At 44.0% G+C, this 72,089-nt stretch overlaps 3 protein-coding genes across 4 annotated transcripts in view; 2 read left to right on the top strand and 1 right to left on the bottom strand.

Annotated features, from left to right (window-relative positions):
* Nucleotides 1–1,177, top strand: part of LOC123093009 (pentatricopeptide repeat-containing protein At3g29290) — a 3,211-nt gene extending 2,034 nt beyond the window's left edge. For both annotated transcript variants that reach the window (XM_044514884.1, XM_044514883.1), the window contains exon 2: nucleotides 851–1,177. In XM_044514884.1, coding sequence (XP_044370819.1) covers nucleotides 851–923 — 73 coding nt within the window. In that variant the 3' untranslated portion in view covers nucleotides 924–1,177. The remainder of the gene's footprint in view (nucleotides 1–850) is intronic.
* Nucleotides 1,178–39,843: 38,666 nt separating this feature from the next.
* On the bottom strand, nucleotides 39,844–41,267 carry LOC123095079 (putative cyclin-dependent kinase F-2). The gene has a single exon (XM_044516906.1). The coding sequence runs from the start codon at nucleotides 41,174–41,176 to the stop codon at nucleotides 39,863–39,865; it is 1,314 nt and encodes a 437-aa protein (XP_044372841.1). The 5' UTR covers nucleotides 41,177–41,267; the 3' UTR covers nucleotides 39,844–39,862.
* Nucleotides 41,268–45,035: 3,768 nt separating this feature from the next.
* Nucleotides 45,036–51,701, top strand: LOC123093008 (uncharacterized). Its single transcript, XM_044514882.1, has 6 exons — nucleotides 45,036–45,323; nucleotides 46,459–46,683; nucleotides 49,271–49,445; nucleotides 49,521–49,740; nucleotides 51,083–51,210; nucleotides 51,304–51,701. Exons 2-6 carry the CDS (start codon nucleotides 46,535–46,537, stop codon nucleotides 51,439–51,441), a joined length of 810 nt encoding a protein of 269 aa, XP_044370817.1. The 5' UTR covers nucleotides 45,036–45,323; nucleotides 46,459–46,534; the 3' UTR covers nucleotides 51,442–51,701.
* Nucleotides 51,702–72,089: the final 20,388 nt, after the last annotated feature.

The raw sequence follows: 72,089 nt of genomic DNA, 5'->3' as shown, positions 1-72,089 counted from the left end.
GAATTTCCCATAGCATTTCTATGGACTACTCTAGTGTTCTAGTATCTAAACATTTGGTGCTTCGATTCTCAATTCTTCAAAGCTACATCACCATTACGGAAAAGTTGCAACCTCCCAGGGTCAATTGACTAAGAAAATCAACACTGTTAAGCTAAGATATAAGTCTATTGTCTGCTGTAGTAAGGTTCTTCCATACTGAGAGTGAGCAGCAAGTTTTAGGAGTATGGGTTAATCAGATGAAAATCTTAAGTAGCTTCTTGCCTAAGCTTTGATTTTCGTAGTCTTTGTTCGCAATATGAAAGGAAGTCCTGTCACATATAACTGTGTGAGTGCTTATCTTTCTAGAATTTGTTGTTCCAAGTGGAGTTCTGTTCTTTGCACAAATGAAATTCACTTGGACACACATGGCTTTATTTTCTACTTGACTGTTTGGCGTTCACATTTGCTAGCCTAAAAGAACTGATACTCCCTCCGTTCCTAAATGTAAGTCTTTTAAGAGATTCCACTACAAACTACATACGGATGTATATAGACATATTTTAAAGTGTAGTTCACTCATTTTGCTCTGTATGTAGTCCATAGTGAAATATCTAAAAAGACTTATATTTAGGAACGAAGGGAGTACATTGCATGGTCGTAAGTTACAATTGAATTAAACCTTTAATGAAGTTTTGACTTGACATTTTGGCTTTGCCTACTGGATATCAGCAGTAACCATCATATATGTAACCATTTAAGCTAACCGTTCGAGATTTGCCACTCACGTTTTTGATTTGGTCAAACTTGACCGCAGTTTTGGTTCTTTAGAATCGCCATTCATTTCCATACTGAATAGTTCTGAACATTGCAGGAGGTCGCTCCAGATTCTTCGATCTACAACACGGTCATACACGGGCTTTGTTTGCGTGGCAAGATCAGATTAGCCAGGAGGGTGTACACAAAAATGCGGAGCATTGGGCTAACACCAGATGGCAAGACAAGGTCGTTCATGCTGCAGCACATCGCGTCAGCAGAGTAGCCCTAGCACTAGCTTGTTGCTGTACAGATCCGAACGTGCCATGCAATCACATATGTAACCTACCTACTGTCACTACACTTAAACAAGCATTTTCTTAACTTGTTTGAGTAAAGATACACGTTAAAGCTGAAATGGTTATGCTGGCGCATTTTATGTTCACTGTAATGCGACGAATATGGTCAAACAAACGCGGGGAATATGCTGTTTGATATCAGCAGTCTACCGGTCGGTCGAATTCTGTTATAGTGCTCTATGCTTCTGTCTTGACTATCCCAATGATTTCAGTCGAGCGAAGCAGTGAACCCAATGTGTGCTCTGTAGTCGGAAAATGTACTGTTCACCTAACTGGTTGCTTTTGCTCGCTTTCATATTTTGGGAAACTATGAATTTCTTTTACATGTACATCGGTGTACGAAGTGTGTGTCTGTAATTTTTGTTTGAACCTTATACAGATTACTATCATGTGCAGAAAAAAGAAGGGAAAATTAGGTTTGTGCCACTATCCATCTCCCGGTTCAAATTATGGATGTGCCACCAACTCAAGCGAAGAAATTGGACTAAAGCCCGTGTGCGACGATAGCCTAAGTTTTTGTCAAGTCTTCACCTCGTTGTCGCCTCCCATAACTCATTTCTTTCTACTAGTAATTATGTACGTGCAATCCACGTATTAGGTAGGATATTAGTGGCACACTATATTAGGTAAGGTATATTTGTGGCACATTAATATTTGGTAAGATATTAATTGCTTTCTTTGCGGGAATGGTAAGATATTAATTACATGGCAGATTTCATGGGATAGCGTTGAGTCTAAACATGTTTATAACCAATGGCAGTGATGGGTAATTAGAGCGTTAAACATGTTTGGTGCTCAACATTGGAGCGATTTGAACCGCTAGATCACATGATTTGACGGTTGAGATGGTTTGAATCTGCCACTTTGGGTCTTTTTATATAGATATAGATCTAGATATAGATATAGATATGAGACCCGTCACCTTGCCACATCATTAATAATGGGTAGGAGACTCGTTTGGCCCAATTCTATCCATGCGGGCCTTACCAATTGGGGGTGGGTGAAAGAAAACTCACTCCCGTCCATTCGTCCAGTCCATTGAGGCGCATGGTGACATTAATTAACAAAATCCACCTAAGGGATTAGGATGCACTTTCAAATCGTCGCACAAAATGTAATCATGATCTTGAGAATCATATGCTATGCGAGAGCTCCCTTTAAATTTGTGCATTATTAATAATTTTTTTGTGGAATGTAAATGCACGATCATTTGGGTATATTAGAAAGTCTTCTATACTGTGCAAATCCGGTGGAGTGCAGAGAGAATAAAATAAAAAGGGCCAATTCCAGTTTTGCCCCTAACTCGAACCAACTACTCAGTTTTGCCCCTAATTTTTAGGTATGCTCAGTTTTGCCCCTCCACCGTTAGTATCACTTATAGAAATGCCCTTTTGCGCCGTTACCGTCTGGTCAAAGGACTTTGACCACCCAGAAAAAAATAGCAAAAAAATAAAAAAAAATCTGAAATTTTGTGGGATCGAAGATAGTCATGTCCGCAAGGCGCCTGCAAATTCGTGTGCCGTTCGGACACCCAGGGAGCTCGTGGCAAATGAAATCATAAATTTTGTACGCATGTGAATAGTAAATTCGAAAAAAATAGAAAAACAAATCAAAAAATATGAAATTTTGTGGGACTGAAGATACTTAGGTGCACAAGATCTGTGCACATTTTAGCTCCACAAGCTCCTACGATGTCCAAACACAACAAAAATGTGCACAGATCTTGTGCACCTAAGTATCTTCAGTCCCACAAAATCTCATATTTTTTTGATTTTTTTCTGTTTTTTTGAATTTATTGTTCACATGCGTACAAAATTTATGATTTCCTTTGCCACGAGCTCCCAGGGTGTCCGAACGGCACACAAATTTGCACGCGCCTTGCGGACATGACTATCTTCGATCCCACAAAATTTCAGATTTTTTTGAATTTTTTGCTATTTTTTTCTGGATGGTCAAAGTCCTTTGACCAGACGATAACGGCGCAAAAGGGCATTTCTATAAGTGATACTAACGGCGGAGGGGCAAAACTGAGCATACCTAAAAATTAGAGGCAAAACTGAGTAGTGGGTTCGAGTTAAGGGCATAGATGTAAATGTCCCATAAAATAATATATATGCTCGCTACTAACGCACAAACAATCGCAATGTACATGTCAGTGACCTCAAAATATGCAGTAAAGCATAAACATGAAGCGTAAATGCAAAAGTAGAATACATGTTTAGGTCACCACAGGAGATTTATATTTTACATGCCAATAAGATAGGAAGCAAAGTAGTTGGGCAATGTAACACAAGAAAATACACTCCTGGCGCCAAAGCTAGTCCAGACCCATGTCCCCCCCCCCCCCCGCGGCATGAAGATACCAAAAAGTGAGAGGTCTACCATCTCCCAAGACTAATTGTGGTTGATGGGTGGCGACAAAGAAGTCTTGGCAGCGGTGTCATTATCGATCGTGAAGAAGGGAGCCCTCATGAGGTGGTGAGATCTCTTCATTCACAAATTTGTGAGTAGGTCAGTCCATAAAATATGAAAAGAGGACTTATAGAACTAAGACAACTCTAAAAATTTAGTACATATTAGAGAACCTATAATGTTAGATTGTGTGATTTTTTTTATGATTCTATGATGTTCGGTTGATTTTTGATAAACCAAACAGTAGCATCATGCAAAACTATGATTTGAGCACACCACCACAAATACTTGCAAACTGAACATGCTAAAGGTAAATCTTGACAGATTATTTTCCTAATACAATGATTTATACAGGGGGAAAATTATTTTTATGAGAAGCTTCTATGATAAAATATTTACATTGTTTCCGTGGGCAAAATGTTCAAGGTCGACCCCCACTTCGATGATGCTCATCTTTCCAATCACTTCTATTCTGAAAGAGTTTTCAGTTTTCCTCTTTATTTTTAATTTTTGGAAACTTTATAGAGTGAAAATTACTCTCTAAAGCTTCTGGGTTGCCTATCTGGCAGCTCTTTCTTCAAAGTCATATAGCTAGGCATAAAGTGCTCATTTAGTCTTTCCACCAGGATATCAAGATATATCAAATCCAGTTATAATTAATAAAGATTTGGATCTAAGTAGAGAACACAAAGTAACATAGAGCATGTAATATTGAATCCTAACCCTCACCCTGTGCATTCGCATGGCATACAGTAACAAACATTAACATAGAGTAAAGTTTAATGCATGGTAGAAGCAGTTGCTTGCAATTTTAGTGTATTAGAGACATAAAGTGGGTACTTATTCCTTCCTCTCTCATAATAATGACAAGTAGTAGCAGCAAGGTCAACAATGTAATTTTCATTAGAATCATCATGAGCACAAGTAAATTTCAAACCACAAATATACTCCTTAGCGTAAACAAATTTCACCTCTAAAAGTGTAGTTGAGAGAGCTCGGGAGCAAGATAGGACTATCAAATGTGTGAGCAACTTTATCAAGTGTATTCTTACCATAAACCAGAATATCGTATTCATCTCCATAAGTTTCTTCTATAGGTGCATCATAGTATTCATCACCTCAAGCAACAAAGTCATCAAAAAGGGAATTATCATCTAATGAGTTCAAAGGATCTTGCATTTTAGTAACATAGTCATCCTCCGATAACCATGGAGGGTGATAAAGCATAGCTTGAGTTAGAGAGTTACTATCATTATGAGGTGGTCATGGGTAACTAATACGGTCTTACTCATTTTGTTCTTCACTCTCCTCATCTTTTTCATCTAATGAGCACTTCTTTTCAAAATTTTCTTCTTCCTTGATCTCACTTGTTGATTTCTACAAAACATTAATCTCTTCTTGGGAAGCATAGACTCTCTCTTAGATCAACAATATAAGCATTGTCACTTACTTTTTAAAAATGTCCAAGGCTCTCATAATTACAAGATTTAATAACACTAGAAACATCATCAATTTCAACTTTATCAACCATAAAAACAACTAGAGGGTGATGCACGCTTTGCCACCCCGGTCCTTTGTATTGAGCTATGTCTTCTTTTTCAGGCTATTTCGGTTAGAGGTGAGAATTTTTACATTGAAAATCAAAGAACCAAACTGAATTCAGTTGACTAGTATTCCTGGTTCATCATTTATGGAGTTTAGTGGGATGTTTCCATGCCTAATTGATTGTGTTAGGGTGTATCACCGGTTTTCATCCTGCATAAACCGACCTAGCCATCAGACTATATACATTGAAATAGACCCTTTTCCTCCAACTTCCCTACTTTGTTGGCATGTGTAGGCATGGCCCCAGGCACATGTCCGATGCACATGAACACACAGCCCAATTCATTCATGCCGCCGCCTCTCAGAATCACTCTCCTTGCATTGGTTTTTATCTCCAAAAGAACTCCAATCTTTCAACCTATTGTTGGGGAACACAGTATTTCAAAAAAATTCCTACGATCATGCAAGATCTATCTAGGAGATGCATAGCAATGAGTGGGGAGAGTGTGTCCACGTACCCTCGTAGACCGAAAGCGGAAGCATTAAGTAACGCGGTTGATGTAGTCGATCGTATTCGCGATCCAACTGATCAAGTACCGAATGCACGGCACCTCCGCGATCTGCACACGTTCAGCTCGGTGACGTCCCTCGTACTCTTGATCCAGCTGAGGCCGAGGGAGAGTTTCGTTAGGATGACGGCATGGTGACGGTGATGATGATGTTACCGACGCAGGGCTTCGCCTAAGCACTGCAACAATATGACCGAGGTGGAAATCTGTGGAGGGGGGCACCACACACGGCTAAAACAACTGTTAATTTGTGTGTCTATGGGGTGCCCCTCCCCTGTATATAAAGGAGTGGAGGAGGGGAGGACCGACCCTCTCTACTGCGCACCCCAAGGGGGATTCCTACTCCCAGTAGGAGTAGGTTCCCCCCCTTCCCTAGTTGGAGTAGGAGAAGAAGGAAGAGGGAGAAGGAGAGAAGGAAAGCCCCCCCCCCCCCAAATTTGGATTGGGCTTGGGGGGTGCATGCCTCGCACTTGGTCGCCTCCTCCTCTCTCCCATCATGGTCCATTAACTCCCCGGGGGGTTCCGGTAACCCCCCGTACTTCGGAAAATGCCCGAACTCATCCGAAACCTTTCTAGTGTCCAAACATAGCCTTCCAATATATCAATCTTTATGTCTCGACCATTTCGAGACTCATCATCATGTCCGTGATCACATCTGGGACTCCGAACTACCTTCGGTACATCAAAACACATAAACTCATAACACCGATCGTCATCGAATGTTAAGCGCGCGGACCCTACGGGTTCGAGAACTATGTAGACATGACCGAGACTCATCTCCGGTCAATAACCAATAGCAGAACCTGGATGCTCATATTGGTTCCTACATATTCTACGAAGATCTTTATCGGTCAAACCTCACAACAACATACGTTGTTCCCTTTGTCATCGGTATGTTACTTGCCCGAGATTCGATCGTCGGTATCTTAATACCTAGTTCAATCTCGTTACCGGCAGGTCTCTTTAGTCGTTCCGTACTACATCATCCCACAACTAACTCATTAGTCACATTGCTTGCAAGGCTTATAGTGATGTGCATTACCGAGAGGGCCCAGAGATACCTCTCCGACAATCAGAGTGACGAATCCTAATCTCGATCTATGCCAACTCAACAAACACCATCGGAGACACCTGTAGAGCATCTTTATAATCACCCATTTATGTTGTAATGTTTGATAGCACACTATGTGTTCCTCTGGTATTCGGGAGTTGCATAATCTCATAGTCATAGGAACATGTATAAGTCATGAAGAAAGCAATATCAACAAACTAAACAATCATCGTGCTAAGCTAACAGATGGGTCATGTCAATCACATAATTCTCTAATGATGTGATCCTGTTAATCAAATGACAACTCATGTCTATGGCCAGAAAACTTCACCATCTTTGATTAACGAGCTAGTCAAGTAGAGGCATACCAGTGACACTTTGTTTGTCTATGTATTCACACATGTATTAAGTTTCCGGTTAATACAATTCTAGCATGAATAATAAACATTTATCATGATATAAGGAAATATAAATAACAACTTTATTATTGCCTCTAGGGCATATTTCCTTCACCTATTGGCCTCCCAACCTTGAGGTTAGGTCTACTGCCACAGAGCTTAGCTACAATAACTCTTCAATATGTGCTTGTTGGTTTGGATCTCCAACATGTGGTATTTCCGTTATTAGCTCTCCCCCAATGCTAGCACGATGTTGGTCTTCCACCGTGAATCCACCATCCGAGGAGAAATAGAAAAACAAACAAAGCGGCGACCCGGTCGCTCAGCATAGAACCAGCAAGTTGGCTTGCACCCTTTCACGAACGCATGAAGTAGAAAACCAGTTTGCCCTCCCCCGACGGTGAAATAACCCACATGCGCGGGAGGTTCTATTGAGCACGCAATGCATCAAAAGACGACAAAAGTCGCACGCCCAGGACGCTGCTTCAGTTGGCTGGCCAGACACCCTATTGGTCCTCAGCCATCCGGGGAAGTGATAAAAAAACATAGAGGAAAGGAAATTTTAAAAAGTAGAGGGAATATTTGAATGTGTTGAAAAAATAAAAAAATCTTCACAAATTTTAAAGACATTTAAATAGTAAAATTCTTTAAATATTTGAACAAAAAATGTTCATGAATTTCAAAAATGTCAGCAAATTTTAAAAGTCTTCATAAATTTATAAAATGTTTGCAAAATTAGAAAATATTTGTGAATTTCAAAATATGTTTGCTAATTTAAATAATCTTCATGATTTAGAAAATGTCTCCGAATCTTGAAAGAAGTTCCTTGAATTCCAGAATCTGATAAGCAACCATACGGATAACAAATTCTACAATTCATTCTATATCATAGTTGAAAGGATCGATATGGTTGACTAGAGGGGGGGGGGGTGAATAGGCAACTAACAATTTTTAAGCTTTTCTTTACCAAATTAAACTTTGCAACAAATAGGTTGTCTAGATGTGCAACTAAGTGAGCAACCTATATGATGCAATATCAACTAGCACGCAAGCAAGCAAGAGATGTAACAACAAGTAAGCTTGCGAAAGTAAAGGCACGAAATAATCAAGAGTGGAGCCGGTGGAGACGAGGATGTGTTACCGGAGTTCCTTCCTTTCAAAGGGAAGTACGTCTCCGTTAGAGCGGTGTGGAGGCACAATGCTCCCCAAGAAGCCACTAGGGCCACCGTATTCTCCTCACGCCCTCACACGATGCGAGATGCCGTGATTCCACTATTGGTGCCCTTGAAGGCGGCGACCGAACCTTTACAAGCAAGGTTGGGGCAATCTCCACAACAATCGGAGGCTCCCAACAACAACAACACCATGAAGCTTCACCACAATGGAGTATGGCTTCGAGGTGACCTCAACCGTCTAGGGTGCTCAACACCCAAGAGTAACAAGATCCGCAAGGGATAAGTGGGGGGAATCAAATATCCTTTGGTGGAAGTGTAGATCGGGCCCTTGTCACCCAATCCCGAGCAAATCAACAAGTTTGATTGGCTAGGGAGAGAGATTGGGCGAAAATGAGCTTGGAGCAACAATGGAGCTTAGAGGTGGAAGAGGTAGTCAACTAGAGGTAGAAGACATCCCTTATATAGTCGTGGAAAAAATCCAACCGTTATCCACATGTTCTGCCCGCGACTCACGGTACTACCGCTCCAAGGAAGCGGTACTACCGCGATGCCGCACGGTACTACCGTGGACGACCACGGTACTACCGTGGCAACTGCATAGGCCGGAACAAGCCTGACGAAGGAGCAGTACTACCGCTGGCGCGGTACTACCGCTCCCCCTTGCGGTACTACCGCAAGGCAGGAGGGTCACGGCCTGGGAAGGGCGCGGATGGAATAAATTACATCCGTGCCTACTTCCGCAGAAACTAGGGTGGTGCAAAAACCCGACGCCGTACTACCGCTTGTGAGGCGCGGTACTACCATGGTCGGCGCGGATGTAAAAAATTACATCCGCGCCTACTACCGCGACACTGCGGTACTAGGTCGAAGGGCCACGGTACTACAACTCCTAGGGAGCGGTACTACCGTGGGCCCCCGCGGTACTACCGCGCTGGACGAGCGGTACTCCGTGGGGGGCGCGGATGTAAAAAATTACATCCGCCCCTACTACCGCACCGGAGTGGCACTAGGCCAGGGTGCCGCGGTACTACCGCACCGAAGGGGCGGTACTACCGTGACACGCCGCGGTACTACCGCTTGTACCTGCGGTACTACCGCAAGTACAGCAGTAGTCGCTAGTTTTCCACACAACCAAGATAACGACGGGTAGCTCCAAAGTGCAAGGAAAGGAGGGACAAGTGTACGTGTGATTCCACCCTACCTTTCCGACGCGGACCCCCTCTTAATAGTACGGCTCTCCTACGACTCAACTCCACCAAAGAGAAACGTAGAACAACGCCGGCTTCAACAGTCTCCGAGGGGCACCGAATCATCTTGTGCCTAATGATGAAGTATCTGAGGGACTCAAGGCACACGATTAATCCGCACACACATTGTCATCAATCACCAAAACACTTAGGGATAAATATGCCCTTACAATCTCCTGTTGGAAATATGCCCTAGAGGCAATAATAAATTGATTATTATTATATTTCCTTGTTCATGATAATCGTTTATTATCCATGCTAGAATTGTATTGATAGGAAACTCAGATACATGTGTGGATACATAGACAACACCATGTCCCTAGTAAGCCTCTAGTTGACTAGCTCGTTAATCAATAGATGGTTACGGTTTCCTGACCATGGACATTGGATGTCGTTGATAACGGGATCACATCATTAGGAGAATGATGTGATGGACAAGACCCAATCCTAAGCCTAGCACAAGATCATGTAGTTCGTATGCTAAAGCTTTTCTAATGTCAAGTATCATTTCCTTAGACCATGAGATTGTGCAACTCCCGGATACCGTAGGAGTGCTTTGGGTGTGCCAAACGTCACAACGTAACTGGGTGGCTATAAAGGTACACTACGGGTATCTCTGAAAGTGTCTGTTGGGTTGGCACGAATCGAGATTGGGATTTTGTCACTCCGTGTAAACGGAGAGGTATCTCTGGGCCCACTCGGTAGGACATCATCATAATGTGCACAATGTGACCAAGGGGTTGATCACGGGATGATGTGTTATGGAACGAGTAAAGAGACTTGCCGGTAACGAGATTGAACAAGGTATCGGTATACCGACGATCGAATCTCGGGCAAGTACCATACCGCTAGACAAAGGGAATTGAATACGGGATTGATTAAGTCCTTGACATCGTGGTTCATCCGATGAGATCATCGTGGAACATGTGGGAGCCAACATGGGTATCCAGATCCCGCTGTTGGTTATTGACCGGAGAACATCTCGGTCATGTCTGCATGTCTCCCGAACCCGTAGGGTCTACACACTTAAGGTTCGATGACGCTAGGGTTATAAAGGAAGCTTGTATGTGGTTACCGAATGTTGTTCGGAGTCTCGGATGAGATCCCGGACGTCACGAGGAGTTCCGGAATGGTCCGGAGGTAAAGATTTATATATAGGAAGTCCTGTTTCGGCCATCGGGACAAGTTTCGGGGTCATCGGTATTGTACCGGGACCACCGGAAGGGTCCCGGGGGCCCACCGGGTGGGGCCACCTGCCCCGGGGGGCCACATGGGCTGTAGGGGGTGCGCCTTGGCCTACATGGGCCAAGGGCACCAGCCCCAAGAGGCCCATGCGCCTGGGGAAACCCTAAAGGAAGAGTCCCAGCAGGGGAAGGCACCTCCTAGGTGCCTTGGGGGGGGGGGAGGACTCCTCCCCTGGCCGCCGCACCCTTGGAGATTGGATCTCCTAGGGGCTGGCGCACCCCCCCCCTTGGGATCCCTATATATATAGTGGGGTAGGAGGGCCTCTCAAACACACCTTATGCCTTTGGTGCAGCCCCTCCCTCTCTCCCAAGTTCGCCTCCTCCTCTCCCGTAGGTGCTCGGCGAAGCCCTGCAGGATAGCCACGCTCCTCCATCACCACCACGCCGTTGTGCTGCTGCTGGATGGAGTCTTCCTCAACCTCTCCCTCTCTCCTTGCTGGATCAAGGCGTGGGAGACGTCACCGGGCTGTACGTGTGTTGAACGCGGAGGTGCTGTCCGTTCGGCACTAGATCATCGGTGATCTGAATCACGACGAGTACGACTCCATCAACCTCGTTCACTTGAACGCTTCCGCTTAGCGATCTACAAGGGTATGTAGATGCACTCCCCTATCTACTCGTTGCTGGTCTCTCCATAGATTGATCTTGGTGATGCGTAGGAAAAATTTTGAATTTCTGCTACGTTCCCCAACAGTGGCATCATGAGCTAGGTCTATTGCGTAGATTCTTTGCACGAGTAGAACACAAAGTAGTTGTGGGCGTCGATATTGTTCAATATGCTTGCCGTTACTAGTCTTATCTTGATTCGGCGGCATCGTGGGATGAAGCGGCCCGGACCAACTTTACACGTACGCTTACGTGAGACCGGTTCCACCGACAAACATGCACTAGTTGCATAAGGTGGCTGGCGGGTGTCTGTCTCTCCCACTTTAGTCGGATCGGGTTCGATGAAAAGGGTCCTTATGAAGGGTAAATAGCAATTGGAATATCACGTTGTGGTTCATGCGTAGGTAAGAAACGTTCTTGCTAGAAACCCATAGCAGCCACGTAAAACATGCAAACAACAATTAGAGGACGTCTAACTTGTTTTTGCAGGGTATGCTATGTGATGTGATATGGCCAAAAAGGATGTGATGAATGATATATGTGATGTATGAGATTGATCATGTTCTTGTAATAGGAATCACGACTTGCATGTCGATGAGTATGACAACCGGCAGGAGCCATAGGAGTTGTCTTTATTTATTTGTGACCTGCGTGTCAACTTAAACGTCATGTAATTACTTTACTTTATTGCTAACCGTTAGCCATAGTAGTAGAAGTAATAGTTGGCGAGGCAACTTCATGAAGACACGATGATGGAGATCATGATGATGGAGATCATGGTGTCATGCCGGTGACGATGATGATCATGGAGCCCCGAAGATGGAGATCAAAAGGAGCAAAGTGATGATGGCCATATCATGTCACTATTTGATTGCATGTGATGTTTATCATGTTTATACATCTTATTTGCTTAGAACGACGGTAGTAAATAAGATGATCCCTTACAACAATTTCAAGAAGTGTTCTCCCCTAACTGTGCACCGTTGCGACAGTTCGCTGTTTCAAAACATCACGTGATGATCGGGTGTTTTATTCAGACGTTCAAATACAACGGGTGTTGACGAGCCTAGCATGTACAGACATGGCCTCGGAACACACGCGAAACACTTAGGGTTAACTTGACGAGCCTAGCATGTACAGACATGGCCTCGGAACACGGAGACCGAAAGGTCGAACATGAGTCATATAGAAGATACGATCAACATGAAGATGTTCACCGATGATGACTAGTCCGTCTCACGTGATGATCGGACACGGCCTAGTTTGACTCGGATCATGTAATCACTTAGATGACTAGAGGGATGTCTATCTGAGTGGGAGTTCATAAGATGAACTTAATTATCCTGAACATAGTCAAAAGGTTTTTGCAAATTATGTCGTAGCTCACGCTATAGTTCTACTGTTTAGATATGTTCCTAGAGAAAAATTAGTTGAAAGTTAATAGTAGCAATTATGCGGACTAGGTCCGTAAACTGAGGATTGTCCTCATTGCTTCATAGAAGGCTTATGTCCTTAATGCACCGCTCAGTGTGCTGAACCCCAAACGTCGTTTGTACACGTTTTGATAACTACGTGATAGTTCAGTTAAACGGTTTAGAGTTGAAGCACCAAAGACGTTTTTCGAAATGTCGCGGAACATACGAGATGTTTCGAGGGCTGAAATTGGGATTTCAGGCTCGTGCCCATGTCAAGAGGTATAAGACCTCCGATGACTTTCTTAACCTGCAAACTAAGGAGAAAAGCTCAATTGTTGAGCTTGTGCTCAGATTGTCTGAGTACAACAATCATTTGAATCGAGTGGGAGTTGATCTTCCAGATGAGATAGTGATGGTTCTCCAAAGTCATTGCCACCAAGCTGTTAGAGCTTCGTGATGAACTATAACATATCAGGGATAGATATGATGATCCTTGAGGTATTCGCGATGTTTGACACCGCGAAAGTAGAAATCAAGAAGGAGCATCAATTGTTGATGGTTGGTGAAACCACTAGTTTCAAGAAGGGCAAGGGCAAGAAGGGATACTTCATGAAACGGCAAATCAGCTGCTGCTCTAGTAAAGAAACCCAAGGTAAAACCCAAACCCGAGACTAAGTGCTTCTGTGATAAGGGGAATAGTCACTAGAGCGGAATTACCCTAGATACTTGGTAGATAAGAAGGCTGGCAAGGTCGATAGAAGTATATTGGATATACATTGTGTTAATGTGTACTTTGCTAGTACTCCTAGTAGCACCAGGGTATTAGATACCGGTTCGGTTGCTAAGTGTTAGTAACTCGAAATAAAAGCTACAGAATAAAACGGAGACTAGCTAAAGGTGAGCTGACGATACGTGTTGGAAGTTTTTCCAAGCTTGATATGATCAAGCATCGCACGCTCCCTCTACCAAAGAGATTGGTGTTAAACCTAAATAATTGTTATTTGGTGTTTGCGTTGAGCATAGACATGATTGGATTACGTCTATCGCAATACGGTTATTCATTTAAGGAGAATAATGGTTACTCTGTTTATTTGAATAATACCTTCAATGGTCTTACACCTAAAATGAATGGTTTATTAAATCTCGATCGTAGTGATACACATGTTCATGCCAAAAGATAGTAATGATAGTACCACCTACTTGTGGCACTGCCACGTAAGTCATATCGGTATAAAACGCATGAAGAAGCTCCATATTGATGGATCTTTGGACTCACTCATTTTTGAAAGTTCATGCGAACCGTGTCTATTGGTGTATATGCATGAAGAAACTCCATGCAAATGGACCGTTTTGACTCACTTGATTTTGAATCACTTGGGACATGCAAATCATACCACATGGGCAAGATGACTGAAAAGCCTCGTTTTCAGTAAGATGGAACAAGATAGCAACTTGTTGGAAGTAACACATTTTGATGTGTGCAGTCCAATGAGTGCTGAGGCATGCAGTGAATATCGTTATGTTCTTACTTCACAGATGATTCGAGTAGATGTTGAGAATATTTACTTGATGAAACACAAGTCTGAATTATTGAATGGTTCAAGTAATTTCAGAGTGAAGTAGAAGATCATTGTGACAAGAGGATAAAATGCCTATGATATGATCATGGAGATGAATATCTGAGTTACGAGTTTTGGCACACAATTAAGACATTGTGGAAATTGTTTCACAACTGATACAGCCTGGAACACCATAGTGTGATGGTGTGTCCGAACATCATAACTGCACCCTATTGGATATGATGCATACCATGATGTCTCTTATCGAAGTACCACTATAGTTTATGGGTTAGGCATTAGAGACAACCACATTCACTTTAAATAGGGCACCACGTAATTCCGTTGAGATGACACCGTATGAATTATGGTTTAGAGAAACCTAAGTTGTCATTTCTTAAAAGTTTGGGGCTGCGAAGCTTATGTGAAAAAGTTTTAGGCTGATAAGCTCGAACCCAAAGCGGATAAATGCATCTTCATAGGACACCCAAAACAGTTGGGTATACCTCCTGTCTCAGATTCGAAAGCAATAAGGGATTGTTTCTAGAATCGGGTCCTTTCTCGAGGAAAAGTTTCTCTCGAAAGAATTGAGTGGGAGGATGGTGGAGACTTGATGAGGTTATTGAACCGTCACTTCAACAAGTGTGTAGCAGGGCACAGGAAGTTGTTCCTGTGGCACCTACACCAATTGAAGTGGAAGCTTATGATAGTGATCATGAAGTTTCGGATCAAGTCACTACCAAACCTCGTGGGATGACAAGGATGCGTACTACTTCAGAGTGGTACGTAATCCTGTCTTGGAAGTCATGTTGCTAGACAACAATGAACCTACGAGCTATGGAGAAGCGATGGTGGGCCCGGATTCCGATAAATGGCTCAAGGCCATAAAACCCGAGAGAGAATCCATGTATGAAAACAAAGTGTAGACTTTGGAAGAACTACTTGATGGTCGTAAGGCTGTTAGGTACATATGGATTTTGAAAGGAAGACAGACAATGATGGTAAGTGTCACCATTGAGAAAGCTCGACTTGTCGTTAAGATGTTTTTCGACAAGTTCAAGGAGTTGACTACGATGCGACTTTCTCACTCGTAGCGATGCTAAGAGTCTGTTGGAATTATATTAGCAATTACTGCATTATTTATGAAATCTTGCAGATAGGATGTCAAAACATTGTTTCCTCGACAATTCTTGAGGAAAGGTTGTATGTGATACAACCGGAAGGTTTTGTCTATCCTGAAATATGCTAATAAGTATGCAAAGCTCCAGCAATCCTTCTGAGGACTGGAGTGAGCGTCTCGGAGTTGGAATGTATGCTTTGATGATGATCAAAGATTTTGGGTGTATACAAAGTTTATGAGAAACTTGTATTTCCAAAGAAGTGAGTGGGAGCACTATAGAATTTCTGATGAGTATATGTTGTTGACATATTGATGATCAGAGATGATGTAGAATTTCTAGAAAGCATATAGGGTTATTTGAAAGGTGTTTTTCAATAGAAAACCTGGATTAAGCTACTTAAACATTGAGCATCAAGACCTATGAGGATAGATCAAAAACGCTTAATGGTACTTTCAAATGAGCACATGCCTTGACGTGATCTTGAAGGTGTTCAAGATGGATCAGTCAAAGAAGGAGTTCTTGCCTGAGTTGTAAGGTATGAAGTTAAGACTTAAAGCTCGACCATGGCAAAATAGAGAGAAAGGAACGAAGGTCGTCCCCTATGCTTAAGACATAGGCTCTACAGTATGCTATGTTGTGTACCGCACCTGAAGTGTGCTTTACCATGAGTCAGTCAAGGGGTACAAGAGTGATCCAAGAATGGATCACAGGACAGCGGTCAAAGTTATCCTTAGTAACTAGTGGACTAAGGAATTTTCTCAATTATGGAGGTGGTAAAAGAGTTCGTCGTAAAGGGTTACGTCGATGCAAGCTTAACACCTATCCGGATAGCTCTGAGTAGAGATACCGGATACGTATAATGGAGCAACAATTTAGAATAGCTCCAAGTAGAACAGTTATTTGGAATAGCTCCAAATAGAATGTGGTAGCTGCATCTAGGAGATGACATAGAGATTTGTAAAGCACACACGGATCTGAAAGGTTCAGACCCGTTGACTATAACCTCTCTCACAAACATAACATGATCAAACCCAGAACTCATCGAGTGTTAATCACATGGTAAGTGTGAACTAGATTATTGACTCTAGTAAACTCTTTGGGTGTTAGTCACATGGGGATGTGACCTTGAGTGTTAATCACATATCGATGTGAACTAGATTATTGACTCTAGTGCAAGTGGGAGACTGTTGGAAATATGCCCTAGAGGCAATAATAAATTGATTATTATTATATTTCCTTGTTCATGATAATCGTTTATTATCCATGCTAGAATTGTATTGATAGGAAACTCAGATACATGTGTGGATACATAGACAACACCATGTCCCTAGTAAGCCTCTAGTTGACTAGCTCGTTAATCAATAGATGGTTACGGTTTCCTGACCATGGACATTGGATGTCGTTGATAACGGGATCACATCATTAGGAGAATGATGTGATGGACAAGACCCAATCCTAAGCCTAGCACAAGATCATGTAGTTCGTATGCTAAAGCTTTTCTAATGTCAAGTATCATTTCCTTAGACCATGAGATTGTGCAACTCCCGGATACCGTAGGAGTGCTTTGGGTGTGCCAAACGTCAAAATGTAACTGGGTGGCTATAAAGGTACACTACGGGTATCTCTGAAAGTGTCTGTTGGGTTGGCACGAATCGAGATTGGGATTTTGTCACTCCGTGTAAACGGAGAGGTATCTCTGGGCCCACTCGGTAGGACATCATCATAATGTGCACAATGTGACCAAGGGGTTGATCACGGGATGATGTGTTATGGAACGAGTAAAGAGACTTGCCGGTAACGAGATTGAACAAGGTATCGGTATACCGACGATCGAATCTCGGGCAAGTACCATACCGCTAGACAAAGGGAATTGAATACGGGATTGATTAAGTCCTTGACATCGTGGTTCATCCGATGAGATCATCGTGGAACATGTGGGAGCCAACATGGGTATCCAGATCCCGCTGTTGGTTATTGACCGGAGAACATCTCGGTCATGTCTGCATGTCTCCCGAACCCGTAGGGTCTACACACTTAAGGTTCGATGACGCTAGGGTTATAAAGGAAGCTTGTATGTGGTTACCGAATGTTGTTCGGAGTCTCGGATGAGATCCCGGACGTCACGAGGAGTTCCGGAATGGTCCGGAGGTAAAGATTTATATATAGGAAGTCCTGTTTCGGCCATCGGGACAAGTTTCGGGGTCATCGGTATTGTACCGGGACCACCGGAAGGGTCCCGGGGGCCCACCGGGTGGGGCCACCTGCCCCGGGGGGCCACATGGGCTGTAGGGGGTGCGCCTTGGCCTACATGGGCCAAGGGCACCAGCCCCAAGAGGCCCATGCGCCTGGGGAAACCCTAAAGGAAGAGTCCCAGCAGGGGAAGGCACCTCCTAGGTGCCTTGGGGGGGAGGACTCCTCCCCTGGCCGCCGCACCCTTGGAGATTGGATCTCCTAGGGGCTGGCGCACCCCCCCCTTGGGATCCCTATATATAGTGGGGTAGGAGGGCCTCTCACACCTTATGCCTTTGGTGCAGCCCCTCCCTCTCTCCCAAGTTCTCCTCCTCCTCTCCCGTAGGTGCTCGGCGAAGCCCTGCAGGATAGCCACGCTCCTCCATCACCACCACGCCGTTGTGCTGCTGCTGGATGGAGTCTTCCTCAACCTCTCCCTCTCTCCTTGCTGGATCAAGGCGTGGGAGACGTCACCGGGCTGTACGTGTGTTGAACGCGGAGGTGCTGTCCGTTCGGCACTAGATCATCGGTGATCTGAATCACGACGAGTACGACTCCATCAACCTCGTTCACTTGAACGCTTCCGCTTAGCGATCTACAAGGGTATGTAGATGCACTCCCCTATCTACTCGTTGCTGGTCTCTCCATAGATTGATCTTGGTGATGCGTAGGAAAAATTTTGAATTTCTGCTACGTTCCCCAACATCTCCCCCTTTTTGGTGGATTGATGACAACACGGGATTTGCACAAAGATAAGACAATTTAGAGCAGGGGCAAATCCCACCTCTCTAAAATATAGACGGGCTCCCCCTAGATGTGTGCACTTTAGATGAATGCTTTGGACTTCATGGCACACAGACTAGGATCAACACTCCCCCTATATTTTAGAGACCAAGACATGATAATAAGCATAGCAAAGCATGAAGATAGCACAATATAATACAAGCTTGCTAGGATAGATAGAGTGCATATGTCTTACACCATACGAAGTAAGATAACCAAGGTTCAAACGAGAAAAGCAGCAAAGAGTTCAACTGAGAAAGCAGCAAACACACGACACACACGACTCGCAAACTCGCAAATCCCTACACTCTCTCCCCCTTTGGCATCGAGACGCCAAAAAGGCAGAGAGGACACCTACACACACAAGAGGTGGCTCAAGCAGAGAAGTCGTCCCAAGCCTCTTCGTCAGACGCCTCTGCAGCTGGAATGGACTCCTCGACCTCCTCCTCAGAATCAGTCCACCTATATCCTTGCTTCTCCATCCACTCGGTCTCAGGAGTGATGTGCTCCTCAGACCCGCCAGACACTTCCTCGCCATAGAGCTGTAAGACCTTGTTGTGCCGGCGACGACTCTCCTTGGACTCCACGTGAGCCCTGTACTGCCCCTTGGCCTGCATGCAGAAAAGAGACTTCATCTTATCCTTCAACTTCGTGGCCCATGATGGCCTAGAGACACTCTGAGAGGGCCTAGCAGAACGGTCCTCAGCAACATCCTCGGCGCCAGCATCATCCTCATCAACAGCAGCCCTAGCAGCAGACGCCTCAGCACGAGTAGCGGTGTTGGCCCAGTTGGATTTGATCCACAGACAAATGGGCTCATGGCGAATCCAGTCTGGAGCCAGGAACTCCTCCTCAGGGTACATCTTCTCCCAAGTCTTTGAAATCAGCAGAAATAGGTAGGGCCCATAAATAGGTACCTTGCGGTTGAACACCGCAAACCGAAGCTCACACCACATGATGTGAGAGACATCCAGTGGTTGAGTCTGAGACGAGCGAGCCTCCTGGCAAATAAGCATCATGTCCACCATATAGGCATGAACCTTGTCTTTGTCACCGATGCGTGGGAACAAGGAGTTGCGGAAGATGCGGTACATGATATCCAGGAAGGAGTTGAGAACCAAAACTTTCTTGCCAGTGGCGAGCGTCTTCTCAACCATGAACGGGGTGAGCTTGTCCTTGTTGGCAGAGTCAGCATTGCCATGAGGGCGAACACCCACTGGAGTGTCAAGCCCATCATCAGGAACCTGAAGCAAATCCATGAACTCCTTCCAGGTAGAAGACAGTTGGCGGCCATTGGTCATCCAGGTCATCCTCCTTTCATCATTGGAGTGAAAAAACACTGAGGCAAAGAACTGACAGATGATCTCAGGGTCATAGTCCAGGTGGAAAGAGATCACATGCTCAATTCCAAACTGCTCCACCAAGTCCAGAGCCTCCCCAAAGTAGTCACGAAACTTGTCCTTCCTCATGTGGTGCATATCAATCCACTTCACCTCCACATAGATATTCTGCTTGTTCTTGATGACATCCAAGTAGATTTGGGTTTGGGTCTTGTTCCAGAACAGCTCACAACCTCTGACAGTGGAGCGCGGGTGCACATAGGGGTGAAGTTGCCTGAGACGGACATACTCAGTATGGCCTATCTCATCCATACCCCTGGCAGGCTCCTTGTGCTTGCTAGCTGTGGTCTTGACATTTCGCTTGGACGCAGACGATCCCTCGGGAACTTCTCCTGGGTTGCGCAGACGCTTGGAGCTAGTGTCACGAATGGGATTGGACCGGCGAGAGCCACCACCTGAGATACACACGCAAAGCACCAAAACAAAAGGCGAAAAGAATCAATGCAAAGGCCATAAGACAACACATGAAACCCATAGAAGGTATAGGAGAAAGTTGGCATGCGATAGATGTGAGCCACAGTAGATCTGCCACGGTTTGCGGTACTAAAGGATTAGTACAGCTTCAGACGCGGTAGTACCGTGAGGGGTCACGGTAGTACCGTGGCTGGGGCAGTAGTAGACTCTTAGTACCGCACGGTGCGCGGTAGTACCGCGCCCTAGGGGCGGTAGTACCGTGCGAGCGGTAGTACCGCTCCCTATGGGCGGTAGTACCGCGTCGCGTCAGATCTAACAGGATTTGAATCTAAAAAAGAACCGCGAAGCCATGGCGGTGCTACGGTGATCAGATCTAGTGCAAGACAACAATACAAGTGTAAATCCTATGCAATACCATACTCCTTCATCCTACTCTTGCAGAGATTTAGTCTAGGAATCTCAAGAACATACAAGCCTCCCCCAAAACCTAAAAGAGCAAACACAATCAAAAAGGAGAAGGATTTGGGGAAAAACCTTGGTTCATAGCAAGAGCACGTGGTGGGGAACGATCCCACTGGACGGAATCACGGGAGGGCAGCCGGTGGAGGAGATCCGGCGATGAACACCAGCTCCGTTCGTGAGCACGGGAGAGGAAGAGACGACATGGAGAGAAGGAGGACGAATGGGTATGGGGAGTTAGAACTCCCCCTGACCGTCCTTATCCCCACGCACTCGAACCGGCGCAGTAGTACCGCGGGTCATCGCGGTAGTACCGCTCGGGCGGAAGTACCGCGCCGAGGCGGTAGTACCGCTCAACCAAGCGGCAGTAAAAAATTGCCTACACCTAAACTAGACAACAAGTTGAGTGTGGTGGGGGTGCACGGGTTCAAGTCACATTGCTCAAATCAATGATATTTAGCTCATGCCTTAACTCGCGAAATCTTGCTTCATCCAAGGGCTTCGTGAAAATATCTGCAAGGTTATCATGAGTGTTGACATACTTGAGCTCGATCTCCCCTCGCCTAATGTGATCCCGGATGAAGTGATACCGAATCTCAATGTGCTTCATCTTGAAGTGTTGCACCGGGTTGAGAGAAATCTTGATGGCACTTTCATTATCACACCAAAGAGGCACTTTGTCACAAATGACACCGTACTCCTTTAAAGTTTGCCTCATCCATAGGAGTTGAGCACAACAACTACCGGCCGCCACATACTCCGCTTCGGTGGACGAGAGAGACACACAACTTTGCTTCTTGGAAGACCAACTTACCAAGGAGCAACCAAGAAATTGGCACCCTCCGGAAGTGGACTTCCTATCCACTTTGTCTCCCACCCAATCGGAATCCGTGAAACCTTCAAGCTTGAAGTTTGCTCCTCTTGGGTACCATAAGCCAAAGTTTGGGGTATGAGCCAAATATCGAAAGATTCGCTTGACCGCCACAAAGTGACTTTCCTTTGGTGCGGCTTGAAAACGTGCACACATCCTGACACTCAACATGATATCTGGTCTAGATGCACAAAGGTAAACCAAGGAGCCAATCATGGAGCGATATACCTTTTGATCCACCGCTTTACCATTGGGATCGATGTCAAGTTGGCACTTGGTAGGCATTAGTGTAGTAGCCGGCTTGACATCACTTAGCTTGAATCTTTTAAGCATGTCTTGAGTGTATTTGTCTTGGTTGATGAAGGTTCCTTCTCTTCTTTGTTTGATGTCGAAACCAAGGAAGAACTTCAACTCTCCCATCGAAGACATCTTAAACTTGGAGGTCATGAGAGCGGCAAATTCTTCATTGAAAGCTTTGTTAGGGGAACCAAAGATAATATCATCAACATATAGTTGTCATACAAACAACTCCCCGTTGACCTTCTTAGTAAAAAGAGTGGGGTTGATTAGCCCCACTTCAAATCCACGATCTTGTAACAACTCGGTAAGGTGGTCATACCACGCACGTGGGGCTTGTTTAAGGCCATAGAGTGCCTTATCAAGTTGATACACATGATCCTGAAAGTAGGGATCCTCGAACCCGGGGGGGGGGGGTTGCTTGACATAGAGCAACTCATTAATAGGACCATTAAGAAAAGCACTTTTCACATCCATTTGTTGCAACTTAAAGTTGTGATGGGAAGCATAAGCAATCAGCAAACGAATGGATTCAAGACGAGCAACGGGAGCAAAGGTTTCACCGTAGTCGATACCCTCGACTTGGGAGTAGCCTTGTGCTACCAATCTTGCCTTGTTGTGAATGATGTTCCCATGAGCATCTTGCTTGTTCTTGAAGATCCACTTGGTTCCAATGACGTTGTGGTTCCCAGATGGTCTTGGCACCAATCTCCACACCTTGTTGTACTCGAAGTTGTTGAGTTCTTCATGCATGGCATTGTGCCAATCCGAGTCTTCGAGTGCCTCATAGACCTTTTGGGGTTCGACACAAGAGACAAACGCGTGATGTTCACAATAGTTTGCCAATTGTCTATGAGTGCTTACCCCCTTTCTTAGGCTTCCAACCACATTTTCCATGAGATGGCCTTGGGTGGTGAGCTTGGAAGCAATCTTCGCGGCACGACGCTCTAATTCCTCCTCGGGTGTGGAAGGAGGAGGGTTGACTTGATCATCTTGAGCGCTGTCTTGAGCTTGTTCTTGATCTTGAGGTTGCTCTTGATCTTGAACTCGCTCGAGGGGGAGAACTTGACCTTGGGCATCATTTAGAGGTTCACCACCGTCTTGAGGTAGATCTTGCCCTTGGTCTTGTTCACGAGGTTGAGGGCCTTCACTTTGTTCTTCGGAAGCGTGTGGGTCTTGATGAAGTGATGGCTCTACTTGAGTAGAGCATTGTCCTTCTCCTTCGGCCACAAGGGGTTCCTCAATGGGTAGGATTTGACCAATACCCATTCTTCTTATGGCTTGGGGAGGAATTTCATCACCTATATCACAAGTACCACTTTGCTCCACTTGGGAGCCGTTATTTTCGTCAAACTCCACGTTACACGTCTCCTCAATGAGTCCGGTGGACTTGTTGAGGACACGGTAAGCATGAGAGTTTGTAGCATAACCAACAAATATGCCCTCATGAGCTCTAGCCTCAAATTTAGACAACCGAACACCTTTCTTGAGAATGAAACACTTACAACCGAACACCCGGAAGTACTTGAGGTTGGGCTTGTTGCCGGTGAGAATCTCATAAGGAGTCTTGTTCAAGCCTTTGCGAAGATAGAGCCGATTGGATGCATGACATGCGGTGTTGATGGCTTCGGCCCAAAAGTTGTACGGAGACTTGAACTCCGCCATCATGGTCCTTGCCGCATCCATCAACGTCCGGTTCTTCCTCTCCGCAACACCATTTTGTTGAGGGGTATAAGGTGCCGCATATTGATGCTTGATCCCCTCATCACTAAGAAACTCATCCAAGGTGTAGTTCTTGAACTCGGTGCCGTTGTCGCTTCTTATTGTCAAGATCTTTGCATCATGTTGACGTTGAGCTTCATTTGCAAAGTTGATGACGGTTTGTTGGGTCTCACTCTTCCTCTTGAAGAAGTATACCCAAGTGTATCTTGAATAATCATCCACAATCACCAAGCAATACTTTCTTCCTCCAAGACTATCAAAAGATGGAGGCCCGAAGAGATCCATGTGAAGGAGCTCCAAGGGTCTCTTCGAGTAGATGATGGTTGAGGGAGGGTGAGCCTTTTCATGAAGCTTTCCTTCGATACAAGCATTGCAAGCACGATCTTTGGCAAAACTAACATTTGTTAGTCCACGGACATGGTCCCCCTTTAGAAGACTTTGCAAAGATCTCATATTGACGTGGGCTAAACGGCGATGCCAAAGCCATCCCACGTCAACTTTAGCCATTAGGCATGTCGCGGTCTTAGTGGGTCGCTCCGAAAAGTTAACCACATAGAGACCATTCTCGACATGCCCAACGAAGGCTACTTTAAGATTCTTGCTCCACAAGAGGGCCACGGTATCAATATCAAAGAATGTAGCAAAGCCCATGAGTGCAAGTTGACGAGAAAGTAAATTGAATGCAAGGGACTCAACAAGCATGACTTTCTCGATCGTTAGATCATGAGAAATGACAACCTTGCCGAGACCCAATACCTTAGAATGTGATGCATCACCCCACTCGACATTGGTGGGCATAGATGGAATCTCTTGCACGTCCACCACCAAGTCCTTGCTCCCGGTCATATGATTTGTTGCTCCACTATCGAGCAACCATGATCCCCCACCGGAAGCAAACACCTACACGAGATCAATGCTTGGTTTTAGGTACCCATTTAGTAATGGGTCCTTTGATGTTAGTAACAAGGGTCTTGGGAACCCAAATAGACCATTCAATGTATTCATAAGAAGAACCAACAAATCTAGCATAAACATGTCCATCACTAGCACGACACAACACATATGAAGGGTTAAAGTCGCCGGCTTTGTTTGAGGAAATGCTTTTGCCCTTTTGGACATCAACTTCCTTCACTTTCTCCTTCTTCTTAGAAGCACCCTCTCCCTCTTTCACGAACGTTTGTTTGAGAGGAGGAGGACGATTGGCCTTGTTGTTCTTCTTCTTCTTGCTCTTGGACTTGGGTGCAAACCCAATTCCTTCTTTGGCCACAACTTCCTTTTGATTGCTCAAAAGATCGTCGAGGTTTTTCTTACCTTGAATGCAAGACACAAGGCCCTTCTCAAGTTGATCCTTCAACTTGGCATTTTCCCCCACAAGATGCACATGCTCACAACAAGGGTTAGTAGCACATGCATTATCAATTAATACCATATGAGGAAAGGTGGCATTTTCCTTAATTAGCTTAACTTGGAGTTGAGCATGAGACTCTTTGAGGCTAGCATGAGTACCCTTCAAGACCTTGTGGGCCTTGTCAAGTATCTCAAACTCCTCTTTGAGTCTAGCATGATCAACCCCAAGTTTAGCCTTCTCGGAGGTTAGCACACGAGACATGACAAGAGCATGATCAAGATCTTTCTTTAACTTAGCATGGTCATCATTGTGTGACTCCTCGAGAGTCAAATGATGCACACGCTCTTCCTCAAGAGCATTAGAGAGATCCGATATCTCATCGGCATAGTCACGACTATGACCTTCCATCTTGGAGATGGTTTCTTCGTGAGCCTCGATCATGTCATTGGCCTCACCAAGTTGTTCCAAGAGAGCAACAAAGTGCTTCTTGGACTTTCCCTTGAGCTTACTCATAAAAGACTCAAATTCATTCACTTCCTCATTAGACTCAACATGTCCATCAATGCAATCCTCCACGGAGGGATTAGTAATGATGGTGGTTGTGATGTTGGGGGTTACCTTGTTTGAAGCCTTAGCCATGAGGCATCTAGCGGTGATGTTTTCATTGGGTGATTCGAAGAGAGACACCCGGGGAGTAGCAATGGCAATGGACGCCATGGCCGTTGCTTCTTCATTTTCATCATCATCGTCATCCTCTTGGTATTCTTCTTGAACCACCAACCCACAAGTGGGAGTCTTCTTGGCGAAGTTGTTCTTGTTGGGGAAGGACTTGGCTTTGTCTTTCCGAATGAACTTGCCACCATTGTCTTCCCGCTTCTCGTAAGGACAATCCGCAACAAAATGGCTCACATTGCCACAGTTGAAGCAAGTTCTAACTCGTTGCTTGCCCTTCACGCCACTTGAGTTGTTTTTGTTGAAGTTGGGTCTTGAGCTCTTCTTGCTCCAAAATTGTCTTGAAGCAAGGGCCATGTGCTCATGATAGTCAAACTTGGTGTCTTCGGGGTTGCTTTCCTCATCTTCCACTTCTTCCTCTTCTTCCATAGTAACATTGGCCTTCAAAGCAAGGTTAGGCTTCTTTGCTCTTTGAGAATGGAGCACCGCATTGTCGGCGGTCTTGTCCAAGATTCTCATTGCAACGAACTCATCCAACACTTCACTTGAGGTCATGGTGTGGAAGTCCGGTCGTTGACGAATGACGGAGGACATGGCCTTGTTGTATGGCATCATGGCCTTGAGGAACTTCCGCTTGATCCAATTGTCATCCGTGTCCTTGCTTCCATGATCTCGAAGTGCTACCGCGAGTTTGGTCACTCTTCAGAAGAGCTCACGGGGTTCTTCATCTTCTTTCATTGCAAACTCATCGGCTTCATCTTGCACCCCTTCATAGTTGGAGCGTTGAATGCTAGCACTTCCACGGTAGAGACCCTCGACACATTTCCATGCTTCTTTAGCCACGACATGGGGTCAAAGATGAGGGAGATCTTCGGGAAGAATTGCATCTTGGATGATGAAGAGAGCACTCTCATTGAATTGATTGTTCACGTCTTCTCGAGGGGTGAAGTTGCTTGGGTCATGAGGGTAAAAACCTTCTTCAATGATTCTCCAAAGGTTAGTATTCACATGCTTCAAATGACGCTTAAAGCGATAGACCCAATTATCAAAATCTTCATGTTTCTCATATTTAGGAGGTGGACCGGCATAATTCAAATGAGTGGAGGGGATTGGCCCTCTATAGACCGGGGGTTCCACATGGGAAAAGATGCCGGTGCCATTTCTACCACTAGTAGAAGGACTCTTTTCATTGTTAGCTTCCCCCTTGTCGGAGATAGCATCCGTCACCTTGTTAGTAGGATCACCCACTTTCATAGGCGCGGTAGATAGTTTAAGTCCCTCTAGAAAATCATTAAACATGCTTTTAACCTCGGCCGCCATGGAGGTTTTCAATGTGTCTAAAACCACATTGAATTCCTCACGAGAGACCGAGGTTCCCCCTTCGGCCGAAGACGAGATGGGATTCACACCGGAGTGTTCCTCCGCACCATCGTTGGTGTCAACCATACTCTTCAGACGACAAAGTCCTTAATAAAGAGACGAGGCTCTGATACCAATTGAAAGGATCAATATGGTTGACTAGAGGGGGGGGGTGAATAGGCAACTAACAATTTTTAAGCTTTTCTTTACCAAATTAAACTTTGCAACAAATAGGTTGTCTAGATGTGCAACTAAGTGAGCAACGTATATGATGCAATATCAACTAGCACGCAAGCAAGCAAGAGATGTAACAACAAGTAAGCTTGCGAAAGTAAAGGCACGAAATAACCAAGAGTGGAGCCGGTGGAGACGAGGATTGAAGGAAATATGCCCTAGAGGCAATAATAAAGTTATTATTTATTTCCTTATAATCATGATAAATGTTTATTATTCATGCTAGAATTGTATTTACCGGAAACATAATACATGTGTGAATACATAGACAAACAAAGTGTCACTAGTATGCCTCTACTTGACTAGCTCGTTAATCAAAGATGGTTATGTTTCCTAACCATGAACAATGAGTTGTTATTTGATTAACGAGGTCACATCATTAGTAGAATGATCTGATTGACATGACCCATTCCATTAGCTTAGCACCCGATCGTTTAGTATGTTGCTATTGCTTTCTTCATGACTTATACATGTTCCTATGACTATGAGATTATGCAACTCCCATTTACCGGAGGAACACTTTGGGTACTACCAAACGTCACAACGTAACTAGGTGATTATAAAGGAGTACTACAGGTGTCTCCAATGGTCGATGTTGGGTTGGCGTATTTCAAGATTAGGATTTGTCACTCCGATTGTCGGAGAGGTATCTCTGGGCCCTCTCGGTAATACACATCACATAAGCCTTGCAAGCATTACAACTAATATGTTAGTTGTGAGATGATGTATTACGGAACGAGTAAAGAGACTTGCCGGTAACGAGATTGAACTAGGTATTGGATACCGACGATCGAATCTCGGGCAAGTAACATACCGATGACAAAAGGGAACAACGTATGTTGTTATGCGGTCTGACCAATAAAGATCTTCGTAGAATATGTAGGAGCCAATATGGGCATCTAGGTCCCGCTATTGGTTATTGACCGGAGACGTGTCTCGGTCATGTCTACATTGTTCTCGAACCCGTAGGGTCCGCACGCTTAAGGTTACGATGACAGTTATATTATGAGTTTATGCATTTTGATGTACCGAAGGTTGTTCGGAGTCCCGGATGTGATCACGGACATGACGAGGAGTCTCGAAATGGTCGAGACGTAAAGATTGATATATTGGAAGCCTATATTTGGATATCGGAAGTGTTCCGGGTGAAATCGGGATTTTACCGGAATACCGGGAGGGTTACCGGAACCCCCCGGGAGCTATTTGGGCCATAGTGGGCCTTAGTGGAAAAGAGAAGGGGCTGCCCTAGTTGGGCTGCGCGCCCCCCCTTCCCCTAGTCCTATTAGGACTAGGAGAGGTGGCCGGCCCCCTCCTCCTCTTTTCCCCTTCGAGGAATCCTAGTTGGACTAGGATTGGAGGGGGAATCCTACTCCCAGAGGGAGTAGGACTCTCCTGCGCCTCCCCCCTTGGCCGACCAGCCTCCCCTCCTCTCCTCCTTTATATACGGAGGCAGGGGCACCTCTAAACACACAAGTTGACACAAGTTGATCCACGTGATCGATTCCTTAGCCGTGTGCGGTGCCCCCTGCCACCATATTCCTCGATAATACTGTAGCGGAGTTTAGGCGAAGCCCTGCTGCTGTAGTTCATCAAGATCGTCACCACGCCGTCGTGCTGACGAAACTCTTCCCCGACACTTTGCTGGATCGGAGTCCGAGGATCGTCATCGAGCTGAACGTGTGCTCGAACTCGGAGGTGCCGTAGTTTCGGTGCTTGATCGGTTGGATCGAGAAGACGTACGACTACTTCCTCTACGTCGTGTCATCGCTTCCGCAGTCGGTCTGCGTTGGGTACGTAGACAATACTCTCCCCTCGTTGCTATGCATCACATGATCTTGCGTGTGCGTAGGAATTTTTTTGAAATTACTACGAAACCCAACAGTGGCATCCGAGCCTAGGTTATTGATGTTGATGTTATATGCACGAGTAGAACACAAGTGAGTTGTGGACGATACAAGTCATACTGCCTACCAGCATGTCATATTTTGGTTCGGCGGTATTGTTGGACGAGACGACCCAGACCAACCTTACGCGTACGCTTACGCGAGACCGGTTCCCTCGACGTGCTTTGCACAGAGATGGCTTGCGGGCGACTGTCTCTCCAACTTTAGTTGAACCAAGTATGGCTACGCCCGGTCCTTGCGAAGGTTAAAACGGAGTCTATTTGACAAACTATCGTTGTGGTTTTGATGCGTAGGTGAGATTGGTTCTTACTTAAGCCCGTAGCAGCCACGTAAAACAAGCAACAACAAAGTAGAGGACGTCTAACTTGTTTTTGCAGGGCATGTTGTGATGTGATATGGTCAAAGCATGATGCTGAATTTTATTGTATGAGATGATCATGTTTTGTAACCGAGTTATCGGCAACTGGCAGGAGCCATATGGTTGTCGCTTTATTGTATGCAATGCAATCGCGATGTAATGCTTTACTTTATTACTAAACGGTAGTGATAGTCGTGGAAGCATAAGATTGGCGAGACGACAACGATGCTACGATGGAGATCAAGGTGTCGCGCCGGTGACGATGGTGATCATGACGGTGCTTCGGAGATGGAGATCACAAGCACAAGATGATGATGACCATATCATATCACTTATATTGATTGCATGTGATGTTTATCTTTTTATGCATCTTATCTTGCTTTGATTGACGGTAGCATTATAAGATGATCTCTCACTAAATTATCAAGAAGTGTTCTCCCTGAGTATGCACCGTTGCCAAAGTTCGTCGTGCCCAGACACCACGTGATGATCGGGTGTGATAAGCTCTACGTCCATCTACAACGGGTGCAAGCCAGTTTTGCACACGCAGAATACTCAGGTTAAACTTGACGAGCCTAGCATATGCAGATATGGCCTCGGAACACGGAGACCGAAAGGTCGAGCGTGAATCATATAGTAGATATGATCAACATAACGATGTTCACCATTGAAAACTACTCCATCTCACGTGATGATCGGTCATGGTTTAGTTGATTTGGATCACGTAATCACTTAGAGGATTAGAGGGATGTCTATCTAAGTGGGAGTTCTTAAATAATATGATTAATTGAACTTAAATTTATCATGAACTTAGTACCTGATAGTATCTTGCTTGTTTATGTTGATTGTAGATAGATGGCTCGTGATGTTGTTCCGTTGAATTTTAATGCGTTCCTTGAGAAAGCAAAGTTGAAAGATGATGGTAGCAATTACACGGACTGGGTCCGTAACTTGAGGATTATCCTCATTGCTGCACAGAAAAATTACGTCCTGGAAGCACCGCTGGGTGCCAGGCCTGCTGCTGGAGCAACACCAGATGTTATGAACGTCTGGCAGAGCAAAGCTGATGACTACTCGATAGTTCAGTGTGCCATGCTTTACGGCTTAGAATCGGGACTTCAACGACGTTTTGAACGTCATGGAGCATATGAGATGTTCCAGGAGTTGAAGTTAATATTTCAAGCAAATGCCCGAATTGAGAGATATGAAGTCTCCAATAAGTTCTATAGCTGCAAGATGGAGGAGAACAGTTCTGTCAGTGAGCATATACTCAAAATGTCTGGGTATAATAATCACTTGATTCAATTGGGAGTTAATCTTCCGGATGATTGCGTCATTGACAGAATTCTCCAATCACTGCCACCAAGCTACAAGAGCTTCGTGATGAACTATAATATGCAAGGGATGAACAAGACTATTCCCGAGCTCTTTGCAATGCTGAAAGCTGCGGAGGTAGAAATCAAGAAGGAGCATCAAGTGTTGATGGTTAACAAGACCACTAGTTTCAAGAAAAAGGGCAAAGGGAAGAAAAAGGGGAACTTCAAGAAGAACGGCAAGCAAGTTGCTGCTCAAGAGAAGAAACCCAAGTCTGGACCTAAGTCTGAAACTGAGTGCTTCTACTGCAAGCAGACTGGTCACTGGAAGCGGAACTGCCCCAAGTATTTGGCGGATAAGAAGGATGGCAAGGTGAACAAAGGTATATGTGATATACATGTTATTGATGTGTACCTTACTAGAGCTCGCAGTAGCACCTGGGTATTTGATACTGGTTCTGTTGCTAATATTTGCAACTCGAAACAGGGACTACGGAATAAGCGGGCACTGGCAAAGGACGAGGTGACGATGCGCGTGGGAAACGGTTCCAAAGTCGATGTGATCGCAGTCGGCACGCTACCTCTACATCTACCTTCGGGATTAATATTAGACCTAAATAATTGTTATTTGGTGCCAGCGTTGAGCATGAACATTATACCTGGATCTTGTTTAATGCGAGACGGTTATTCATTTAAATCAGAGAATAATGGTTGTTCTATTTATATGAGTAATATCTTTTATGGTCATGCACCCTTGAAGAGTGGTCTATTCTTATTGAATCTCGATAGTAGTAATACACATATTCATAATATTGAAGCCAAAAGATGCAGAGTTGATAATGAAAGTGCAACTTATTTGTGGCACTGTCGTTTAGGTCATATCGGTATAAAGCGCATGAAGAAACTCCATGCTGATGGACTTTTGGAACCACTTGATTATGAATCACTTGGTACTTGCGAACCGTGCCTCATGGGCAAGATGACTAAAACACCGTTCTCCGGTTCTATGGAGAGAGCAACAGATTTGTTGGAAATCATACATACCGATGTATGTGGCCCGATGAATATTGAGGCTCGTGGCGGATATCGTTATTTTCTCACCTTCACAGATGATTTAAGCAGATATGGGTATATCTACTTAATGAAACATAAGTCTGAAACATTTGAAAAGTTCAAAGAATTCCAGAGTGAAGTTGAAAATCATCGTAACAAGAAAATAAAGTTTCTACGATCTGATCGTGGAGGAGAATATTTGAGTTACGAGTTTGGTGTACATTTGAAAAACTGTGGAATAGTTTCGCAACTCACGCCACCCGGAACACCACAGCGTAATGGTGTGTCCGAACGTCGTAATCGTACTTTACTAGATATGGTGCGATCTATGATGTCTCTTACTGATTTACCGCTATCTTTTTGGGGATATGCTTTAGAGACGGCCGCATTCACGTTAAATAGGGCACCATCAAAATCCGTTAAGACGACGCCTTATGAACTGTGGTTTGGCAAGAAACCAAAGTTGTCGTTTCTTAAAGTTTGGGGCTGCGATGCTTATGTGAAAAAGCTTCAACCTGATAAGCTCGAACCCAAATCGGAGAAATGTGTCTTCATAGGATACCCAAAGGAAACTGTTGGGTACACCTTCTATCACAGATCCGAAGGCAAGACATTCGTTGCTAAGAATGGATCATTTCTAGAGAAGGAGTTTCTCTCGAAAGAAGTGAGTGGGAGGAAAGTGGAACTTGACGAGGTAACTGTACCCGCTCCCTTACTGGAAAGTAGTTCATCACAGAAAACTGTTTCAGTGACACCTACACCAGTTAGTGAGGAAGCCAATGATAATGATCATGAAACTTCAGATCAAGATACTGCTGAACCTCGTAGATCAACCAGAGTAAGATCCGCACCAGAGTGGTACGGTAATCCTGTTCTGGAGGTCATGCTACTAGATCATGATGAACCTACGAACTATGAAGAAGCGATGGTGAGCCCAGATTCCGCAAAGTGGCTTGAAGCCATGAAATCTGAGATGGGATCCATGTATGAGAACAAAGTATGGACTTTGGTTGACTTGCCCGATGATCGGCAAACAATTGAGAATAAATGGATCTTTAAGAAGAAGACTGACGCTGATGGTAATGTTACTGTCTACAAAGCTCGACTTGTCGCAAAAAGGTTTTCGGCAAGTTCAAGGAATTGACTACGATGAGACCTTCTCACCCGTAGCGATGCTTAAGTCCGTCCGAATCATGTTAGCAATTGCCGCATTTTATGATTATGAAATTTGGCAAATGGATGTCAAAACTGCATTCCTGAATGGATTTCTGGAAGAAGAGTTGTATATGATGCAACCAGAAGGTTTTGTCGATCCAAAGGGAGCTAACAAAGTGTGCAAGCTCCAGCGATCCATTTATGGACTGGTGCAAGCCTCTCGGAGTTGGAATAAACGTTTTAATAGTGTGATCAAAGCATTTGGTTTTATACAGACTTTCGGAGAAGCCTATATTTACAAGAAAGTGAGTGGGAGCTCTGTAGCATTTCTGATATTATATGTGGATGACATATTACTGATTGGAAATGATATAGAATTTCTGGATAGCATAAAGGGATACTTGAATAAAAGTTTTTCAATGAAAGACCTCGGTGAAGCTGCTTACATATTAGGCATTAAGATCTATAGAGATAGATCAAAACGCTTAATTGGACTTTCACAAAGCACATACCTTGACAAAATTTTGAAGAAGTTCAAAATGGATCAAGCAAAGAAAGGGTTCTTGCCTGTGTTACAAGGTGTGAAATTGAGTAAGACTCAATGCCCGACCACTGCAGAAGATAGAGAGAATATGAAAGATGTTCCCTATGCATCAGCCATAGGCTCTATCATGTATGCAATGCTGTGTACCAGACCTGATGTATGCCTTGCTATAAGTTTAGCAGGGAGGTACCAAAGTAATCCAGGAGTGGATCACTGGACAGCGGTCAAGAACATCCTGAAATACCTGAAAAGGACTAAGGATATGTTTCTCGTATATGGAGGTGACAAAGAGCTCATCGTAAAAGGTTACGTTGATGCAAGCTTTGACACTGATCCGGACGATTCTAAATCGCAAACCGGATACGTGTTTACATTAAACGGTGGAGCTGTCAGTTGGTGCAGTTCTAAACAAAGCGTCGTAGCGGGATCTACATGTGAAGCGGAATACATAGCTGCTTCGGAAGCAGCAAATGAAGGAGTCTGGATGAAGGAGTTCATATCCGATCTAGGTGTCATACCTAGTGCATCGGGTCCAATGAAAATCTTTTGTGACAATACTGGTGCAATTGCCTTGGCAAAGGAATCCAGATTTCACAAAAGGACCAAACACATCAAGAGACGCTTCAACTCCATCCGGGATCTAGTCCAGGTGGGAGACATAGAGATTTGCAAGATACATACGGATCTGAATGTTGCAGACCCGTTGACTAAGCCTCTTCCACGAGCAAAACATGATCAGCACCAAAGCTCCATGGGTGTTAGAATCATTACAGTGTAATCTAGAATATTGACTCTAGGGCAAGTGGGAGACTGAAGGAAATATGCCCTAGAGGCAATAATAAAGTTATTATTTATTTCCTTATAATCATGATAAATGTTTATTATTCATGCTAGAATTGTATTTACCGGAAACATAATACATGTGTGAATACATAGACAAACAAAGTGTCACTAGTATGCCTCTACTTGACTAGCTCGTTAATCAAAGATGGTTATGTTTCCTAACCATGAACAATGAGTTGTTATTTGATTAACGAGGTCACATCATTAGTAGAATGATCTGATTGACATGACCCATTCCATTAGCCTAGCACCCGATCGTTTAGTATGTTGCTATTGCTTTCTTCATGACTTATACATGTTCCTATGACTATGAGATTATGCAACTCCCGTTTACCGGAGGAACACTTTGGGTACTACCAAACGTCACAACGTAACTGGGTGATTATAAAGGAGTACTACAGGTGTCTCCAATGGTCGATGTTGGGTTGGCGTATTTCAAGATTAGGATTTGTCACTCCGATTGTCGGAGAGGTATCTCTGGGCCCTCTCGGTAATACACATCACATAAGCCTTGCAAGCATTACAACTAATATGTTAGTTGTGAGATGATGTATTACGGAACGAGTAAAGAGACTTGCCGGTAACAAGATTGAACTAGGTATTGGATACCGACGATCGAATCTCGGGCAAGTAACATACCGATGACAAAAGGGAACAACGTATGTTGTTATGCGGTCTGACCGATAAAGATCTTCGTAGAATATGTAGGAGCCAATATGGGCATCTAGGTCCCGCTATTGGTTATTGACCGGAGACGTGTCTCGGTCATGTCTACATTGTTCTCGAACCCATAGGGTCCGCACGCTTAAGGTTACGATGACAGTTATATTATGAGTTTATGCATTTTGATGTACCGAAGGTTGTTCGGAGTCCCGGATGTGATCACGGACATGACGAGGAGTCTCGAAATGGTCGAGACGTAAAGATTGATATATTGGAAGCCTATATTTGGATATCGGAAGTGTTCCGGGTGAAATCGGGATCTTACCGGAATACCGGGAGGGTTACCGGAACCCCCCGGGAGCTATTTGGGCCATAGTGGGCCTTAGTGGAAAAGAGAAGGGGCTGCCCTAGTTGGGCTGCGCGCCCCCCCTTCCCCTAGTCCTATTAGGACTAGGAGAGGTGGCCGGCCCCCTCCTCCTCTTTTCCCCTCCGAGGAATCCTAGTTGGACTAGGATTGGAGGGGGAATCCTACTCCCAGAGGGAGTAGGACTCTCCTGCTCCTCCCCCCCTTGGCCGGCCAGCCTCCCCTCCTCTCCTCCTTTATATACGGAGGCAGGGGCACCTCTAAACACACAAGTTGACACAAGTTGATCCACGTGATCGATTCCTTAGCCGTGTGCGGTGCCCCCTGCCACCATATTCCTCGATAATACTGTAGCGGAGTTTAGGCGAAGCCCTGCTACTGTAGTTCATCAAGATCGTCACCACGCCGTCGTGCTGACGAAACTCTTCCCCGACACTTTGCTGGATCGGAGTCCGAGGATCGTCATCGAGCTGAACATGTGCTCGAACTCGGAGGTGTCGTAGTTTCGGTGCTTGATCGGTTGGATCGAGAAGACGTACGACTACTTCCTCTACGTCATGTCATCGCTTCCGCAGTCGGTCTGCGTTGGGTACGTAGACAATACTCTCCCCTCATTGCTATGCATCACATGATCTTGCGTGTGCGTAGGAATTTTTTTTGAAATTACTACGAAACCCAACAAGGATGTGTTACCGGAGTTCCTTCCTTTCAAAGGGAAGTACGTCTCCGTTAGAGCGGTGTGGAGGCACAATGCTCCCCAAGAAGCCACTAGGGCCACCGTATTCTCCTCACACCCTCACACGATGCGAGATGCCGTGATTCCACTATTGGTGCCCTTGAAGGCGGCGACCGAACCTTTACAAGCAAGGTTGGGGCAATCTCCACAACAATCGGAGGCTCCCAACAACAACAACACCACGAAGCTTCACCACAATGGAGTATGGCTTCGAGGTGACCTCAACCGTCTAGGGTGCTCAACACCCAAGAGTAACAAGATCCGCAAGGGATAAGTGGGGGGAATCAAATATCCTTTGGTGGAAGTGTAGATCGGGCCCTTGTCACCCAATCCCGAGCAAATCAACAAGTTTGATTGGCTAGGGAGAGAGATCGGGCGAAAATGGAGCTTGGAGCAACAATGGAGCTTAGAGGTGGAAGAGGTAGTCAACTAGAGGTAGAAGACATCCCTTATATAGTCGTGGAAAAAATCCAACCGTTATCCACATGTTCTGCCCGCGACTCACGGTACTACCGCTCCAAGGAAGCGGTACTACCGCGACGCCGCGCGGTACTACCGTGGACGACCACGGTACTACCGTGGCAACTGCACAGGCCGGAACAAGCCTGACGAAGGAGCAGTACTACCGCTGGGGCGGTACTACCGCTCCCCCTTGCGGTACTACCGCAAGGCAGGAGGTTCACGGCCTGGGAAGGGCGCGGATGGAATAAATTACATCCGTGCCTACTTCCGCAGAAACTAGGGTGGTGCAAAAACCCGACGCCGTACTACCGCTTGTGAGGCGCGGTACTACCGTGGTCGGCGCGGATGTAAAAAATTACATCCGCGCCTACTACCGCGACACTGCGGTACTAGGTCGAAGGGCCACGGTACTACGACTCCTAGGGAGCGGTACTACCGTGGGCCCCCGCGGTACTACCACGCTGGACGAGCGGTACTACCGTGGGGGGCGCGGATGTAAAAAATTACATCCGCCCCTACTACCGCACCGGAGCGGCACTAGGCCAGGGTGCCGCGGTACTACCGCACCGAAGGGGCGGAAGTACCGTGACACGCCGCGGTACTACCGCTTGTACCTGCGGTACTACCGCAAGTACAGCAGTAGTCGCCAGTTTTCCACACAACCAAGATAACGACGGGTAGCTCCAAAGTGCAAGGAAAGGAGGGACAAGTGTACGTGTGATTCCACCCTACCTTTCCGACGCGGACCCCCTCTTAATAGTACGGCTCTCCTACGACTCAACTCCACCAAAGAGAAACGTAGAACAACGCCGGTTTCAACAGTCTCCGAGGGGCACCGAATTGTCTTGTGCCTAATGATGAAGTATCTGAGGGACTCAAGGCACACGATTAGTCCGCACACGCATTGTCATCAATCACCAAAACACTTAGGGATAAATATGCCCTTACAATAGTATCATAATATTTCTAACATGAGATGCTAGTGTGTCATTACATTTATGCGAACACTGGAATGCAAAGTGCTCAGTACGTATTCAAGAGCAACAAGTTATATCATACTTTCAATTGAAACACTAGCATGGTCATCCAATTCCCTTAGCAAATCCTATAAGTGTTTTGTTTTTTAGATAAGCGGTGTTTTACAAAAAAAACCATGCTCTCCTACTGATTTCCTCATACTAAGTAGTTAGATTTTTAGCACAAGCACAAATTGATTCAAAATAATGCAAGTAGTAACTTTCTTCAACAGTGAGGATTTAGGAGGCTCCTCAACTCATTTATTGGTAAGTACAAGTTTTTTGTGTGCTTCTACCCATTGGAAGATAGAAAACAAAGCAAGAAATAAAGAACACTAAAAATTACTTAGGGATAAAGCAAAAAAATGCAGAAGAGAATATTCAACCTAGCGCCATGCTTCCTGGCAACAACAGCACCAGAAAAGAGCTTGATCATCCCTAAGTGTAGGGGACTATTGTAGCACTTTCCAATGTGGAGGTGGAAGTATCAAGCATTGATATCCCAAGGGAGCTAAAGGTAAGAATCCTATTCTCTCAGCCTCGATCTTCCCTGATATAACCTTTCGTACACCAAGCGTTTGCTTTACCTAGACTCTAAAAAAAGATATTTTGCAAGAAACAAAAAGATAATTTGCAATGCAAAAGAGGCAGTATGCAAGATTATGAAGTGCATGTAAATAAAATTTAGGTACTAAATATAAAGTTGCAAATAAAATAAAAGAGATCGAGTGTGCAAGTAGTGGTGATAGGTGGTGCGGAATTGATCCTAGGCCGTTGGCTATGATAAAATAATAGATAGACAAACTTGCGGTTTTATATGCTAAGATGCTTAAAAATTCATTGACTAACATGTACTTATGATTGAAAGCATTGTAAGCATCCCCAAGTACTAAGAATTTATTAAAGTAAACCCAACCATAGCATTAAGTTTGATGAGTCCTTTTTATCCCATATGCTTTGACTCCTATACTCAGATGCGATGATATCTATCACTCTAACCCTCAAGTGTGATCCAACATACATGCATGCTTATACATTAACACAAGAGGATAACACTTACATGCAATTCATATCAATCATAATAGATCACCAATGCCATAGGACAAAAGATAAAACACAGACATACCGATACTGCAACAAATCTTTGGATAAAAATTCATTAGATAAAACACCATCTTCAACATTGCATGTGGCTGTCGGCATTGCCAGAGCCGACGGCAACTAATCGTGTTTCGCTAAAACAGATTAGTTGTTGTCGGCTTTGGCAATGCCGACTGGACCATAATCGGCTTCGCCGTGTCTGACTGGATCCAATCAGCTTCACCTAATTAAGCTAACAGTGTGTTATTATTGAAAAATTTCAATACCGCGTATTATTTCTCGAATTAATGAAAAAACATATTATTTTAAAAATATAGCACTGGATAATAGCCTATTAAGAAGAAGAAAAATATGGATCAGCGTGAATTGAATTTTCAGAAAAATATTTCACAATTCATTTTGGTAATATTAACGATATAGTGATATATTTAATTCCCTCCGTTCCACAATACTCCCTCCATTTTTATTTGCTCTGCATATTAGAGTTGACTAATGTCAAACTTCGTAAAGTTTGACCAAGTTTATAGAAAACAATATAGATATTTATCATAATAAATTTATATGATGTGAAAGTACATTCAATAATAAATCCAATGTTGTTGATTTGTGATTGTATATCTTAATATTTTTGTTTATAAACTTGGTCAAAGTTTGTAAAGCTTGACTTTGACCAAAGCTAATATGCGAACTAAATAAAAACAGAGGGAGTACTTGCCTTCACTTTGTCAAAATATAGATGTATCTAGACATGTTTTAGTATATACGTACATCCATTTTTGAACAAATGGAAGTCAAGTATTTTGGAACGGAGGGAGTATATGGAAAATAGAGGTCAGAGATACACCTATAGAAATGTATTATGCAAGGAAGACGGTAAATAGGATTAAAAATATTTACATGGTAAAAAAAGTACGCAAGAACTTAGCACATTTGATGCACTCAGGATGATGCCCTCGCAACTCTCTGCTAGATAAACAAAAGAACATATATAGAAGGGCAATGGTGATGATGATATATACTTAAACATGACCGATTTACAACATGATTAGTTCGAGGTACATCATCTCCAAGAAATTACATTGCTAGATGGAGAAGGGTGACGACAAGCCCTTTCCAAAATAACAGGAGTTCTTCATGCTACGACTTGCACCGTAGGTGGTATCAAGCTACACTGCATGGCCTTGTTCCACATCGCAAGTGGTATCCTGAGCACGTTCTTCATCTGTGGTGTCGCCTGTGGGATGACCTTGATCCGCCGCAGGTTCTTCTTCGTTCCTGGCGTCGCCGGTGGGATGATCTTGATCCGCCCAAGGTTCTTCTTGGGTGTCGCCGGCGGAGCGAACTTGATCTGCAGCACAGTCTTCTTCTTGAGTGTCCCCGCCGGAACGATCGTGATCCGCAGAACGTTCCTCCTTCTTGGCGGCAACGACTCTGACACGTCGTCGGTGTGGAGCCTGGGCGCGAACCACGGGAGCTGGAGCGCGGCGGCCGTCGTCAGCCGCCTAGCTGGGTTGCACTCGAGAAGCCCTTTCAAGACTTGGAAGCCGTCCTGGGACAAGGTCTCCCGGGGCAAGAGGTTTCCCAGCGTGTTGTGCTGCTGCGCCTGCGCGTAGGAGAACACTCGCGGCACCTCGGCCGCGAAGAACTCCGGCCAAGTCGTCTCGTCCGGGAAGCCGAGGACGCGGAAGATAGCCGAGAGCTGGGCGGTCCTGTCGTCCTTCTTGTCGGCCTTGAACAGCATCCTGCCGGTCAGCATCTCTGCCATGACGCATCCCAGCGACCACACGTCGACGCCCGCGTCGTAGTCCGGCTTCCCCAGGAGCATCTCGGGGGCCATGTAGGGCATGGTGCCGGCAAACTCGTAAGGCTTCCTCGCGGTCTTCAAGGACATGGCCAGCCCGAGGTCGCACAACTTGAGGATCTTCCCTCCTTCCCCGACCAGGATATTTTGCGGCTTGATATCTCGGTGGACGATGCGGTCCTTGCCGTGCATCTTGTTGGCGCCGGTGAGGAGCTGCCACATGTAGCCTTTCACTATGGCCTCCGGCAGCGGCGGCCTCTCGGACAGGAAAGCGTGGAGGTTGGGGCCGACGTAGTCCATGGCGAGGCAGAGCTTGTAGGTCTCAGGGTCGCGGAAGAGTCCGTGGGAGCCGACGACGTAAGGGTTGGGGCTGCAGGCCTCGAGGAAGTCGGCCTCGTCCTGCATCTCTTTGTTGGCGCCGGCAAGATCGCCGTTGGAGCGGAGGACCTTGATGGCGACGGTCTTTCCCGTGACGCGGTGGCGCGCCTTGAGGACAGCGCCGAAGCTGCCCTCGCCGAGGCAGGGCGTGTCCTCGAACTCGAAGGCCGCGGTGCCGCCCATGCGGACGCGCCTCCTCTTGCAGCAGGAGATTTCTGGTTCTTGATCCGTCCCGTGGCCGGCAGCTGGTCGCTTGCCGACAGCCATGGCGCTCGAGCTAGACTGCTTCGCTTCTCGTGGACTGGTTGCCGGGGTGCGCTGCGCAATTGGATCGGTGGTGGAAGCAGACGATCGAGGAAAGGGGGAAGGAAGCTAGGGTTGAGATCTAGCCAGGCAAACATTTCTCTGTATGGAGTATATATTAAGATATGTGAGCTCGTTTTCGTCTAGGCGGCGTATTGGGTATTAACCGGCACCATGCATAACTTGTTTCCTTGTCGCTTGCGTACGTGTATACGAACCCACCCGGATTCCATCGACCAGCCATGCACAACCGATGGAGTTAGCTATGCTATCCCGATTGTGATTCTACTCGGACTCGGAGTAAATCGAGTCAATTGCATGGATTGCATGTTGTGCTAGCTTGAACTACGAGTCAAAGGATTGCCCTACCTACAGGTTTAGTCAAAGTGTTTTTTTTTCTGGGTACAGGTTTAGTCAAAGTTGTAGTTGGCTGTGGTGTGCATATCCGAGTAGGTCTGTGTGTGCATGTACATATGCGTGGCCCGACTATACTATTTCCGTCTGCTTTCAGTCCAATTAGAGGGTGACGTAGGCTTTGCCGCGCCATTTCTCGGTCATGAGTTACTTTTTTATTTGCGGGCTATTATGGTTAGAGGTGAATTCTTTTATCCAAACAATTAGTGTCACATGTGTGGTACGAAGCAACACCGCACTGAAAACCAAAACAACTGAAACTTGCCATCCAAATAAAAAGTTGCCATGCTTCACAACTAAAGTTGCCATCCTCAGGTAACTAAACTTACCTCAAAAAAGTCAGGACGGAATTGCTTTATACCACACGTGTGGCACTTATCAGGATCCTACTTTTATACCAAAAACAGAGAACTAAACTGAATTGGGTCGTCTGATATTTCTGGTTTATTTGATTCATGGTGTTCGAATCGGTGTTTTCATCCCTAGTTGTTTGTGTTCACGTGTATCGCCCACTTTTATCATGCATGAATTGAATTGACCATTAGCCCATATACGCTGAAATCGGCCTCTCTTATTTTTTCCTTCTAATTTCCCTACTTTGATGGCACATCTAGGCATGGCATTAAGCCCATGTACAATGCACATCCCATGCAATCCAATTCACTCATGCCTCTGCCTCCTAAAATCGCTCTCTTTGTATATAGATTTTTGTCCTGAAAGGGACTTCAATCTCTTGACCTAGTCACTTTCCAACCTTTAGGTTAGATCTACTGACACATAACCTAGCTACAACAGGCTCTCCAATAGGTGTTCATAATGACTTGAAGATCCCTAGCGTCTGGTCTTTCCATTCAAAGGATGTTGCCGCCAGTTTGCTGTGTTGTGCATGTCCGAGTAGGTGTACGTGTGTGCATGCATGTCCGTGTAAGCATGCGCCTGATTTTTTTGGTTTTACTATTTTTAAGGTACCTAAATCTTTTTGTTACGCCAGACACTTTTTCCTTCTTCCTTCCTTCTTCCCGAGCGCATGAGATGGGGAGGCCGCACCTCACCGGAGAACCAGCCCCGCTATCTATCTTATGGGGAAGTCATAGACTCATATCTATCTTAGGGAGAAGCCACAACCTCATTATCTATCTTATTAGGATGGTGATGCAAGGGATCGCTGACGGTGGGAGGAGGTTGAGGGCAGAGCGGTGTGCGGTAGCGCTCGCCGGCCGTGGGTAGTGGAGGTAGGCGATGAGGAAGAAGAAAAATAGTGGTTTTAAAAAGGTTAAAAAGAAGTTGCTTGTTTTGCATGCTTGCTACCTTCATGCTTGCTTAGCTAGCAGCGAGGTAGCAGACAACTGTACCCTATTTAGTGTGTCTATTCGTGGTCATAGAGATAATTTTTTTGTGGGGAGTCATAGAGATAATTAATATTTGTCGAGAACGGCGTTTCGGTGCCAGGCACATCTGCACCCAGATAGAAAAAAGATTTCAAAACAAATACTCCCTCCATTCCACAATGTAGTACCTATAAATTTTTTTCGCAAGTCAGACTTTGTCAACTTTGACTAAGTGTATAGAGAAAATTCTCTACACCTACAATACCAAACATGTACATTCTGAAAATATAACTTATGATGTATCCAATGATGTGCATTTGGTATTATAGATGTATCTACTTTTCTCCATAAATATGGTCAAAGTTTGTAATGTTTGATTTAAAAAAAAAATCTATAGGCACTACATTGTGGAACGGAGGGAGTACTAGAAACAATCAAAACATTCCAAAAAAATTCGTGTAGTAGATAATTTGATGCGTGAGGTTCGCTCCAATATTCAGATCATTTGAACATCTGAGTAGCTCTCAGCAAAAAAGACAAATCGGGTCAGAACAGTGAGTGAACAGTAAACTTTTTTACAGACCCCAAATTTGTCTTTTTCGGAGAGAGCTGCTCAGATGTCCAAATGATTTGAAAATTTGAGCGGACCTCATGCATCAAATTATCTATCACCAAAAAAATTGGATTTTTTTTGAATTTTTCTAGTATTTGTTTTGATTTTTTTTCGTCAGCGCGCGTGCAGATGAGCCTGGGCTCAAAAATGAATTATCGATGTTTGTTTTGTTACTTAGGCCAACTTATTTTTAGGTATGCTAGGATGGATGGATGTGTTGAACCATTGTATCATACATGGCGATTCGCTTAGTATGATTGACAAGAGGTGTTGAAATATTCTTCAAAAAGCGAACATTTCTTTTAAAATAGGCGCTGAACACTTTTTTAATACATTTTCAAAACACGCTGTGAACATTTTACCAAAATGCAAGTATGTTTTTCAATATGAACATTTTTCCACCAAAAATAGTTGACGTACATTTTAAGGAAATGTGTGGCACATACAATTCTTGAAGTACACATTAAACATTTTTCTTTTGATCTGTCAACCTTTTTTGTAACACTTGGTTGAAAATTCTTTTTCAAACAGGTGTTGAACATTTTTCAAGACATTTTTAAATACAATGTTAACCATATTTTAAAATAAAAATACATTTTCAAAATTTACTATTAACATTTTCCACCTAATTTAGTTGATGCACATTTTTTAAGTATTACCCATACGTTTCTTAAGTACACATTGAACATTTTCGTTTTGAGCTATCAACATTTTCATAAATCTTGGTCAACATTCTTAAAAATAAGTGTTGAATTTTTTTCTAAGAAAATTTTAAAGTTAACTATCAACATTTTGGAAAAAGAAAATACATTTATAAAATGTAGTATGAGCATTTTTCCACCTAAATTAGTTTACGTATATTTTTCAAGTACTATTAGACATATATTTCTTAAGTATCCATTGGTCATTTTCATTCGAGCTATTTACATTTTCAAAACACTTTTGTCAACGTTTCTTCAAAACAGATATTAAACATTTTTTTTCAATACATTCTTAAAATACACTGTCAATATTTTTCAAACGGCAACATTTAAATGTACTGTAATAATTTTCCAGCTAAATTAGTTGAAGTACATTTGTAAGCACACATTAAACATTTTTATTTTGAAATTTTAACATTTTCTTAACACTTTGTGAACATTTCTTTTTTTTATTGGCGTTGAACATTTTTCCAAAGTACACTATCGACATTTGTGGAAGTGACACATTCCTCAGAAATTACACAAACAAACATCGGATTGTGCTAAGAGGAAGAAGTAGAAGCACACGATAAATAGGAAGTAGCAAAGAAAGATGAAGAAAAAACAAACAGAGAAGAAGAAGAAGCACGCCGGGAGGAAATCTCCAAAACCCTAGCCGATGCCGTCGCGCATGCCGCGCAGACGTAGCCCATCCCCTCCACCACCAGGTGCAGCCTCCACAAGCCACCCCCCCCCCCCCCCCCCCCCCCCCTCCCCTGCTCTCCGCCACCAACCGCAGCGTCCAGGGCCACCTCCCCTCCTCTCCCCTCCACCACCAGCCGATCACCTCCACCACCGGCTGCTGCCTGCACAAGTCGACCCCCTCCCCTCCACGACCCAACCCCCTCCCCGTCTCTCCACCAGCAGCTGCAGCCTCCACAACCCCCTCCCGTCCCGCCTCGCCGCACTTATACACCAATAAATCTTCCCGAAGGCCGCTACTTTGACGGGGATGGACAACTCTTCAATGACAAGGACGGGGAAGGCCTCTCCTACAGTCGGCCACAGCCTCCACCGTATGACCTTGTCGCCATCTCCTCACTCCGCTCTCTATTTTTAATTGCTTGGAACATTTGGTAGTGATAGCTGCATGTTTTACATTGGTCGTTCGTATATATAAATGCAGAATATAATCTCTGTTACACCTGTACCAATTCAATGAGGGCTAGTCCATTTGCATTGCCCATGAGACAACTATCTAGATATTCTTTGATTTATTCTCTCTCGGAACATGCTTAATAATAGAGCCAACTGCTGGCTATATCGTATTGCCATGTCACTTAGAGTTGGTTTAATAGCCCATCCAATAGTACTCCCTCCGTAAAGAAATATAAGAGCGTTTAGAGTAGTGATCTAAACGCTCTCATATTTCTTTACAAATGGAGTAGTTAGCAAAAGATATATACTACTCCATTTGTAAAAAAAATATAAGAGCGTTTAGTGATCTAAACGCTCATATATTTCTTTACAGAGGGAATACTACATTAATACATCGCTCACCTCTAACGAAAACTCTTTGAAGCTTGTGTTGCAGCCGGCTATTACTCTGCAACTCGTTTCTGTTCCCTCTCCTCCATCTCTCCTTCCACTCAGCATAAAATGTGACATGGCAACTCCTATAGCATTGCTTACATCATGTTATTATATGTTCCCTCGGTCACAAAGTTGTCCAGCTCCTATTCTTGTTCCCTACTCACTATTTGTCCAAGAGTAGCTAGATCATTAGAAAAAGAGCTATTTATCCAAGGCTTTTTTAGGGAAGCTTTGAATTCTTCTGTTTGAGAGCACGAGGCATTGTAAAAAAAATGCTCTTTTGATCCCCATCACGACCAAATATCTCTTATTCTAAAAATCTGCATTGGTTTTTTGAGTGCTTTTTAGTTACTAATAATTACTACTTTTTGTAAGAAAGGTTGGTTTTCTTTTGAGACAAGGGGTCAGGTTAACTAGTTTTTTTAGAAACACCTATAGTTTTATTCAAACTTGCAACCATTACAGATACAATGATTTCGATCCATTATCAAAGAAATTGCAAAGTAACTCCTACAACTAAGAATTACAATGAGATCTCTTGGAGGCATCTTCTCCTTGGTATCAATCTTTGCAAAATTTGCTATATTCCACCAATTTATTCATATTTTGTTTTTTCAGCTGTGAGGACACTGAGCAGGCAGTGCGTATTGAGGCCCTATCACCGCCAACCCCCTTTCCATCTGTTTCAGCATTGATGCCAACTGGATTGCTCATTAAATATTTTCTGAGAGTTGATGCTGATGGCTTATTTCACACATATCCTCATCGAGGTGGTCCATTTAAGAGCTTAGAAGAAACCCAGGAGGCCATAGACACCTATCATGCTAATCGGATTAAAATCAAGTAATGATTTCATATTAACTTCGCTTTTATTTTTTTGCGTTGAAGTATTATTTTTGATTGTTTAGCAAATTATTCTAGAAACTCAGGATGCGTTTCTTTTTCTATTTTACTGGGTACTGGTGTGATTTGATTGCTGCAAGGTGCTTGTACTTTTTCTCAGCTATGTGATTGTGTTTTCAGATTCCTTACCCAGCGTTGTTGTACGGGTCAGGACTGAATGGCCTCTTGTTGGTGATCACTGGGACCATTGCCGCTGTGATATAAGAGCAAACCATTGATTTGTTTGCAATGACTTATTCTTGTTTGGGAGTAGTAATTAGCATTCTGTCATCTATCATAAATCTAGGTACATTACCTAAGTAAGTTTCAGTCAAGATTAGTTTACCACTCATAGAAAGCATAGTCCCTTGCTAAGAAGCTGCTTTCTTTCCCACTTTCTCTTTGACAGGTTCCAATCACTATTATTGAGTTTCCTATAATGCAGAGGGATGCCCAGGTATCTAGAAGGGAAATCTCCCACGGTGCAGGTAAAAATCTGAGCATCAATGTCTTGCTTAACCAGTGCCTCCCAAAATAGAGAACTTCATTTTAAGTCCAGTCAAATGCTTAAAAACACACAGAATTATCTTAAGATTTCTAGCCCCCTCTAACTCATCCTCAAGCATAAAAATGGTGTCATCAGCATACTGCAATATGGCTAAACCATCGTTGTGCAGCTTGTCAAGCTTCATGCACTAGCCAACGCAACCAAAAGTCCGAACTGATGGAAAGGGCTAGACAATCCACATATACACTTCAACACCCCCTCTCACGTGTGATGCGGGAAGTCGACACGTGGATAGACTCAGAGACATGGCTCAAGAGGCCTATATGTGCGCAAAGGGGGGCAGCGAAAGCCAGGACTTGAACTCAAGACCTTAGCTCCGATACCATGTTAAGCTTCATGCACTAGCCAACACAACCAAAAGTCCGAACTAATGGAAAGGCCTAGACAATCCACATATACACTTCAACAAAGCTGAGGGACTGATAAGCCTTTAATGAAACCTTATTCTTGGGCTCTTTTGATAAGAGTAGCCAGAACATCGGCAGCAATATTAAAAAGTGAAGGAGAGAAGGGCTCTTCTTGCCTAAGCCCTTTCCTAGTAGCAAACTAACTACCTATCATGTCATTCAGAGTATTAGCAACCTTGCCATTGCATACAACAGCTTTAGTCCGCTGCACAAACTTCCTAGGGAAACCTTTCATTTCGAGGACTGAAAACATAAATTCGAAATTGATTTTGTCGTACGCCCTCTCAAAACCTACTTCAAGAAAAATACCAGCTTGTTTGCTCTTATTTAAAGAATGTAAAGTCTCCTGTAGCAGTACTACACTATCTAAAATATAACAGCCTGTAACAAAAGCATTATGAATCTTGGACACTACATTCTCTGCAACTAGCATAGCCCCTAGTTGGCAATCAGGGTTTTGGTAAAAAAATGTAAATGCCACATTAAGCATGCAAATAGTTCTATACATTTGGATCTTGTCAGCCCCCTGCCCCTTGGCAATCAGGTTGAAAATTCCATAGTCGAGTCTAGAGATAACAATAATACCGTCAAAGAAAACATTACAAAGCTGTAAAAGATCATTGCAAACCAGCTTCCAACATTTTTTGGTAGAACTCTGCAGGCCACATGAGCAGCAGCTAAATCTTCCAATGGGTTTTGCAGGTCCACTTTCAGCTTGTCAGGAATAAATACCGTCTTGAGCCGAACTTCTCTGTTAGGGGTTTTAGTGGCTCTACTAGTAGTCCTGACCAGTGTGGGGCTTCTGTTTTCTTTGTCATGAAGTTGCTCCCCTCCAGTATCATCATCATGTATCTGTTTCTCAGTTTTTCTGCACTAATTCCTCAATCTTCCGAGTCCCAATGCCCAGCCTTTTAGCAAAATGGTCTGGGTCTTGTGTACAACCAAAATCATCTTCTTTCTGGCTGTCATCCTCAACAGTAAAGTCTTCTGACATAGCAGAATCCTTGGTGAAATCTGAATTTACTCGTTCAACCCAGATAACACTCTCATGTTCTTGTTTCATCTCAAGCAGCTTTTTCCTTGTCTCCTTCTCAGCTAGCAAGTTCATATCCAATTCATATTGGCTGGATGCCCCTTCCTCACAGTTTTCAGTAGCAGAAATATCTTCGGAGGGAGCAACAGAGGTGTCATGCTTTCGGGATTTGCTACTGTTTCCAAGACCACCATGAGATTATTATTGATAATTCATAACAGAGGTGTCATGCTTGTACTTTTTCTCAGCTATGTGATTGCGTTTTCAGGTTCCTGACCCAGTGTTGTTTTACGGGTTGGACTTACTGGCCTCGTGTCAGTGATCACTGCTGCCGTGATATAACAGCAAACCGTTGATTTGTTTGCCACAACTTTTCTTGTTTGGTACCTTGGTAGTAGTAATTAGCATTCTGTCATCTAGTAGCAATCAAGTTTGCTGGGCGCTCATTGGTTGCAAGAACAATGATGCATTTTGTGGTAATTAATCACAAGAGTTGTTTGGTCATCTCTTATTTATTTTTGTAATTGTTATCTGAACTAGGTACTTGGGTGAGCTTTCCAAAGAGGACAGGTATGTTTGGCATAAACTATATTGGCGTGATGGAACAAGGAAGAATTCGAAGGAAGCTTTGGATGCAATGATGAACCTTGACCCCACTTTGGAAGTAGTTAAATGTTTACTAGACAAGCATAATGAGGAACACCATCTTTTCGAGGTTTGTTCTCTACCTTGCTCTCTCTTTCCATTTTTTTTATCGCCGCTCTCCCTCACTACCTTTCTTATGTTTTAGGATCTTGCATATGAAGTCAAAGAGGTTGTGAGTTACAAAGCTCATTTTCCGGAAAACGATTCTCAATATGAATGCAGGTCCTTCTCACATTTAAATGTGCTTGCAAAAAGAGGATTGAATGACGACGGGAATCTTCTCTTCATTGAAATCACATGCACAGATGGTGAATTTGAGGAGTATGCGCTTACTTGTCTTTCTGCGGTTTCGTCCGATGATAATGGTATGTTTGCATTTGGCTATTTAATCTCCCATCCAGTATATCAATATGCAAGTTACTGAAAATTGCATTATGTTCACACTTTGTATCACCGAGTGCCATATTCAGAATTCACCATAACAATATTATGTTGCGTTATTTTCACTTGCTGCCGGCGAGATGTTGCAGAGCCACCGCCGCCTCGCTGCTGGCTGCTGCATCTAGAGAACAGTGGGCATCTAGTCAGCATTGTTTATAAAGCGTCCTGCTTCAGACGCTTAAGCGATAAGGCGCCCTGGCAGTGCCTTAGAAATATGCCTGCTTTAGGCGCTTAAATGTGCGTTTAGGCGCTTAGGCGTTGCTTAAGCATCCTTTAGGTTGCTTTACCGCCTTATAAACCATGCTAGTGAGCCGTTATCTTGTGAGCTATGGTATATGGTACATCAATATCTGTAGCATTAGAGAGAAAGGGAGGAGGAGCAGGAGCACAAGTTGCTGCTGCTGCCAGCTGCCGCTGCGTGAGAGACCGAGAGGAGTCAGGGGTGACGTGGAGGAGGTGAGGAGCGAGTGGGACTGGGGCAGGATCGCAGGAGCCCTCCGCAAGCTCGCCGCTGGCCTGCTGCTGCCGCTGTTTAGGTCGGGAGGGAAATGAATTGGGGAGGGATTGTGCTGGACTGGGGTACCACCATGATAAGTAGGGTTAGTCTTACTCTTACTGGGCTGGGCTGTATCGGGATAGTATCATGGGAGGTATCCAGCACGTATCGGGAAGTATCTTCTTTGTTTTTGTTGCGTTAATCGCGGATACTTCACTGATACGTATCAGCCACGGATTCGCTATGCCCAGGACATGTCGGTGTTTCTTAGGTGTTCATTAGCTGTTTCAGATTTTCCACCAGAATGTTAACTATATTGGAGCATGTCTAAAGTTTCATAAGCTTAGCCAAGTGCCATTCAGTATATCAGTATGCAAGTTAATAAATTCTTCCATTCAGTATTATGAATATGCAAGTTGATAAAGTTTTGTGTTATTTTCACACTTTGTATCACCGAGTGCCATTTAACTAAGTGCTAGCTGTTTTCACACTTTGTTAATTCACTTGAAGAGTAGGTGTGTTCGCTGCGCCGGTAAAGATAACAATGAAAAATTCAGAATTTGGTCACAACAACATGGGAGTAGGTGTGTTCGGTAGCTGTTTCAGATTTTCCACCGGAATATTAACTACTCCGGTTAATATTAGAGCATGTCTAAAGTGTCATAAGCTTAGCTTAGCTGGTTCTCCGGTTATTCTTAGTTATGATAAAAAGAGCATACCGATACCTTATGCATTAGATATTGATTAACAAAACTAGACCATAATTGTAGGTGAGTGCTGTGAATGTGGTGATGATGTGAAGCATCCCACTGGTGTGGAGTACAAAAAGGGTGAAGCCAAGCCCCATGGTCGATGCAAGTGCATTAACAGGCCTATCTCAGATGAAGCATTTAACAAGGTATTATTTTGTCAGCAAAAAACTTGGAATCCCATGGATGTGCAGATGAGTAATTGTTAGTTTCATGTCTTTTTTCCTTTCCTTTTTTTGCAGTTTATCGTTGTGCGTGATGAGGATTCCCTGGAGGCGGAGGAGGCTAGGGTGAGACGGCAATTCAGGATACGCAGCATAGCAGATGGCCATGGAGCGAGGGGCAAATACATCGTACCGGCGAAACGTGTGCAAGCATAGATGTAGAATCATTAAGGTTGTGCTGCGTTTGTTTTGGATACCAGTGATGCTGAGTAAGTAGCATGTGAGTCTTTGGCATCTTGCTTGCTGACGTAGAAGCCTCAGCTCATTTGGGTGGAGGATAAGCTGGTGCGAAGGTCCTGTGCAGAACCCTTGTTTATGGTGGAATATCTGAAACAGCTAATGAACACCTACGTTTTGGGGGAATAAGCTGGCAAAACCAAAGTGGCTTTTTCAGTGCAATGTGTTTTGTTGTGTCAGTGAAGTGTTTTTCAGTGCAATGTGTTTTGTTGTGTCAGTGAAGTGTTTTCCAGTGCAATGTGTTTTATTGTGACAGTGAAGTAGTCATAGAAATGTGAGATACATGCGTGACAAGAGAACTTTTTTTTTTTTGAAACGACAAGAGAACTTTGAGTCTGGCGCCCAAGCTTTTGTCAAATTGTGTACTCAAACCTAAGTGGAGTATAATTTATTCACAACCAACACTGTACTTTGTACTCCCTCCGTATCAAAATAGAAGTATGTTTTTTTTGTCTAAATTTAGACCAGAAAACATTGTATATTTTGTTAGAGGAAGTATATCTTATAGCAATCTAACTTGAAGTACACTGAAGAATGTTGAAGCGTCTTGCCTCATCAGAGGAGACTCTGCGTGTTATATGGCAGGTGCTTATCCTTGGATATGCATGTATCGTTGGAGTATATCTTGGAGAAGATCTACAGAGGGAGATTGCTAGAAATAAACTAGGCTACGGTAACAAGACATAAATGTTAGGTCTGACTATGTCATATCTAAGTATTTGTTTATGGCCCCCTGTTTTTCTTTTTTGTTGAGCGACATTTTTTTCACTTGTAATATTAGTTCGAACGTTAAAAAGCCGAAAAACTGGCTATCCACTTGACACAATTAGATCTCATGGCTATTAGGTAGCTCGGAACCTAATGAAGTCATAAGCAGTGACAGATCTGAGGCTTTTTTGAAACTTCAAAACAATAGTTTTTCTAAAAAAAAAGTAAGCATTTTTTGAAATGTGAACCTTATTAAATAATAAAAAACATTTTTTGAAAACATAAACCTTTTTTGAATCTTTGAATAATTTTGAGCATGAACATTTTTTAAACATGAAAATCTTTTGTAAACAACAATATTTTTGGAAAATGGGAACAATTTTTTAAACTCGGAACAAAATTTGAAAATGTAAACATTTAAGTATGATACCATCCCACATCTAGGGCTGCAAACGAGTCGAGCTCGAGTGAGTTGGGGTTGGCTCAGCTCAACTCATATGAAAATTCGAGCGAGCTCAAACTGAGTGAAGCTGATGATCGAGCTATAGAACATGACTCGTGATCATCTTGTAACGATCTCGAGTCGATCTCGAGCTAGTTTCGAGATAAATGAGATGGTAAAAATTATAAATCTATGGATGAAAAACAAAAAAAATTAAGGTGAATATGCTGGAAACCTTTGCCAAAAATATATAGGATATTTAACACATAGTCGACCACATGCCATAATTAGGCCTAAATCTTCTCTGCACTCAATCAAGTTTTCATGTTCGTTGGTAAATAAAATGGAGAAAAATTATGGACAACATATATGGTAATAAATCATCTTATTTCCATTTCATATATGGCATGATCATTTAACATAATGATATTCGTCAAGCTATTGAGCTAAAATTGAGCCAGCCAACATTGGCTCAAGATCTGCTCGTTTCTTGGGCGAGCTACATAAAGTGTTCAAATTCAGCTCGTTTATTTTCGGGTCGAGTCAAAAAATGGTTTGATCTCGAGCGGCTCACGAGCCTCGAGCTTTTCTTGCAACCCTACCCACATCAGCAGATAAACAAACCCCCACTGTTGCATTTTTGTTTGGTTTGTCTCCTTTTTGCGCTGCTTGTATGTCGCCCATGATACCCAGCCCAGAACGATGGGAGCTTCTTCGACGGGGCTGGCCCATTGGTGTCAAACTGATAGTGAGCGGTCGTGCGCAAAAAAGAATGTGCCGCGGGTTCTTCGATTTGAACTGCATACCTCCTGTTGGACCACGCATCTTGCTAGCCACTGCAAGCGACGAGTTGTCGTGACAAATGAGTAGCGTGAGGTCTAAAGAACTAATGCCAGCGACGTAACTGAACATCACTTGAAGGCTTGGAAACAATTTACAATTGCAAACAAATTTTCAAATTCGAGCACTCTCTCAAAGTTATGAACATTTTTTTGTCAAACGTGGGCAATTTTTAAAATTTCAAAAAATAAATAATAAAAATTGTGAAGAAAATTTAAATTCTCAAATATTTTTTGAATCTGTAATTTTTTTTGAAAACGATAGCGTATTCTGAACAATTTTGAAAATAAGAATGTTTTTTGAATTGGTGAACACAACTTTTTAAAGAGATATTTTTTAAAATTCTCTAACTTTTTTAAAAAATACGAACATTTTTTGAATTGATGAACAAACTAGCCTTATATACAAAAAATATGACTCAAAAGGGTGTATCTCATTTATATACAACTACGAGATTTCAAAAAAAGGTGGGGAACTAACTCAATGGGTTGGGAACTGAAAATCATATAAATGATGGCTTTTCCAAAAAAATACATGAAAACTTGGGCCCCATGGTCTTGGTTGCATATTTTAAAAAAATGAGTCAAAGGTGGGCTTGCAACTGGGACGTATTTTTAAAAATGGGATGGGCCCAAAAATTAAAAACAATGTTGAGCAGGTAAAAAGGGCAAAAAGGTGGACTAGTACCGTGAGGGTTGGGGCTCACATTTTACGTATTGAAGATGGAATTGTACCTGGGATAAAAATCGATCGCTCACCCAGTTGCAGGTTGATGTGAACTTGTAACTGCAATGAAAAAACATGAAGCCCAATTGCAAGTCAATGGTGGAATTGCAAGTGGGGCGAAGAATAAAAAGGGATAGCCTACTCGTAAAAATGAGGGTGGGGTTGTAACTAAGGCAACAAATAGAAAAGGTTAGAAAAACCCAATTGCATGTTGGCGGTGGGCTTCTAACTGGGAGGGAGAACAAAAAAGGTTGGTGTTGGTTCTAAGCCCATGATGGACTTGCAAACCGAGGCAACAAAAAAACTACGAGAACAATTGCGATTCGAGGGTGGACTTGCAACTAGGACAACTATGAGTTGTGAATCGATGGTGGACTTGCAACTGGGATGAAAACAAACTACAATCCCAGTTGCGAGTCGAGGATGGACTTGCAACTGGAATGTAAAAAAACAATGGGCATGTTACGAGTCGAGGGTGGATTTGCGACTGAGAAAACAAGACAAAACTACGATACCAGTTACGAGTCGAGGGTGGACTTGCAACTAGGATAAAAACAAATGGCCCATTTTGCAACTCGAAGGTTGAACTTGCACCTAGGAAAACAACAAAACCATGGGCCCAGTTGCGAGTCGAGGGTGGACTTGCAACCGGGACAACTACACAAACTACGAGGGCTGGTGCGATTCAAGGGTGAACTTGCAACTGGGAGAACTACGAGCCTAGTTGCGAATCGAGGGTGGGCTTGCAACTGGGATGAAAACATATTATAGTCCCAGTTGTGAGTCAAGGGAGGACTTACAAGTGGGATGGAAAACAAACTATGGGTCTAATTGTGAGCCGAGAGTGGACTTGCAACTGTGACAACTACACAAAACTACGATACTAGTTGCTAGACGAGGGTGGACTTCCAACTGGAACAATAACAAACTACGAGCCCAGTTGCGAGTCAAGCATGGACTTGCAACTGGGATAAAAAACAAAACATATGCCCAGTTGTGAATCGAGGCTGGACTTGCAACTGGGATAAGTGGAATTATGAGCTCAGTTGTGAGTCAAGGCTGGACTTACAACTATGATGAGAACACGAGAGAGAGAGAGAGATCAAACACATAGCTACTGGTACATACCCTCAGCCCCGAGGGTGAACTACTCCCTCCTTGTCATGGAGAGCGCCGGGATGATGAAGATGGCCACCGGTGAAGGATCCCCCCTCCGGCAGGGTGCAGGAACGGGCTCCCGAGAGGTTTTTGGTGGCTACAGAGGCTTGCGGCGGCGGAACTCCTGACCTATCTTTTTCGTCGATGTTTTTAGGGTACGTATGCTTATATAGGCAAAAGAAGTCGGTCGGGGGAGCCTCGAGGGGCCCACGAGAGGGTAGGGCGTGCCCAGGGGGTGGGCGCGCCCCTGTCTCGTGGCTCCCTCGATGATCCCCTGGCTTGCACTCCAAGTCTCCACGATCATATTCTTCCTAAAAATCACGCTGCCGAAGGTTTCATTCCGTTTGGACTCCGTTTGATATTCCTTTTCTTCTAAATACTAAAACAAGCAATAAAACAGCAATATGGGTTGGGCCTCCGGTTAATAGGTTAATCCCAAAAGTAATATAAAAGTGTATAATAAAGCCCATAATCATTCAAAACAGATAATAAAATAGCATGAATGCTTCATAAATTATAGATACGTTGGAGACGTATCAGCATCCTCAAGCTTAATTCCTACTCGTCCTCGAGTAGGTAAATGATAAAAGAAAGAATTTATGAAGTGTGAATGCTAGCAGGTGCACAAGTTTGATCAATGATAATTTCAATCACCTTTTCTAGCATGATAATATGTCATAACAGTAGTTCATCTCATAAAACTTCTCACGAACAAGCAACAAGCAATTCACATGTTAAAGCATAGACTATAAACTTTCTTGAAAACAAGCAAACTTCATTCTTAGTCATCAAACAATTGCAATTCATCTTATTTTCAGGAATAGCAAACTCCACATACTCAACTATCATATAGTCTTCTACAATTGCTAACACTCACGCAATACTAATGGTTATGGAGTTTCAATCGGACACTGAGAAAGATAGGGGCTTATAGTGTTTCCTCCCAACGTATTCACCTTTGGGTGATGTCAACAATAATAGTTCATGCTAACTTACATCCAATTGGATATATATATCAGGATCTTTCTGTCACGCCCAATATGCGACCCTATCCAAAAGGAACTCGAAGGTCCCACCAAGGATAGACCCGCATATTGGAACGCTTTTGCAAGGTGGATATCATTACATCAACATTACATAATAGATGGGGATACATACAAGAGGCATACAATGCCACACGAATACAACATCATACCTAAGATCAACATCCGACTACGGATGAAACACAAACAGAAGCTCAAACGACATCCACCCTGCTAGCCCAGGCTGTCGACCTGGAACCTATCCCCTGATCGAAGAAGCAGAAGAAGAAACTCCAAAACAAGCAACATCCTCTCGCGTCAAGATCATCGCAACCTGTACCTGCAACTGTTGTTGTAGTAATCTGTGAGCCACGAGGACTCAGCAATCCCATTACCATGGGTATCAAGACTAGCAAAGCTTAATGGGAAAGGAAGGGGTAAAGTGGTGAGGTTGCAGCAGCGACTAAGCAATGTATGGTGGCTAACATACGCGAATAAGAGCGAGAAGAGAAGCAAAGGCACGGTCGTCAACTAGCAATGATCAAGAGGTGATCCTGAACTCCTACTTATGTCAAACATAACCCAGAAACCGTGTTCACTTCCCGGACTCCGCCGAGAAGAGACCATCACGGCTACACACTCGGTTGATGCGTTTTAATTCGGATCTGGTGTCAAGTTATCTACAACCGGACATTAACAAATTCCCATCTGCCACATAACCGCGGGCACGGCTCTCGAAAGTTTAAACCCTGCAGGGGTGTCCCAACTTAGCCCATGACAAGCTCTCGCGATCAACGAAGGAATAGACCTTCTCCCAGGAAGACCCGATCAGTCTCGGAATCCCGGTTTACAAGACATTTCGACAATGGTAAAACAAGACCAGCAAAGCCGCCCGATGCGCCGACAATCCCGATAGGAGCTACACATATCTCGTTCTCAGGGCAACACCGGATAAGTCAAGCTACGAGTAAAACCAGGCCTCGAGTTTCCCCGAGGTGGCCCCGCAGGCTGCTCGATTCGGACCAACACTTAGACAAGCACTGGCCCGGGGGGGGGGGCTAAAATAAAGATGACCCTTGGGTTAATTACTCCCAAGGGAAAGGTAGGTGGTGGTGAGGCAAATGGTAAAACCAAGGTTGGGCCTTGCTGGACAAGTTTTATTCAAAGCGAACTGTCAGGGGGGTCCCATAAATCACCCGACCGCGTAAGGAACGCAAAATCCGGGAACATAACACAGGTATGACGGAAACTAGGGCGGCAAGAGTGGAACAAAACACCAGGCATAAGACCGAGCCTTCCACCCTTTACCAAATATATAGATGCATTAATAATATAAGAGATATTGTGATATCCCAACCAAAATCCTGTCCACCATGGAGAAATCTTCAACTTCACCTGCAGCTAGCAACGCTATAAGAGGGGCTGAGCAAAGCGGTAACATAGCCAAGCAATGGTTTGCTAGGAATGGAGTCAAAGGTTAGAGGTTCATGGCAATTTAGGAGGCTTGAAGAGCAAATGATAGGTAACACAGCATAGCAATAGAACGAAGAAACTAGCATAGCAATGATAATAGTGAGATCCAGGGTAGCGGTCATCTTGCCTGAAATCCCGCTAGGAAGAAGAACGAGTCCATGAAGAAGATGAAGCCACGAAGACGAACCAAGCGTAGACGAACGAATCCTCACGATCGCAACGAAACGGGAACTATCGAGAAGAAACACACAACATAGTAAACACACCACACATGGACAAGGCATGATGCACAACAAGCATGATGCATGACAAAGTCTACATGAAGCTACTCATGGCAAGAGATGATGCAAACAAGAACAACACATCAAAGCAAGTTAAAATGAGGCCGGGAACAACATATAACAATTCCGGTAAGTCCTCATATGCAAATTTTGAAATTGGTCCAGAACTGAATAAACATTATGTTCAAGTTGTTAAACAGCAAGTTAAGATGCAACAAGATGATCTACACGAGATTCTAGTCAAGTTACATATAAAGTTCATTAGATTCGGAGCTACGGCCTAGAAGATATGAGCAAAACAAGTTAAACATGGCATTGATGCAAAATGTACCCAAACATCAAGCAAACACACCAAAACAAGGATGCAACATGGTAATATGAAGCTACATGCAAAATCAAGCAAGTTTCATATAGAGCACACTCGAAACGGAGCAACAGTGCAACACATACACTATACAAGTCATAGCAACAATCTGTCCAAAACAGCAACTAGGCATCTTACAAGCATCAAAACAACAAGCTACAACAACCCAAAAAAATAACAAAAGGCATGGGCATGAATTACTGGTAAAGAATAACAAAACATGAACACTGAGCCATCTCCAGAAATCACTAGATCATGCTCAAAAACACATGGTAAGATTGCAAATAATAACAGTTTCAGACTTTGCAGAAATAACATCAGGTTGCAATGTTTAGAGCTATCAAACAACATGCTAAAGGAACATATCATGGCAAACAAAGGCATGGCATGAATCTACTAATCCCATAGATCAAAAGACGCTTACTGACCATGAGCCAAAAAGGCATAGAAAATATGATGGCACCCATGTAAACATGGCAAGTTATATTACAGATTCAAACATGGCAGGAATAACAATAAGTAGGCATGTTGGTGAGCCTGAACCACTCACCACAGAGCAATACATGGCATGGCAAGGCAACCAACAGTAAGAAGGCATGTTTATGAAGCTAAGCATGTCAAGAGCAAGGTCATAGGGTGCATGGATCACTAGGAAACAATCATGGAAACATTGAACTTAATGTTAACAGGTTGACAGCAACATCATTTAGCAACTTTGGAGCAAGATTACAACATGATACAACAGGCTATAATTGCAACCAAGGGCATGAATGGATAGAGCAAGACATGTAGATCAAAACATGTTTATAGAACATCTCCAGATTATGCATAGAATGATTAGTAGAAGCATGTTTACATAGTAACAAAATATAACATAATCTGTCAAGAAAAACAGCAACAACAACTACCCTACTTAAAAAGCTTGATGCACTCAGCACACAACTCACAAAAATACATGGTTGGCACCACCGGAAATACGGCATAGCATAGATCAAAACACATGTAGAGCTCATACTCATAGGATGCACACATTAATCATGGCAAAAACGACAAATGAGCATGTTATAACAGTTTCAGCAGATTAACAATAACATACACTCTTCCAACAGCATTTCGGGCACTAAGATGAGCTCAAATTAAAATGATGCAATGGAATGAAATGAAGTACTCGTCAAGGCGAACAATTTGACATATTACACGCACGAAACAGAGCTACGGATGCAGAGATACAATGCGATGAACATGGCAAGATAATGTCAGAAATCTGGGACTTAGTGAAAATCTCACCCCGCGAAAAGTCAACCCGGGACGGCGCGGTGCGGGACGGAGGGATCCAGGAACGGGGAGATGTTTGGTTGGGTGGCCTGGTGGATCTGGTCCACCTCCAGATCCGGCGAGGGCGGCGGCTCCGGCGAGCTCCTCCGGCGAGGTGGCGCGCCGGCCGGAGCGGAGGAGGACGGCGAGGGACGGCGAGGTCCGGCTGCGGAGGACGCCGGCATGGGGTGGCGCGCGAGCTCCGACGAGGCGCGGAGGAAGAGGCGGCGGGCGAGGGGCAGCGCGGCCGGTGGCGGAAGGCCATGGCCGGCGGCTGGGCGAGCTCGGGCCCGCGGCGGCGCTGGCCGGCGAGGCGCGCCGAGCGAGGCGGCGGGCAGCGGCGACCCGCGGAGGCGGCGGCGATGGTCCCCGGGACGGCGGCGGGACCGGCATGGAGGAGGCGCCGGCGGGCAGAGGGCGCGGGCGCGCCGCCGGGCGGGCAGGCGAGGCGGCGGCGCGGGGCCGACCCGGGCCCCGATGGGCTGCGGCGGCGGATGCCTCGGGCCCGGGCGGGTCCGAGATGGGCCTCGAGGGCCGCGGCGAAGTGGGGCGCGGGCGTGGGCGACGTGGCGCGACGCCACTGGCCGGGAGCGGCGGCGGGGTGACGTGTCGCCCCGGGATTGGTCCGGGCGACGTGGAGGCTGGACATGTCCGGCGGGGATGGACATGTCCGGCGGTGCGAGGAAGACGAAGCTAGGGTTTGGACTGCGGGAATTTCGGGGGAGGCCACATATATATAGGTAGAGGGAGCTAGGTGAGTCCAAATGGGGAGCGGTTTTCGGCCACGCGATCGTGATCGAACGACCGAGAGCATGGAGGGGAGTTAGATGGGTTTTGGGCCACTTTGGAAGGGGTGTTGGGCTGCAAACAAAAGAGGGCTTTTACGGTTACCCGGTTAACCGTTGGAGTATCAAACGACCTCCAAATGGCACGAAACTTGACAGGCGGTCTACCGGTGCTATACCAAGGCCGCTTGGCAAACCTTGGGCCATTCCGAGAAAGTTTAATACCCGCTCACAAAAAGAGGTAAAGGGGGGCGCCGGGGAGCATAGGAGTGCCAGATTGCAAAACAGACAACGGGAAAAATGTTCGAATGCATGAGACGAACACGTATGCAAAATGAAATGCACATGATGACATGATATGAAATGCATATGATGACATGGCAAAGTGCAACACGCAAGCAAATGACATGGCAACTACGGCGAATAACTGGCAGACACCTGGCGCATCGAATCCGGGGCGTTACAACACTCCTCTACTAACAAGAGATCTCGTCCCGAGATCTTAAGACCGAGACGGAAGGAAAAAAAGATGAGGTGAAACAAGAACTCAAGCGAAGAAGCAAAGAATCGAGAGCCCTCGAGAAGAAGAGAGGAACGACGAGAATGATGAGAATCGAAAGCTCACGGAATCAGATATACTAAGAAACGACTCGTTCTAACCGGAGTGGTTAGAATGAGAAAAGAAACGAATAAGAGTGAAAGAATTTAGGTAGCACTCCGGCTAAAAATGGGAGGATTAGAACGAGCTTGAGAGGATGGAATGGTACTTGATGAACTCTTGAAGAATGAAATAAATCATGAAGATTCGCCATGAAGTACTCCGGTAAAATAAAGGATGATGAGATAGAATGAAGGATGAAAGAATAAGATGAGCCTTGTGATGATTTAGATGAAGGTTCCGACGAGATGGCCGAGGAAATTTGAACTCCGGAAAAGAAAAGATGATACACTTGGAACTAGAATTTATTCCTCAAGAACAAACTCTGAAGAAAAGGAAGGGATTACTCGCTCGGATGGAATAAGAATAAGATTTATTGTATGCTTATCCTTCATCAAATTAAATTGATGACAAGCAATGGATTTTTGCATACTACTTATTCTTGTTGAAAAGGATTAAGGGGAATATGGCGCAAAACTTGAGAAAGTCTTCATGAACCACCGGTAGGATTGGAAAGAACGAATGAATTAATATGATAAACAAGGAAAAGAATCTTGAACGAACCACCGTTAGAATTTGGAAATGACTGATGAAAGAGTATGAATCACCGGGAAGAATTAGAAGAACCAATATGCTCGAGGGGATTTAGATACAAGAGAACGGGAAGAACTCGTTCTGATTAAAGAGCACTTGAATGAAGCACCGGGATAATTAGAGAACGGTAACTGGAATGATGGCCTTCGGTGAAAAGAAATGGAAAAACAACTCCTGACATACTCCGGATGGGTGAAAAGAATTTGCACGACTGGAAAACAATTTGAGAGGATAACATCAAGCTAGCACCACGAATCTCCGGGAGAATGGACAAGATTCAGAGGAAAAGCTCTTCTTCGGTCTTCAAATGGCGACGGAAAAACACCACCAAAATTACTGAGATACTCCGGGAGAATGAAAAGCAGAGAGGTTGAGCCAACAATGAAAAGAATTTGAACGAGATCTTGGAGAAGACATGTGACTGATGGAATCCGTTCTTACGTCACACTTTGAAAAGAATTGAGAATAACTCCGGGGAATTAGGGGAGTCAGGTAAGATCCTGTGAAAAGACCTGTGGGTTAGGGCCCACTAAAAGAGATAACACCGTTGGAAAGGATTGTTGAACAGATAGATGATGCACCGGAACAATTGAAATATTCGAATGAGGTAACACCCTCGAATTAATTCGAACACAGGCGAATCTCTTGAGATATCTTGAACACTCCAGAAGGATAAACTAGTGAGAGGCGAACGAGCAGGGAAAAACACTTGAGCCGAGGAAAAAGAATATGAACAACCCGAAAAACTTGAATCGAGTGCATCGGAAAAAGAAAAGATATGAAGAATGACGAACGAGACGAGAATTCACCGGTTGAAATGATTGAGGGAAGACTGAAGAGACTCCACATGAATGGAATTGATGGTCGAAAGAGACTCATGCTCCGGAAGAAAAGGGTGGGAGGGCGGGAAAACACGGGCAACTGGAAGGGCAAATCGACGAATATCTTGAAGAGAAAACACCGGTTGAAATCATTGAGGGAAGAAAGCAAAGACTTCGCACGAGTAGGATGGATACTCGATTACGGATTCCGGTTCCAATAACAAGAAGGGTGGGCGGGTGGGAAAAGAAAACACCTGAGGATTGAACTCAAAGATGAAGATGCTCGAGTCAACTTGGCGAGAAATGCACCGGATAAAAGAGCTGGGGAACAACGATCGGAAAACCAACTGCGTGAACCTAAAGAAAAATTTGAAGGGGAAGAGGAATAGTTCAAAACACCTACGTCAAGATTCCTCACCAGAGCGACGAAGGGGTAGAGGAGTAAAAGAATCCCTACTCTCTGATATAACTAGACTCCGAAAATAGTTTTCTTCTAGACTCAACAACAGCCAAACTATACGATTAATCAAGGGGGCTCCTAAGGTCGGTCGAGGCTCTGATACCAACTTGTCACGCCCAATATGCGACCGTATCCAAAAGGAACTCGAAGGTTCCACCAAGGATAGACCCGCATATTGGAACGCTTTTGCAAGGTGGATATCATTACATCAACATTACATAATAGATGGGGATACATACAAGAGGCATACAATGCCACACGAATACAACATCATACCTAAGATCAACATCCGACTACGGATGAAACACAAACAGAAGCTCAAACGACATCCACCCTGCTAGCCCAGGCTGCCGACCTGGAACCTATCCCCTGATCGAAGAAGCAGAAGAAGAAACTCCAAAACAAGCAACATCGCTCTCGCGTCAAGATCATCGCAACCTGTACCTGCAACTATTGTTGTAGTAATCTGTGAGCCACGAGGACTCAGCAATCCCATTACCATGGGTATCAAGACTAGCAAAGCTTAATGGGAAAGGAAGGGGTAAAGTGGTGAGGTTGCAGCAGCGACTAAGCAATGTATGGTGGCTAACATACGCGAATAAGAGCGAGAAGAGAAGCAAAGGCACGGTCGTCAACTAGCAATGATCAAGAGGTGATCCTGTACTCCTACTTACGTCAAACATAACCCAGAAACCGTGTTCACTTCTCGGACTCCGCCGAGAAGAGACCATCACGGCTACCCACTCGGTTGATGCGTTTTAATTCGGATCTGTTGTCAAGTTATCTACAACCGGACATTAACAAATTCCCATCTGCCACATAACCGCGGGCACGGCTCTCGAAAGTTTAAACCCTGTAGGGGTGTCCCAACTTAGCCCGTGACAAGCTCTCGCGATCAACGAAGGAATAGACCTTCTCCCAGGAAGACCCGATCAGTCTCGGAATCCCAGTTTACAAGACATTTCGACAATGGTAAAACAAGACCAGCAAAGCCGCCCGATGCGCCGACAATCCCGATAGGAGCTGCACATATCTCGTTCTCAGGGCAACACCGGATAAGTCAAGCTACGAGTAAAACCAGGCCTCGAGTTTCCCCGAGGTGGCCCCGCAGGCTGCTCGGTTCGGACAAACACTTAGACAAGCACTGGCCCAGGAGGGGGGGGGGCTAAAATAAAGATGACCCTTGGGTTAATTACTTCCAAGGGAAAGGTAGGTGGTGGTGAGGCAAATGGTAAAACCAAGGTTGGGCCTTGCTGGACAAGTTTTATTCAAAGCGAACTGTCAGGGGGGTCCCATAAATCACCCGACCGCGTAAGGAACGCAAAATCCGGGAACATAACACCGGTATGATGGAAACTAGGGCGGCAAGAGTGGAACAAAACACCAGGCATAAGACCGAGCCTTCCACCCTTTACCAAATATATAGATGCATTAATAATATAAGAGATATTGTGATATCCCAACCAAAATCCTGTCCACCATGGAGAAATCTTCAACTTCACCTGCAGCTAGCAACGCTATAAGAGGGGCTGAGCAAAGCGGTAACATATCCAAGCAATGGTTTGCTAGGAATGGAGTCAAAGGTTAGAGGTTCATGGCAATTTAGGAGGCTTGAAGAGCAAATGATAGGTAAGGCAGCATAGCGATAGAACGAAGCAACTAGCATAGCAATGATAGTAGTGAGATCCAGGGTAGCGGTCATCTTGCCTGAAATCCCGCTAGGAAGAAGAACGAGTCCATGAAGAAGATGAAGCCACGAAGACGAACCAAGCGTAGACGAACGAATCCTCACGATCGCAACGAAACGGAAACTATCGAGAAGAAACACACAACATAGTAAACACACCACACATGGACAAGGCATGATGCACAACAAGCATGATGCATGACAAAGTCTACACGAAGCTACTCATGGCAAGAGATGATGCAAACAAGAACAACACATCAAAGCAAGTTAAAATGAGGCCGGGAACAACATATAACAATTCCGGTAAGTCCTCATATGCAAATTTCGAAATTGGTCCAGAACTGAATAAACATTATGTTCAAGTTGTTAAACATCAAGTTAAGATGCAACAAGATGATCTACACGAGATTCTAGTCAAGTTACATATAAAGTTCATTAGATTCGGAGCTACGGCCTAGAAGATATGAGCAAAACAAGTTAAACATGGCATTGATGCAGAATGTACCAAAACATCAAGCAAACACACCAAAACAAGGATGCAACATGGTAATATGAAGCTACATGCAAAATCAAGCAAGTTTCATATAGAGCACACTCGAAACGGAGCAACGGTGCAACACATACACTATACAAGTCATAGTAACAATCTGTCTAAAACAGCAACTAGGCATCTTACAAGCATCAAAACAACAAGCTACAACAACCCAAAAAAATAACAAAAGGCATGGGCATGAATTACTGGTAAAGAATAACAAAACATGAACACTGAGCCATCTCCATAAATCACTAGATCATGCTCAAAAACACATGGTAAGATTGCAAATAATAACAGTTTCAGACTTTGCAGAAATAACATCAGGTTGCAATGTTTAGAGCTATCAAACAACATGCTACAGGAACATATCATGGCAAACAAAGGCATGGCATGAATCTACTAATCCCATAGATCAAAAGACGCTTACTGACCATGAGCCAAAAAGGCATAGAAAATATGATGGCACCCATGTAAACATGGCAAGTTATATTACAGATTCAAACATGGCAGGAATAACAATAAGTAGGCATGTTGGTGAGCTTGAACCACTCACCACAGAGCAATACATGGCATGGAAAGGCAACCAACAGTAAGAAGGCATGTTTATGAAGCTAAGCATGTCAAGATGAAGGTCATAGGGTGCATGGATCACTAGGAAACAATCATGGAAACATTGAACTTAATGTTAACAGGTTGACAGCAACATCATTTAGCAACTTTGGAGCAAGATTACAACATGATACAGCAGGCTATAATTGCAACCAAGGGCATGAATGGATAGAGAAAGACATGTAGATCAAAACATGTTTATAGAACATCTCCAGATTATGCATAGAATGATTAGTAGAAGCATGTTTACATAGCAACAAAATATAACATAATCTGTCAAGAAAAACAGCAACAGCAACTATCCTACTTAACAAGCTTGATGCACTCAGCACACAACTCACAAAAATACATGGTTGGCACCACTGGAAAGATGGCATAGCATAGATCAAAACACATGTAGAGCTCATACTCATAGGATGCACACATCAATCATGGCAAAAATGACAAATGAGCATGTTATAACAGTTTCAGCAGATTAACATCAATATGCACTCTTCCAACAGCATTTCGGGCACCAAGATGAGCTCAAATAAAAATCATGCAATGGAATGAAATGAAGTACTCGTCGAGGCGAACAATTTGACATATTACACGCACGAAACGGTGCTACGGATGCAGAGATACAATGCGATGAACATGGCAAGATAATGTCAGAAATCTGGGACTTAGTGAAAATCTCACCCCGCGAAAAGTCAACCCAGGACGGCGCGGTGCGGGACGGAGGGATCCAGGAACGGGGAGATGTTTGGTTGGGTGGCCTGGTGGATCTGGTCCACCTCCAGATCCGGCGAGGGCGGCGGCTCCGGCGAGCTCCTCCGGCGAGGTGGCGCGCCGGCAGGAGCGGAGGAGGACGGCGAGGGACGGCGAGGTCCGGCTGCGGAGGACGCCGGCATGGGGTGGCGCGCGAGCTCCGGCGAGGCGCGGAGGAATAGGCGGCGGGCGAGGGGCAGCGCGGCCGGTGGCGGAAGGCCATGGCCGGCGGCTGGGCGAGCTCGGGCCCGCGGCGGCGCTGGCCAGCGAGGCGGCGGGCGGCGGCGACCCGCGGAGGCGGCAACGATAGTCCCCGGGACGGCGGCGGGACCGACATGGAGGAGGCGCCGGCGGGCGGAGGGCGCAGGCGCGCCGGAGGCGGGGCTCGGGAGGCGCGCCGGCGGGCGGGCAGGCGAGGCGGTGGCGCGGGGCCGACCCGGGCCCCGATGGGCTGCGGCGGCGGATGCCTCGGGCCCGGGCAGGTCCGAGATGGGCCTCGAGGGCCGCGGCAAAGTGGGGCGCGGGCGTGGGCGACATGGCGCGACGCCACTGGCCGGGAGCGGCGGCGGGGTGACGTGTCGCCCCGGGATTGGTCCGGGCGACGTGGAGGCTGGACATGTCCGGCGGCGCGAGGAAGACGAAGCTAGGGTTTGGACTGCAGGAATTTCGAGGGAGACCACATATATATAGGTAGAGGGAGCTAGGAGAGTCCAAATGGGGAGCGGTTTTTGGCCACGCGATCGTGATCGAACGACCGAGAGCATGGAGGGGAGTTAGATGGGTTTTGGGACACTTTGGAAGGGGTGTTGGGCTGCAAACAAAAGAGGGCTTTTACGGTTACCCGGTTAACCGTTGGAGTATCAAACGACCTCCAAATGGCACGAAACTTGACAGGCGGTCTACCGGTGCTATACCAAGGCCGCTTGGCAAACCTCGGGCCATTCCGATAAAGTTTAATACCCGCTCACAAAAAGAGGTAAAGGGGGGCGCCGGGGAGCATAGGAGTGCCGGATTGCAAAACGGACAACGGGAAAAATGCTCGGATGCATGAGACGAATACGTATGCAAAATGAAATGCACATGATGACATGATATGAAATGCATATGATGACATGGCAATGTGCAACACGCAAGCAAATGACATGGCAACTACGGCGAATAACTGGCAGACACCTGGCACATCGAATGCGGGGCGTTAGACTTTCCAACACGAGGTGCTTGCCAAAGGATAAAATGAAAAAGGAAAAGGTGAAGATCACCTTGACTCTTGCATAAAAGTAAAAGACATAAAGTAAAAGATAGGCCCTTCACAGAGGAAAGCATAGGTTGTCATGCGCTTTTAGGGTTGGATGCACAAAATCTTAATGCGAATGAACGTCACTTTATATTGCCACTTGTATATGGACCTTTATTATGCAGTTCATCGCTTTTATTGCTTCCATAACAAGATCGTATAAAGCTATTTTCTTCACACCAAAAGATCATACATATTTAGAGAGGAATTTTTATTGCTTGCACCGATGAAAACTTACTTGAAGGATCTTACTCAATCCATAGGTAGGTATGGTGGACTCTCATGGCAAAATTGGGTTTAAGGATATTTGGAAGCACAAGTTGTATCTCTACTTGGTGCAAGGAATTTTGGCTAGCATGAGGGGGAAAGGCAAGCTCAACATGTTTGAATGATCCATGACAATATACTTTAACTGAGATGTGCGAAAAACATAACCCATTACGTTGTCTTCCTTGTCCAACATCAACTCTTTAGCATGTCATACTTAATGAGTGCTCCCAATTATAAAAGATGTCCAGGATAGTGTATTTATATATGAAATCTCTCTTCCTTCAATATTCTTTCATGAATTGTTCAAATGACCAATACAACGCTTGCTAACCTTCAATAAATTTACAACCTCTACTCCTTAGATGTGAAGTCATTACTCCCCATGGGATAAGCAAATGAAACATTTATAATTTCAGAGTTATGACAATCAACTCATTCAACAATTTACTCATAGGATATAAGTGAAGCACACGAGTAAATGAAAAACTACTCCAAAAAGATATAAGTGAAGATCAATGAGTAGCTAAATAATTATGTAACTATGCGAAGACTCTCTCTCATTAAAGAATTTCAGATCTTGGTATTGTATTCAAACAGCAAGCAAAACAAAACAAAATGACATTGCAAGGATAGCACAACTCATGTGAAGAAGCAAAAACTTAGGCTCAACCGATACTAATTGATAGTTGTTGAAGAAGAAAGATGAGATGTCTACCCGGGCATCCCCAAGATTATATGCTTGAGACTTCTTGAAATATTATCTTGGGGTGCCTTGGGCATCCCCAAGCTTGAACTTTTGTCTCTCCTTAATTCCTCTCATATCATGGTTTCACTTTTTATCAAAAGCTTTATCCACACCAAACTCAACAAGAACTCGTGAGATAGGTTAGTATAAACAAATGCAAAACCTTATCATTTTCTACTGTAGAAAATCACTAAAATTATTATTCAACATTGCATACTAAATGCCTCTGCATATTTAATACTCCTATCCTCAAATAGAATCATTAAACAAGCAAACATATGCAAACAATGCAAACATAACAACAATCTGTCAAAACAGTACAGTCTGTAAAGAATGCAAGAGTATCAATACTTCCCTAACTCCAAAAATTATGAGAAAAATACTAAGCTGTAGAAGATTTATCAGAGCTCATTATGCAAAAAGTTTCAACATTATATCATGCTCTGACTTTTCTAGGGATTTTTTGCAACAGCGGTAAACTTTCTGTTTTCAAACAGCAACGTGTATACTAGCAAAATAAGCATGGCAAAGGCTATCCTTGAAATTTTTATTGAAACTAAAGATGCAAAACATTAATATAAATGACATGAAACAAACACTAACAAAATAAAATGACGCTCCAAGCAAAACACATATCATGTGGCGAATAAAAATATAGCTCCAAGTAAAGTTACCGATGAACGAAGGCGAAAGAGGGGATGCCATCCGGGGCATCCCCAAGCTTAGGCTGTTGGTTGTCCTTGAATATTACCTTGGGGTGCCTTGGGCATCCCCAAGCTTAGGCTCTTGCCACTCATTATTCCATAGTCCATTGAATCTTTACCCAAAACTTGAAAACTTCACAACACAAAACTCAACAGAAAACTCGTAAGCTCCGTTAGTATAAGAAAATAAAACCACCACTTAGGTACTGTAATGAACTCATTCTAAATTCGTATTGGTGTAATATCTACTATAGTCCAACTTATATATGGTTCATACCCTCCGATACTACTCATAGATTCATCAAAATAAGCAAACAACACATAGAAAACAGAATCTGTCAAAAACAGAACAGTCTGTAGTAATCTGTATCAAACGTATACTTCTGGAACTCCAAAAATCCTACCAAATTAGGAAGACCTGAGAAATTTGTGTAAAAATCCAGAGAAAAAAGAGTCAGATCAAGAGCACGTTTCTGTGAATTAACAAAACTAATTTACTGGGTGCAAAAGTTTCTGATTTTCAGCAGGATCAACACAACTATCACCGTAAGCTATCCTAAAGGTCTTACTTGGCACTTTATTGAAACAAAAGCTATAAAACATGATTACTACAGTAGCATAATCATGTGAACACACAAAAACAGTAAGGATAAATATTGGGTTGTCTCCCAACAAGCGTTTTTCTTTAATGCCTTTCTAGCTAGGCATGATGATGACAATGATGCTCACATAAAAGATAAGAATTGAAACATAACGGGAGCATCATGAAGCATATGACTAGCACATTTAAGCCTAACCCACTTCCTATGCATAGGGATTTTGTGAGCAAACAACTTATGAGAACAATAATCAACTAGCATATGAAGGTAAAACAAGCATAGCTTCAAGATTTTCAACACATAGAGAGGAAACTTGACATTATTGCAATTCCTACAAGCATATGTTCCTCCCTCATAATAATTTTCAGTAGCATCATGAATGAATTCAACAATATAACCAGCACCTAAAGCATTCTTTTCATGATCTACAAGCATAGAAAATTTACTACTCTCCACATAAGCAAATTTCTTCTCATGAATAGTAGTGGGAGCAAACTCAACAAAATAATTATCATGTGAGGCATAATCCAATTGAAAACTAAAATCATGATGACAAGTTTCATGGTTATCATTATTCCTAATAGCATACAAGTCATCACAATAATCATCATAGATAGCAACTTTGTTCTCATAATCAATTGGAACCTCTTCTGAAATAGTGGAATCATCACTAAATAAAGTTGACACTCTTCCAAATCCACTTTCATGTTCATCACAATAAGATTCAACATCCTCCAAAATAGTGGGATCACTACTTCCTAAAGTTGACACTCTTCCAAACCCACTTTCATCTATATAATCATCATAAATAGGAGGCATGCTTTCATCATAATAAATTTGCTCATCAAAACTTGGGGGACAAAATATATCATATTCATCAAACATAGCTTCCCCAAGCTTGTGGCTTTGCATATAATTAGAATCATGGATATTCAAGGAATTCATACTTACAACATTGCAATCATGCTCATAATTCACATATTTCATGCCAAGCATTCTATGTAATTCTTCTTCTAGCACTTGAGCATAATTTTCCTTTTCATCATACTCACGAAAGATATTAAAAAGATGATTCCATTTTTTAGTTTTCTTTTATAAACTAAACTAGTGATAAAACAAGAAACAAAAAGATTCGATTGCAATATCTAGAGATATACCTTCAAGCACTCACCTCCCCGGCAACGGCACCAGAAAAGAACTTGATGTCTACTACACAACCTTCTTCTTGTAGACGTTGTTGGGCCTGCAAGTGCACAGGTTTGTAGGACAGTAGCAAATTTCCCTCATGTGGATGACCTAAGGTTTATCAATCCGTAGGAGGCGTAGGATGAAGATGGACTCTCTCAAACAACCCTGCAACCAAATAACAAAGAGTCTCTTGTGTCCCCAACACACTTAATACAATGATAAATTGTATAGGTGCACTAGTTCGGCGAAGAGATGGTGATACAAGTGCAATATGGATGGTAGATATAGGTTTTTGTAATCTGAAATAATAAAAACAGCAAGGAAACTAATGATAAAAGTGAGCGTAAACGGTATTGCAATGATAGGAAACAAGTCCTAGGGTTCATACTTTCACTAGTGCAAGTTCTCTCAACAATAATAACATAGATAGATCATATAACAATCCCTCAACATACAACAAAGAGTCACTCTAAAGCCACTAATAGCGGAGAACAAACGAAGAGATTATGGTAGGGTACGAAACCACCTCAAAGTTATTCT

Source organism: Triticum aestivum, chromosome 4B, assembly GCF_018294505.1.
Source record: "Triticum aestivum cultivar Chinese Spring chromosome 4B, IWGSC CS RefSeq v2.1, whole genome shotgun sequence".
Classification (NCBI taxonomy): Eukaryota; Viridiplantae; Streptophyta; class Magnoliopsida; order Poales; family Poaceae; genus Triticum; species Triticum aestivum.
The sequence above is the reverse complement of the archived record's forward strand: the minus strand, read 5'-3'. Positions and strand labels throughout refer to the sequence as shown.

Excerpts from the sequence above, each read along its gene's own strand:
- LOC123093008 (XM_044514882.1), top strand. The coding sequence starts at position 46,535 with ATGCCAACTGGATTGCTCATTAAATATTTTCTGAGAGTTGATGCTGAT. Across the intron at positions 46,684-49,270 it reads GCTAATCGGATTAAAATCAA|GTACTTGGGTGAGCTTTCCA; the intron begins GTAATGATTTCA and ends TATCTGAACTAG. Across the intron at positions 51,211-51,303 it reads CAGATGAAGCATTTAACAAG|TTTATCGTTGTGCGTGATGA; the intron begins GTATTATTTTGT and ends CTTTTTTTGCAG.
- LOC123095079 (XM_044516906.1), bottom strand. The coding sequence starts at position 41,176 with ATGGCTGTCGGCAAGCGACCAGCTGCCGGCCACGGGACGGATCAAGAA.